Below are 50,466 nucleotides of genomic sequence, written 5' to 3' on the forward strand. Positions count from 1 at the left end.
CATTTATTACCTATTGACGAGCTTTAGTTTTATCAATAAAAATATGGAAATTAAAAATGTTTCGAAACATACATATAAAAAGTATATAGTTCCTTAAAATTTTCAATAATGTTCAAGGTTGAATTTTGACCACCAGTATATTAAAACATCTCTTACTAAGAGAAAACTATAATTATTAATTAACCAATACATATGTATTAAAATATAATTGTAATTAAGAATAAAATTATTCTATATCTTCTTTAAGGATTTTAAGAATACTTTTTGTAATTTACAAACTAAGTTTTACCAAGAATTTAGTTTTAAAATAAAAAGAATTTAAATGACAGGTCAAGATTATAATATTTAATGCTTTAAAATGAAACGTTTCTGATGCAAAAATAACGTAAACTATGACTTGATGCCGCCTGCCTAAAGATCTTCAGATCGTCAGAAAGTTTTCTCTCAACCTTAACTATAGTATTGTTTTATTCATAACGCCTTATATATTATATAGTATGTACAGCATCGAGGCAAATGCTACATATAAAAATAAGTGAAATCCATCTTCAAATTATGACAGACTCAAAGTTTTATTAAAGTAATTTAGATTCATATGTAGTTAGTTGGTTGAATTTTATAATTAAATGCGATATAACATTACATATGTATCGAGTACTAATTATCATAATTATAAAGAAGTATTTGACAACAGATAAAAGAAAGTGCAAAATTAAATGGCGTAGGCGTGTATTGCATACGAAAAAGTCCTGCCTACGCAATAAAAATTACTTGCAAGATTAATTAAATTGGTAATCTGTAATTAACAAAACTATTTAAAGTACCAGGGCGACAAAGACGTGAAGTGGTGTTTGTGCCGTTGCTACGTTCCGTAGCGTCGTAGCGTCGTAGCGGGCGTGGCGCCTCGAAAATGGCGGCCGACAGTGAGTAATGGCACGCTGGGACGGGTCCAGTGACGCGTGCCGCAGGGCTGCCGCTTGATTACTTTTTATTTCAATATTTAATGAGTAGAGGCGCTCATAATTGTGTAATATGTGATATCCTCTTGATTACTGTTTCAGGGGTATTAACCATAAAATATATGAAAATATAAAAATATATTCGAATGCATCAGCTATCATTTAACAAAAACTATTGAAAATATTTACTTTATATGACGCAAGTATTTTTAATATATTTTTATATAAGAGTATATTCGATATTAATGTATTTCCATCGTCTTAAAATATTATAGTATATAACTCAATAGTTACGGACTCAGCAAATCGTAGGATGTTTTTCATCTACCCTATACAAAGATAACTCAGATTTTTTTGTAAAGGTGTAAATATAGAGAAATATAATATCATTATAATCCATTTAGGATGTTAAAAGCGTCTGTAACCAGTGAAATATTTTTGTGTTTCATAACTATAAACACTAAAAACTACTCAACTAATTAACTTTTAATTACCAGAAGGTACAGCGCCTTTTAGAGAAGGTTTTAATTAATTTACACAAGGTCTAACAGGACTACAACTGCCGAAGATTTTGCTTGTAATAAATAAAGCGATTTTATTACCTAAAGAATTATATGATTAGAACAACTGGCAGCCCTAGTTTTTTCCTACAACGGAGCACTGTAAGCAACGCACCGATTGTATCGCTCGCGGATGCTCGGAGCGGCCCATTTGTCAACCTTAGCTCCCCACCCTCCCCCCACGCTCCCAGCGACAAAAGAAACGCGAGCCTCAGATGAAACTAAAGCTATGCCAATTTATGTCGTCCTGGTAGCGGCAGCTAGTAAGTATCCAGCTGATGCCTTTGTATCCCAAAAACAATATGATAGATAAAAAAGCAACAAAAAAAAATACGAAACTACCAAACAACTAATAAAAAAAATTATATCAACAATAAAACTATCTCTTTTAAAAAATAAAACAAGCAAACATTATTGTTTTTAAATTTTATAAAATTGAGATTTATTTATTCAATCAATAAAAAAAAAACAAAATAAGTTCATTACAGAAAAAAATAATATAATTAATAATATGGTATCCTCTCTATTACATACATTGTAGTATAAAAATACCAGGACTCCATGAGACGCTTCTTGACTTTCAAGTACCAGGGTTACAGAAGCTCAAGCAAGTAGCACGTCTTGTTTATGTTGAGATTTATATAAATTTATAGTTACATCATTATTATAATTATATTATTTTATTATATTTCCTACTACAATATAATGCATATTCAGAAAATAACATTTCTAGGTGTATAAAAATAAAGATTATACACAAAGAGAAAACGTTTATAAATGCAAAAATATATCTTATACATATATTGTTTATTTAACATCTAATTTTATAGACATAAAATATGTGGAAAAAATAAAATATTAGTATACTCAAATGAGGCCGGGGAGTTTAGTAATATGCATTTTTCTAATTTCAGATTAAATAATTTTAAATACTAGGTAGGGATATAATTGCACCGTAAATAACTAACTACAAGTTAGGAAGTTAATTTTCGGTTCACGATGATCCCTTTCGCAGCAGGTACCAGGGTGGCATGACTACGCTGGCGATTCGCAATTTTCGCGAGGGCTAATTTAAGATAGGCCGCGAGCGACATGTTTATTGGTTAATTAAAGTTTTACGCCGAAACAAACAAATGGTAAGGAATTGTATGGTAAGCAAAGACATACATTTTATTAATAAAAAAACAATTACCAATGTTGGTATTTTTAAATAAATAATTAATAGCCAGGCAAACGGGAAACCCTCAAAACGTCCGTATATGTACTATAATCATTATAATTTACGAAGGAAAGTGTTACTAAGCTCTGGTTAGCTCTCACTGAACTAGATTGCGATCGAAGTACCGTAATGTAACTACACATTAATCTATGTGAAAATATAAGGAAGCTATATCATATCAGAAAACTATTTAAAAACAGACATCAGATACTTTATATAAAACATTTGACATATATGTTATAATTACTTTATTAGGAGCTGTGTTTCGATATAAAAACTTTTTGGAAAGCTATTCAAACCTCATTATAAGAAAAATAGTATAAAATTTCTATTATATAAGACAAATTTGAAAAAGGAATAAAATTCTAAGGGTTTGTATATATATTAGGTTAGATGAATTTTTGGACGTATTTCACTAAGCTGCTCCATTAAGGTGAGGATGTGAATCTATCTTTGGTTAAGATTCACCATCACCGCCGAATACATGCCATCATTCATAGCTGAAGGAATAATCTAAAAAAAATTTTTTACTCGGTCCTATCAGTACCTGAGTCACTAAAGCCTGTTGGATAAGCGTCTAACTATAGCTGTGTTGAAACATTAGACCTTATGTAACAAGTCCGTTCAATGAGACAATTTTCAACTCAAGTAAGTACGTGTTATGCAAACAATTTAATATAAAGATTTATTGTAACATAAGGCTTTGATTTGACTTTATTTGTTAGACGACGAATGAAATGAACAAATCATCCATGAAACTCATTTTCGTATTTTAAATCACGATATACTTAAAATAATAACTTACGACAATTATAGCGCGATTTAAAGAACTATTAACGCCATCTATTAATAACAAAATGAACTAAAACATATATTAGCACATAGAATTTATGTTTTTCAGATAATTATTAGAACTCGTTAGTGGGGTTAAGAAGTTAAAAAGGTCGCGATGAATAGATTTGAGTATTTTTTCGGCTTTTTTTTTATTGAATTGGTAGGTAGACTGCCAATTTTTGTCAAAGAGACATGTCATTAGTTACTTCGCTGGTGCTCAACCAACCTTGGAAGCTAAGGTGTTATGTCCCTTGTGCCTGTAGTTCTTACACTGTCTCACCCTTCAAACCGAAACACAAAAATACTAAGTATTTTTGCTTAGAGTTGTAGATTAGTTGTTGAGTACGTTACTACCAAGAAAATTGTGAATTGCACGTGGAACCAGTTGATTTGAAGGTAAGAAAAATAAATTAATATAATACTGTTGAGTTAAGTTGATAGTTCGTATTGATGATACACAATGTTTTAATTTGTGTTGTAAAATAAATTGATTAATGTCAGAGTGTTTAATGTTTATAAATCATAGTAACGGCCATAATGTCATAAGATTAAGTTAGTTTTGAATTAGGAAAGTAATTGAAAAGTGTTACAGGTCGAATGTATTATGTTGATCAAGTTAAATATTGGTATGTAACTTTTTTTGTATTTCTATTGTAAGTGATTTGATATTCAAAAGACAAAGCGCTGATTAACGAATCACCCCCTAAATTTAATCTCGTACATTGTTAATTATTTGACTAGATCAACGGATCTGCTGGCTAGAATATTAGGCTGCAGAAACTAAGGTCTTGGGTCCGTGGCAGAACTGTGGTTCAGGAGAGGCTTGACCCCACTAATGGTAGATTTTAGCAAAGTAAATAAGCAAACAGTTTTTTAATTTGCTTAAGGCATAACAAGCCTACTTGGATTACTCTTCGGGCGTGGACCCATGTCTACGGTGCGGCGCCTTTTGCCGTGCAACGGTACGGCAACGCCGCCGGCAAATGGCGCGGCGCCGTGCCGCGCCACGGCGTCGTGTACCGGCACCCCACTCAACACGTATACCAAAATTTGGCTTGATATGGACCGCGAAAGACGTATCCTGCTCCTGTTGCTGTTAAGACGACGACAAATGAAGGAAAAACAAAAGCAAAGAAAATATTGGGTAAATCCATACCTTTATATAATGAACCATGATGGAGATAATTTTAAGAGGAAATATGAAGCGCTTAAATTATGTGCTGATGACAAATTTTACGAATATTTTAGAATGTCTTTATCAAGTTTTGAAGAACTACTAACCAAAATAGCGCCTCGTATACAGAAGAAATACGTGTTCAGGAAACCTGTTGAGCCTATGGAAATGCTAGGCTTAACCATAAGGTAAGAAAGAAAAGAAATTTATGTTAACTTATTTATTCTAATAATAGAAATATTTTTTTTTATTTATTCACACGTAAGTTGATGTATTAGTCAGGTGTATTTTGTGTCAATCCGTTAAGCCTTTGAAAATTGCTAACTCGTCAAGTGGTCCTTTTTGCAGAATTTATATAAAACAATTAAATTCACGCATTTAAACAAATCGCATATTTTTTACTTCTTTTCGCAAAAAAAATCAACAAAGAAGAAGATCATTAAAAAAAAACATTTTCTTACTAAATTATAATATAAATCAGTCATGTAATCTTTTTCGTATTTATTATCATTTAAGAAAAATCATATTCCGATTCCAGTGTATCTGTGGTATTAGACATGATTCTTCTAAAGGTGAGACTGGTGATGTTTGGCGACGGTTTATACTAATTGGGTTGGATGAATTACAAGCTGTTTGATAGTTAGTTTCATAAGACATAGTAACTTGTGGTTGTTGGGCAGTTTGGTGATAGTTAGCGTCGTAAGATGTTGCTGTCTGGTACCCGCTACATGACTGGAACGGTGATTGATGGAAATCTGTTAAAATCTTTAAAACTCTACTTCGAAATAGCAAGGTCTGATGGTCATTTAACTTGTTGAGAGACGGTAAAAAAGCTTTAAAAAATGACAGATGTCGGTTTTCAGAAGCAGCTAAAGTTTCGACAATTTGCTTCTCAAATTCATCGCAACTTGGTTTTCGTTTTAGCGTAGTTTTTCTGTAGGGTTGATATCTTGACCTCGTGTTCGGAGTTTGAGATTCTTCTTCTATACTATCTTCAGTTAAATCTGGTGCATTTTTTTTGCATAAACATAAGTTGTCTATGACGCCGAGATGGCCCAGTGGTTGAACGCGTGCATCTTAACCGATGATTTCGGGTTCAAACCCAGGCAGGCACCACTGAATTTTCATGTGCTTAATTTGTGTTTATAATTCATCTCGTGCTCGGCGGTGAAGGAAAACATCGTGAGGAAACCTGCATGTGTCTAATTTCAACGAAATTCTGCCACATGTGTATTCCACCAACCCGCATTGGAGCAGCGTGGTGGAATATGCTCCATACCTTCTCCTCAACGGGAGAGGAGGCCTTAGCCCAGCAGTGGGAAATTTACAGGCTGATTATGTTATGTTAAGTTGTCTATACAAATGATATTCTTTTATACGTTTAGCACCAGCTCCAGATTTCTTTGAAAGTTCTACCTTCTTTGTATATTTGAAAAAAATATCCTTAATGTTAGTCCATTTTTTAATGACGTCGCTTCCCGTACAATCGTTATAACCGATAAAAAAAATGTTTTTATAATGGTCCTGTAAAATTTTATGTTTTTTTGCAGAGTTCTGGCAACAGGGAATTCATTCGGAGATATGGAATTCAAAGATTATCGTGGAAAATCTACAATTGGAAAAATTGTAGGAGATGTTTGTCGTGCTATATGGGACATTCTTTTGAGTCAAAGTATACCGAAAATAACCGAAGAGCTAATTGAAAAAATAGCTAAGGATTTTGACGTAAAAACAAATTTCCTAAATTTCTTAGGTGCATTGGACGGGAAACACATCCGAATATGAAGTCCTGCCCACAGCGGCTCCCTTTTTTTTAACTATAAAAGTTTTAACTCTCTAGTCTTGCTGGCTCTGGTGGAGTCTAACTATAGATTTGTATATGTTGATATAGGATCGTATGGAAAGGAGTGTGATTCCACCATTTTCTACAATACAAAACTATATGAATTATTATTGCAAAATTTTGCGACCGACATTATCAAAGCATAAAATTTTAAATTAACATGGTTATTTTTATTACTAACAGTATTTAAAACGGGATATTTACCATGTTTTTATTTTTATTTGGTGGAGCTCGATATTTCGACATTATTAGATATCGATATCGAGATAATCGACAGTAGATGTTGATTCAAAATCTATCCGCAAACGTCAGTCTCGAGAACAAGACATTCGTAGATAATGTCGAAATATCGAGCTCCACCAAATAAAAATAAAAACATGGTAAATATCCCGTTTTAAATACTGATAGTATTATCAAAGCATGTTGTGTTTTACACAATTTTGTTGTAAGTCGAGATGGAGTTAGAAAATCAGAGGAGTTATATATTGACGACTGTCTTTTGAACCTTCCACAGACAGCAGATGATGTTTCTTTAACAAATCCTGTCACTATAAGAGACGAATTTTGTAAATACTTTAATGGTGATGTCGGTGCGCTTAGTTGGCAACTAAGTAAAATATAATTAAAGTTGGGGCACGGATAGAATCGACCGAATGTATTGAGTGTGTGTAAATGACAAGTTGATAATAATACTAAGCACTTTAACGTTTATTGTAGTCACTTTATTAAGTTAAAAAGATAAATAAATACGTATATACTCACCGAGTTTCGTTTTTTCTTTATTGTCCATGCTGTCGAATGATGGAAAAATATTTAGGCAAACATCTTTCCACCCTTCTGTTTTAAAATTTTTATTTTTATAATCTTCCTTTGACTTGTCCCAGAGAACGGGACGTGCTTCCACTAGTGAAATCAAAAAGTCTAGATCTAAATCGTCCGCCATTTTATGCTAAAAATTACAGCACTCTGCAACTGACAACACGATAATAGTGAGCGCGTGCCGGTACACGGCGCCGTGGCGCGGCACGCCCTAAGGGCGTGGACCCATGTCTACGGTGCGGCGCCGTTTGCCGTGCAACGGTACGGCACCGCCACAGGCACATGGCACGGCGTCGTGTACCGGCACGTGCTCACTATTATTGTGTTGTTAGTTGCATAGTGTGGTAATTTTTTGCATAAAATGACGGACGATTTAGATTTACACTTTTTGATTTCACTAGTGGAAGCACGTCCCGTTTGGTATACGTGTTGAGTGGGGTACCGGTACACGACGCCGTGTGGGTCAACATCCTTATGTCACATGGGTCCACGCCCTTAGTTGTCGACCCTACACCTGAACTCTTTCATGTTATGATTTCGAGAGTGTAGGTATAGAAACAGCACTTGTGTTATTGCACACACATGTAGTGTATAATATATCCTGATTATTTGGCTAGTGACCCTTAAAAATCTGTCAGGTGTACATCGCCATGACAGAAACAAAAGCTAAGACCAATATTTTTATATATTTTATTAATTAGCTTATACTAAGATATAATATTACAAGATTTATTGAAACGAAAGCTACCTTTGCTTCGAATGCATTATAATGGCGATTCTAATATTGTATGGTCACATATGCCCATGGCACTGGCGATATCAAGTTCCATTAAAGATAGAATATCTGGTAAGTTTGTGGTAGCCACCCAACCGGTTCTGAGTGTAGTGCTACCCCCCACCACTTAAATATTTCATAATACCAGTGTACAAGTTTAAGAAACAGTTACGTCAATTCTAACGCCCACGCGGTCTGTGAACAAACGTTATGTTTTAACTTTTAACAATTCAAACGGTAACCGTGTACTTATTAATTATTTCTATCTTTACATACAGGATGATGAGATAGAAATAGTTAAATATATTATTTTTAACAACATACTCAATTACATTAAAAGCCTGTAAATTTTCCACTGCTCGGCTAAGGCGTCCTCTCCTTTTTAAGAGAAATAGTTTAACTAAACATCCGCCAAATAACGTTTTTACGTAAGGTAAACAGCGCTGTAATCTGAGCTCGTTTGGAATGTTTTGAGATCTTCACCTTCAATTTCCTAGAAATTTAAACGATACAATAGCTTTTAATAGTAAATAACATGAGTATAAAAATGTTACATCTATTAGGTACAAACGGAAACAAATATGTCACGAGCCTATCCCAAGCCACGGCGCCATTCCTAATTACGTGCAGTTTTTTTTTTGTATGAGCATAATGTTTAATTTTTTTTTATTTTTGCTTATTATGAGGAAGAATCCTCTTTTTTTTCTTTGAAGAAAAGGTTTGGAGCATATTCCACCACGCTGCTCCAATGCGGGTTGGTGGATACACATGCGGCAGAATTTCGTTGAAATTAGACACATGCAGGTTTCCTCACTATGTTTTCCTTCACCGCCGAGCACGAGATGAATTATAAATACAAATGATGCACATGAAAATTCAATGGTGCTTGCCTGGGTTTGAACCCGCAATCATCGGTTAAGATACACGCGTTCTAACTACTGAGCCATCTCGGCTTAATAATATTTTATATTTGTATATGGGTGGAGAAGTTACTTACCAGTATCATAAATATCAAAAAACAGTATGTAAATTTTCCACTGCCGGGCTAAGGCCAACTCTCCCTTTTTAGGGGAAGGTATGGAGGCTACTCCACCACGCTACAGTGCGGGTTGGTGTATACACACATGACAGAATTTCATTGAAATCAGACACATGCACTTGGTAAATATCAAGCAATATCGATTGTTGGAACTACAAACGAAAAATGGCGGACCATGACCAAGACATTTAAATAACTCAAGAATTTTATAAGTCGTAGCTGAAATACATTTCCTGGCACAAACTTTGTGTATCATAGCTGATATTATAATTATGAAATAATGTTGTTAAGTGGTGAGATGCAAAAAAAATACACATAAGGTATAAAAAATAGGTTTATACTTAACATATATACATACGCACACGCACACACAAATCCTAACCACTCGCTCATTCGACAGTTATTATTTTACGCAAATAATAATTAGTAATATTCAATAATATTATTTCTTGTTTACCAAAGTAATGCATTGACATTAACAATTTATTAATTAATACAAATTTCTGCAAACTATTACGTAAGCTATACATACAATATAAACATGATATTATTGAGTACATTGTCAACTGAGGCGCGAACATAGTTCATATTAAACATATGTACATTTTACACGTTCAATTAAATAAGTATTTTCAATGCTGATGTCTTCCAACTACTTACAGGTATTCATATGAGCTGTATATTATGTTGGCAGCTAATTTAAGAAGACGGGAAGCGAGCTAATAGTCCAGCTTTATACTTGTCCAATTACGAAATAATATCTACAAAATTAATAAATATAAAATAACAACAGTTAATTTTCTATCAATAATAATTGATATATTAACACTCAACTTAAATCTCGCGAGTGAAACTTGCTTTGTACGTAAATCATAGTAATGTTTAAAATACACTCTGTATGTGGATGAATGTTGGTCGGGAATCGACGTCGGACCCGACGGTCAAAGGAGCCACCCCGCTGGGACTGAGCGCTCGCGACATGCGCCTACCAGGCGCGCAGCGCGTGAGCGGTCTTTTATATCGCTCACACTGTAATAAATCGTATTTTAAAACCTCCCCCCGCCTCTACGTTCCTAGTACATCCACAGCAAGTATTTCACGTTAAATGGACCAAATAACTGTTCTGATGGCGCACGCTGGACTCTGTCCGCCGTTTTAACGATTTTTCGCTAGGAAATTTCCGTTTTCGTTGGAATTATTGTTATTGTTTTGCGGCTGCCATGCGTTATGCTCTCGTGATATCAACTTCCGCTCACATGTTTCTTGCCGGCTTTACTTAATGTACCGACCAGTCTCGAAAATTTCCTAGCGATTTTTACTTGAATTTATTTTGCTTTCCTATTTCGGAACAGTGAAGAAATCATATTATACCAATACAAAGAAAAATATTTAAAAAAATCTCACTTTTATAGGCATTTACAAAAAACGACCTTCGGATACTTTGGTCAAACTTAACGACCATCTCTAAAATATTCGCAGAAGATATTACTTTACACTAAATGTGTATGCTATTATTCACTTTCTGGTCGGGATTTGTGCTAGCCCGTCTGGGTAGGTACCACCCACTCATCAGATATTCTACCGCTAAACAGCAGTACCTAGTATTTTTGTGTGCCGGTTTCAAGGATGAGTGAGTCAGTGTAACTACAGGTACAAGGGAAATAACATCTTAGTTCCCAAGATTGGTGGCGCATTGGCGGTGTGAGGAATGGATAATATTTCTTATGGCGCCATTGTCTGTGGGCGGTGGTAACCACTTAACATCAGGTGGCCTATATGCTCGTCCACCTCCCTATACCATAAAAAAAAAATGCAGACACTATTTCACCTCAGTATGTGATTTCTGAATCATAGTGTAAGCTCTTCCGACTTCCTAATCCTAGCTTCTGCCGGAATATGTTCCCAATGAATCCGAGAACTCACGATTTGACCAACACAAGTTCTACGTGTAAAAAATTGAAAATAAAATCAATCAGATTACCCAATTCCTCGAAAGCGTAATTAATAATTATTTAAAAACAAACTGACAGGGAAGTTCCATATAGATTATAAATATACTGAGTTAAACGTACTGTAGTTATACTATTGTTATATTCTGTTCTACAACAAAAAACATCAGCTTTCTTTGCTTGGAATCTATATCTCATAGTTAACAGACTAGAATAAAATACAGCTCAAAATTACAATTAATCTCTGACAATAGAACGCATAGACGATTAGAGGCGCGCGGCGCTACGTCACGCGGCCGCAGGTGTAAATCACGCGACTAGCGCGCCGCGTCGCGCCGCGTCTGATCCATCAAGCGACCGTGAAAAACGTCGCTCGAGCGGCGACTAACGGCCGTGTCGATTGTCGCGGGTTGAAGTACCGACGGCATAAAAGTGATGCAAGATTTTTAATTAACAAATTCATAATTATTCTCAACTCTTAAACATTTCCTTACTAGTAGTTTTGATTTAATAATAAACTTTAAAAAAGTTAATCAGTGCCAAGTAAATTATTCATGAGGGATATAAACAAGATATATCTATCAATAAATATGTTCAGTTATATTTTAGATTTATCTTCATTTACCAACGAATATTTTAACATAAATCTTATCAAAGCTACAATTATATTAATAGTCATGACTTAAATAATTATATTTGTATAAATTATTAATAAGTAAACAGTGGGAGACGGTAACTGTGAATTTTACCTGCTGACGTTACAACCTGCAACAAACGCGATCGTTTCCGCGCGGACGTCTGAAAAATTCGCTTCGCGACCGCAACGTCACTCACGCTGCGGGAACGCGGAACACTCTTGCGGAGTCATGATACTCTAGTACTCAATGTAACCATTTGCATATGTTTTAACATGTAATATTTTAACTAGATTTAAAATTGTATACAGGCTTTTCTTGATATTTAAACATACATACTTAGCATTATAAATAAGCATTGATCAAATACAGTATTGGAGATTAAATTACTGACTTTTTTGGTAACAATTAATTTTAAATTCAATTTAAATAATTCAAGAGATATTTGAACAAAGCGGGAAAGAGTAATGTACGACTGATATATTTTTGGTTGTTAAAATATCTAAACCTTTGCATGTTAAATATAATATATGAAAAATCTCACGAATGAAGTATATTATTATTAATAAGATAAAAATATTCTACAATAGTTATAAGGGCTATAGGCATTTAATACGCAACTTGATGGTTGTTGACTTTGTGCAAACCTATCTAAGAAAAAGAATATTCTATTGAAAACAGCAATAAATATTGTTAAGTTCTGGTTTGAGTGAGTGTGTCAGTAACAGGCACAAAGGACATTCATAGTTCCCAAGATTATTGACGCATTACCGAAGTAAGAAATGTTTACGGGCGCTAGTGACTTACCATCGGGTGACCCACCTGCCAGTCCGCCTACCTCTAACATATAAAAAAACCTATATCTAACATGAGAAACCCTGGATTATTATAATTGGCTATATTTATTTGGCTATTTGATGGAAGCTGGTCACCTCCGTCCATAATTGGTACTATAACAAATATAAACCATCACCATCCAAGACGTTTTGTCCCTTTTACCTATAATAACACTTCCTTAATCATCCTTAAAATCAGATCAAACAATATTAATATTTGTCCGTAGAATAGATGTCGTTAGGTGCATTTCGAATATCATGTCATAACGGTTGGGTTTCAAACGTTGAAACGGTGAAATAGAATGATTTTAAGTTAGCAGTGTTCTGTAGGGACATGTTTCGTGGTCAAAGATTTTCCAGAAGAAACTCGGTAATAATCACTCGGGTCTATTCGATCGAAATCAAATGCAATTGTTTGAGACTAACTGCAATAGATATGAATTGCTTTTTATCAGTACCCATAATACTAACAAGAACTAAGATACTATGTCCCTTGAGTCTGTTGTTACACTAGCTCACCCCTCAAACTGGAGTACATTTAACATTACCTCTTAGAGTATTATTTTTATCAGCGATAATATAATACGATACTTTTTTTTAACGTTTAGTTTGCATTAAAGTCGCCTTCGTGTCTTCTTTAAAAATTTCTCTTAATTTCTTGTAATTTTTCCAGCCATTCTATTTTTCGGTTCAGTCATCAAAGCTCCGTGAAATACATAAGTGTGATTTAAATCATTTAAATTCGTATGTGTATTATAATAATGACAGTAAGTCGACGAAGCAAGACGTAAGTTCAAAAACTGTTTTCAAGCGTTCCCACGCTCATTAAAAAGTTGTAATGCTATTTGGTATTAACGTAATCGCATCAATATTAGTTTTTAGAAAAAAAATGATTGAATAGAGTCGAAAATTCTTTGTCAGTAGCCTGTCAGTTACGGCCATCGGATGCCGGGACTTCGGGTTGTTTACATCGGTTTTTCTGTCCTTTTTTATCGTATGTTAATTGGGTATCGGCATCTCGTTTCATCGTACGTGACTGGACATTCAGATGCTCGCTTCGAGCCAGATAATGGCTGGTCGGTTTGACAATAACATTAGTTCGGATAGGGAGCCGCTTTGATTGGATTATTGAAAGATCGACGTCACTTGATTTATGATGGCCTGGCACTAGCCAACATAAATTCCTATTTGGTCCTGATAACATTTTCATAATTAATTAGATTGGAAAAGCTAATTTATATTTTTAATAATAATTTCTGTCGGACATTTTGAATTGGTGAACTTTTGCCGTAATTATAAACGATTGCTCATATAAGTTTTTATTTTCTATATTACGCTGAAATCATAATTAAAAATATACTTTTTTTCAAGAGGCAAAAATTCTACCGAGAACATTTCTCAGTCAAGAAACTCAGTGGTTACTCTTTTTCATCAAATATATACTTCTCATTATATAGAATACATATTTGCTACTGTTCTCCCAGTGGTTGATTTCCATCCGTCCATACGACTTCATACCAGTGAAATAAATACAAAGATATCCCTCCAATTTCCCTCTTAAATTTGAAATTTGCACTTTCTTAGTGAGTGTCAACGTCGCTAGTAGTTATTACAAGTCAATCGGACTTTTGGTTTTGTTATATACATATATGTATTTATAAAATAGAGCTAGAGAAAAACAGATATGAACTTGCATATTTCGAACTTTTTTGTATATTCATAACACTAAAGGTCATCAATAACTTCCACAAAAAAAAAAGACGGTTCACAGAGGAAAGCTACTGCTGAACTATTTTGTCTTTGAATATACATAAATAAAATCTGACAATTTATTCAATCTTTATTCATTATTGAAGCGTTACACTTGCTTGCTGATTGTCAAAAATCTACTACTGGTTCGGGAACAAACAGAAACCTGAGAAGAACTGGCGAAAGCAACTAAACGGGATATTGTTTTGTATGACATATTTTGCAATTATTTTCACATAATAACAAAAAATATATATTCGTCATTTGAAACAGCCTGGAGGCGATCTCATTCCCAAGGTGTGCAATCAACTAAGAAGTCATTAGTTTTGTAATGTCACACAAACGCCTAAATTTTACAATTGAATATTTTTGAACGTTTTCTGGGATCCTGTTGTATAAAATACATACACTGTCCCACAGAAGAGTTACCAGCCCTGTGAAATCGGGTAATTGAAGTAACAACTTTACGCCTGTTCCTAGTATTAATAGTATATACGTCACAATTTCTGGAAAAAAACGTTTGGTTTGCGTACATACATAACATTATCAAAAACAAATTGAGAAGCGACAGTCGATATTTAAATTTCTTTAAATTTACATCTTAACGAATCTTTTGGGCTCATGTTATAGATTGCACGAATAGCCTTCTTCTGCAATACAAAAATGGTTTTTATATCGGCTGCATTACCCCAGATTAGAATGCCATAAGATGTTATACTCAAAATCAAAATCAAAATATACTTTATTCGAGTAGGCTTTTACAAGCACTTTTGAATCGTCATTTAACAAACTATTTAAAGTAAAGCTACCACCGGTTTTGTAGATTCTACCGATAAAAACCGGCAAGAAACTCAGTAGTTACTCTTTTTCAATCTCTGTGGAAATAACTCAAATATATATGGCGAGCCGTGCTAACACCAGTTAATAGTCTAATTTTTTTTTTACCGCGAAGGCTGCAGAGCTGAATCTAGTCGCCAATCTATTTATATGTATGTAAATATTATTGTATATTGTAATCCTTGATGTAGTTTTATCTATGTTTTTTTTATTTCTGTGTAATTGAACAGCGAAGTGACGCATAAATAAAATTTATAATAATATTATATGTGAATATCTCGCGTCACAGCAAATCCAGTGAACCGAATTTGATAAAATCCAAATATACTTTATTCAAGTAGACTTTACGAAGCACATTTGAATCTTCTTTTTTACACAAATGTATTAAGCGTTAAGGTAACGGTTCGGAGAGCAGTTTCGACGGAGAAGAATCGGTAAGAAACTCAGTACTCTTACCCAACATTCGAAATACAAATTTGAATACAATTATAAATAAAACTTCTTTCAACGGCTATTTTTAACTTGACCTATTAAAACGTTGAATAAGGCGTATTACTCGATACAAGATTATATTAAAAATAAAAAAGCGTGGACTTAGTGATGGACTTATTGACTTCTAGGCAGGATATATAAAAATTTAATTATTTTTTACTGACGCTGTAATTAAAACGGTGGAAAAGAGTTGAAACTGCTGAGTTTCTTGCCGGTTCTTTTCGGTAGAATCTAATGTCCGAACCGGCGTAGTTTTACATTTAATTCAACACTAAATAATATAATAACAAAGAATATTTCGATTTTGATATAATAAATGGTAAAATGTCTTTGCTTGTTTGTTACGCTTTTACTTCTTAACTATTCAACTGATCATCGCGATATTTTGCGTATATGTTCGGAACAAAGAAAAGGACATCTGGTTTCTAAAACCTGACCCCCTCTTGAACGCAGGTAAACCCACATATGGAATTAAGTAAATAATAAAACATACTTCAATCATAAGTAGAGATTGAACATAGAACATATTAACATATACCATATTTTTTAGTTTTCTAAACAAACGGTTTAAAAAAGGAGTTACTGCTGAATTTCTCGACGGTTCCTCTCGGTAGAGTCTAAATTCTGAACCGATTTTCCGAACTTAAATTTATTTTCAATTTTTATCCTCTTCTTTAGATAAGTTACTTTTTATCGGACATCGGAATATGCGGTCTTATACTTAACAAGACTAGAACAACAAGGCAGTAATTATTTATGTTACTAATAACCTTTTACCGAATATATATAATATATAAAATTAGCTTACATTGGACAATCACACAATTATTAGGCAATGGTTGCTAACTCAGATTCAGACGCAAGGATTACAATTAGAAACGGCACAGATGTATATTTTAGATATATAAAATAAATTTATAAACAATAAAATAAATTTAAACTGTTTACCAAAATGTTGCCTTTTATTCTCAACACTGTTCTTAGAATCCCCTTTAATTTTTATATGTTTTCAATAGAACTTTAAAAACACCCTAAGAATCGGATGGTAGCGAATCCTTAATTCAATTTAATAATTTAAATTTTTGTACATAGCAAACGAATACATTCGTGATCAGGGACGCTGGAGCACGGGATAATGTACCTTATTCGAAAGCAATTATGATTATATCTAAGAAACAGGGCGTAAGTCAGAGTACTGTCAGACGAGCGGGCCGGCTTAAGTACATTTCCTTCATTTCGAAATTCCCGCTCACAATGATTGTAGCAATTTTCCGGAGCATCCGTCGTGAGAGGCCGCGGGGGCGATAGGCTAGGAGGTGGCGACGATTACAAGCTTGCAAAAAAATATATACAAAACACAAGTAAATGTCTGTCGATGTTTATTAAAATTTGAAACTTTCAAGGTTTAAAATTACTTAATTCGAATTACCTCGATTCCATTTTTCTCGATAGTCGTTACCGGAAATACTGAAATGAAAATATATATTGTTAGTTTTAGGTAGGTACCACCCACTTATTATATACTCTACAATCAAGCAGCAATACTTTGTATTGTTGTGTTCCGGTTTGAAGGGTGAGGTTGTTTACCGATTTTTTTAATAAAATACGTAAGAAATCAGTGCAGGACGGGACGTTTCACGAATAGACCCATGACACTATAATTAAACTTTATATTAAAATTAAAAAAAAGCTAACCATTAGGTTCGAACACATGAAACTTAAGGAAGCCTTGTCAAATTTAAAATTCGGTCACAACCAAGTCGCATTGGAGCAGCGTGGTAGAATAAGCTCCAAACCTCCTCCTCCTCCTCAAAAGGGAACGGAGACCCAGTAGTAATTGATTTACAGAACGTTACGATTAAAAAATCAAATCAAATTCCTTTATTCAATACAGAAGCATTACACTTACTTATTGATTGTCAAATTAAATACTAGCACCGGTTCCGGAAAATAAACTACCCTGAACTGACAAGAACCGACGAAAGAAACACAGCAAATCTTTTTGTGACAATTTCATTATTTACAAATATCCAATATTAAAGAATTAGCCAGGGAAAAGAATTAAACACATATTTTTTCATCATTATTAAATTTATAATTTTTTCTTAGATCTGAGTGAAACAATAACGATTAATATGTTATGAGTATATTGCAAGACATATATCACTATGACTTCATTATATATTTACAAAGAAATCACACAATTGCTTCACCTGTAACGAATAAGATATTCAATATTTTGTCATCATAAACTGTCATGATCAGAATTAACAACCTTTGTTAACATCAAAGCATTTAATGTCTTCATAATTCAAGATAATTTATAGAACCAACCGATTACTGTTTAATCACTTTTCTAGGAAAACTAAAATAGAAATTATGATTGTTAAATTAGACACCTCTAAATAATATAAAACAAAGTCGCTTCCCGCCGTCTGTGCGTTATGAATCTTTTAGACTACACAACGGATTTTAATACGGTTTTCATCAATAAACAAAGTGATTCAAGAGAAAGGTTTATATGTATAATACATGCATATTATAATAGTAGCCAAAAATTTCAACTTTCCTAACCGGAATAAAAAAAAAACACAAAAATTTTCGTAAAATATTTTTTCTTCAAAAAAAAATATATATATTATTTTCTTTTTTTTAATTAAATTATCTTAATAGACTGGCAAGAGGTCCATCTGATGGAAACTGGTCACCACCGCCTATAGACTTTGGCACTGTAAACGCCACGAAAAGATATTGTCTCCTGTGCATGAAGTTACACTATCTCATAGATTTATCAATTCCGACAAAAAGTATAACTAATTTCTGTTTGGTCGTAGGATATACGAGGTGGCACTATAATATTTATGATTGTTCAAAAGTTAATAAAATAAAAAATAATTGTAAACCACATGTCAGCTAGCTGTTCCAGTAAAGCAGTTAGCTCCTGAACTATATCGGGGTGGGTCGGGGGCGACGTGGGGGCGCGGGGGCGCAGTGACGTCGCTCAGCGTGTGAAAATTACATTCCAGAAGCGCCTCGCATATCTATCACTTGCAAATTTAACTTTAGTTTCTGAACGGTATTTGTGTGCGTTGTCTATTATACACAATGTTATGTGTGTGTTATACGTATCACTATTATAAATCTTTATTTATTTGGCTTATGTTAATTACATATACGAGTATATAACGAATTGAATACGACGAATCTCCTCCAAATATCATCGCGGAGTGTTCTTAGAATTTCTTCAGAAATATATATAATGTTTGTACATAACATAATATGGACACAATACGTATGACATTTAATAACGTTTGATTTCCCTTATTTAATGTACTTATTTTTCTTGATTTTTTTTTTTATTTTCTGAGTATAAATGAATACTTTTTGAGGTATAAAAGTGTTCTTAGGCTTTTGTGTTTCTGCGAAGATTTTAAAAATAATGTAATTTTTTTTTTTATTTACATGATTATGGGATGGGCTAATGTACCAATAATGGCTAATGGCTAATGGCTACCTGATCGTGAGTCACCATCGTCCATGACGTTAAACATTCCCAAATATGTATTAACTATTTCCTAACCCTTGAAAACTAAAATGTTATGTCCGTTCTGCCTGTAATCACACTAACTTACTCATCTTTCAAAACGGAACACAACAATACCAACTACCTTTATCTGATGAGTAACTACCCAGAGGACTTCCCTAAAGCTATACTACCGAATTGGTCGTAATACATTTAAAATAACAGCTTGTGAAACTCCCACCACTGGGCTTAGATATCTTTTTGACTACCACCAGACTGTTCCAATACGGGTTGGTGAATATATATGGCAGACCAACATCCGACTTTTTGTTTCGATATGATGAAAATTCCCGTGCAGATTGAAGGTTTTGAATGAAAAGTAACACAGTGAATAGACCTCTGGAATAAAATCCGAAGTCACTTCAAAAGCGGAGCATTTGCCCAACATTCGTTTTTTAAATTTTTATTTACATACAAAACTATCTTTGTTTAAACGTTTTTTTTACAAAATCATTAGTATCGAGTAGTTATCTAAATGTTGAAGCAACTTCTTAAAAGTACCAATATCAGCGGAACTAGTTGCATGTCAACGAAATTGGTCACAGTAAACACAAATGTTGCAATATCAAATAAAAACCTGTTACAACTGCATTAATTGTCAAAAAACTCGAACAAAAACGGTTTTTTTCTTTGTTGAATTGCAGTTTATAAGATGTGTTAGCCGATTTTTGTTATGATGATTATGAGCCGATAAATAAATAAAATAAAAAAACGGTCATCGTCTAATTTTGAAGAGCTCCAGCGGTAGACGTGCACAAAATAAAATAGGATTCTTGATTATAATTTACTATATTGTTACAACTTAACAAAGATTTAATTTTACAGAGCGGATATAAGTTCCTGTTAGTGCTACGGCTGTATAACGGATGTATCTACAAAATTAAAGTAAATGACGAGTGACGGCCTCCGTGGTCGAGTAGTGTGTATACCGGTTTTCATGGGTATGCCACAGGTCCCGGTTTCGATTCCCGGCCGAGTCGATGTAGAATAACTTCATTAGTTTTCTATGTTGTCTTGGGTCTGGGTGTTTGTGCTATCGTCGTACTTCTGATTTTACATAACACAAGTGCTTTAGCTACTTACTTTGGGATCAGAGTAATGTATGTGATGTTGTCCAATATTTAAAATATTTAATGTATTTGTTATAGACCAACTCCAATTCTAACTGAACTAATATCACTATAATAAGGTTTCATCATTTAGGCCCCAAATATAGACAAATGACTTGCAGTTTACAATGAAATGAAATCAAAACAAAACCTGTCATAAAATTCGAAATACCTAAATAATCTTTTGATTAATCGCGAAATGTCCTTTAACGACCAGATGTTCCTTAACATTTTATTTTTAATTTGTATTTTCTTTGACATAAGTCCTTATTGGGTCACGTGATTGAACAATGTTGTAAAATGACAATTTGATGCGTGGATCCTTTAGATGTGTCAATGTCACTTTCTGACATTTCGCGATCGTGTGCTGTATTGAGTTTTGAGTTTATTCACACAGAATAACTCAACCAACAGTTTTACATGAGTATATTAAAATAGGTTCAGTTCGATTGACATTTATCTAAATCAAAATTATAAAGTATTTATCCGAATAGGCTTTAACAAACACTTTGAATTGTCATTTCATTGGATTATAATAAACGTAAAGCTACCACCGATTCCTTATTCGGATTCTTCTAAATAAAACAGTCCGTTCAATTCATTTCAAATACAAAGTTGGCAATCAAATACTTAAAATCGTAAATTAATTGTGCATTTTTTTTTTTAATGACATTGGTTGGCGGACGAGCATATAGGCCACCTGATGGTAAGTGGTCACCACCGCCCATAGACAAAGGCGCTGCAAGAAATATTAACCATTCCTTACATCACCTATGCGCCACCAACCTTGGGAACTAAGATGTTATGTCCCTTGTGCCTGTGATTACACTGGCTCACTCACCCTTCTAACCGGAACACAACAATACAGTGTACTGTTATTTGGCGGTAGAATATCTGATGAGTGGGTGGTACCTACCCAGACGGGCTTGCACAAAGCCCTACCACCAAGTAAAAGTCGAAGTCATCGAAGTCATGTCGAAGTGACGAAGAAAAAGGTGCTAAAATATATCAGTGATCGAGTAAATTAAATTGAATTTCTTTTTGAGTACTATCTAGTAATATAAATACATATAAATGTATATGTTACTGTAAAAGTTCGAACTACGGTAAATCTTATGATTTTCCAGTAAAACCTAAGATTTACCGATTGTGAATGGTTAATGTCCATAAAACTTTGGGATTCAAACTTTTACCATCATTCACTTGGTAAATCTTAGGATTTACATGTTAGGTTAGTTTAGGTTTGAATGGTAAAAGTCCAAAAAATTCGTCCCTTTATAATAAATACCAACTCATGTCGGTAAATCTTAGGTTTTACTGGAAAATCTTAAGATTTACCTTAGTTCGAGCGTTTTACAGTAACATATACATAAATTCTGCTTAAAAGACAATCTGATGTTTGGACTATTATACAGCAGCTTGCGTTCTTACAGCTCGTATATTCATTACCAATATTCATTGAGCTAGAGCGTTACTTTGAAGATAAAAAGATAAACGCGTCAAACATATAAAGTCAAACACAAAACGTGCTTTATTATATTAGAACGTAAAAACTATACTTGACAGTCGCAAATTGCTTCTATGAAATCTGAATCCATACGGCTAACTTTTACACAAGAATGTGAAATTCGCATTTGACTTGTTAATAGTCTAAATTTAAAGCGGATGAAACTACGATGCGCAGCTGTTTATATATTATACATTATACACTAAAACCTTCTCCGAAACGTACTACGTCTTCTGGTACAAGTTTTATGTATATTGGTTTAGTATTTCCTCGGTTAAGTTACAATAAAAACGTATCCTCATTTATTAGATAAGGTAAACCAATTAAATGGAGTATCAATCGAATTATTCGTTCGAAGTAAATTCATAAAAGCATTTGAATCGTCATGTTACACTGATGTAAAGTAAAACTACCATCGGTTCGAAAAGTACCGAGAGGAACCGGCAAGTAACTCAGTAGTTAGTAGTTTTCACCAGTAGTTATTGAAATTATATTTAGGTGCTTGCTTGAAACTCGTTGTCAACTTTTCAAAATGTGTTAAACTCCTTAAAGACAACAGCGACAATTTGTTTATATTGGTCACGTTGAATGCAAAATATGTCCGTAAATATATTGCCATCCTTCCGGTTTGTTTTAGTAAAGCAAACTCCCTGCGGTACACGATCGCCTTCGCTCAGAAATACTACTTTAGGAAATTTAAACCGCTTGTTGTAAACATAATATAATGGATAATTAATTAATTCGTTTAATTTACTTTAATAATACATATTAAAATACATTTTAATTTATGAATTTCAATAGATTTCAAATAAGTAAAATGAAATACTACAATATGCCCAAATTATTTTGATATTTTTTTTTCATTGTTTCATCGCCATTGGGCCCAAGATCTTATGACCGTCGTGCTTGTAGTTACACTGGCTCACCCTTCAAACCGAAGCACAACAATACTAAGTATTTCTGCTTGGCGGTCGTCAATATGTGATGAGTGGGTGGGAAAACATTTTATCTTATTCTCTCCAGGATTTAAAAAACTAAGACTCCCCACAAAGTCTATATATACAAGAAACTTGTTAACTAATATATTTATTGATGTGCATATTTTTTTAGCTAAAGTAGAGAGGACTCAGCTATAAGCCTTCTTTAACCAGACATTATAATACGTGAAATTTAAATAGTCGTTATTTGAACAGTGTATGTTTATAATAGAGTTGTTTCTTCCTTTCATTCTATTACAAAGTCAAAGATCTTTCGTGCCTGGATTACACTGGGTCACTTGATTTTGAAACCTCATTGGTGTTCGGAATTAATATATGGTCACAGCGAGTATAACTGGCGAGTGCGTATCTAATCCGGTCTGCACAGAATCCTACTCAAAGATGAAAGATAAAGATGAACGTGTGACCTATATATAGTACTTGATTTAAGGTAGGAATTAACAGTCGGAATCTTTGAAAAATTCCATAGTAATTGAAGGTGGATTTGAAGAGAGTTGTCGCTTACTTAAAGTTGAAACAAATATAATAACAATAAATAAACAAATATAATAAATATAAAACAAATGTAATGTAACAAAATAACTTCTTATTCTTCAGGGATCACAGCCTAAATGATATCTAAACCTATACATTTAAAAAAAATGGACTGTCTGTTTGTAAAATGGAGTGTCTGTTTGTAATATTAAAATAACCGCTTTTTACTGAATACATATATGTGTGTATACACGATATATATACCAAAAAAAATTTTTTTTTAATTTTTGATTATCTGTCTGTCTGTTTGTTCTGGCTAATCTCTGGAACAACTGAACCCTTTTTGACGGGACTTTCATTGGCAGAAAGCTGGTGTAATAAGAAGTAATTTGGGCTACAACAATAACTTTTTTGTCAAATTCAAACGCGCATGAAGTCGGGCACAGCTAGTAAGTGAATAAAAACCTATATTTCGGTTATGATATAAGATTAATTTTACGTCTAATGACCGTTTCCGCGGCGGCCATTTTCGACTTATTTCACTGCCTTAGGCACTGTGTCCGTAAACACAAGTGCAGTTTCTATTCCCTCGCTTTCAAAATACGATGGATTGACAATTTGACTGGCAACTGGAAAGAGTCCAGGCTTGACCAATGAATGCAAGGCACGCGTGAGCAATACCATCTCCCAATCTCCGGACCGATACTGAGAATTAATTGACAGCAAAAAAAATATTCAAGCAGTCAGATTTCGCAACTAGTCACAAATGCGGAACTAAGTTTATTTGTAACGCTTTTCGATCACCATCAAATAATGCAACCGCATTGTGACCACCACTCATCCAAGTGACACCGTGGGCGCGAACTAGTTATATAAACACCAGCCTGAATAATTTAATCGATATATTTACTTAATATACATTTTAAATTGAATCATAACATTTTAATGAAACTTGAATCGTCGCTTTTAAACTATCATTTACAACATACAATGTTATCCTGTTCGGAATGCAGATCCTACCGAGATGAACCGCAAAACATAGTAAATAATTATTGTTTTTACTAATCAAATTACACATATTAATTATATACAATTAAATTGATTTACCTTGTACAGAAATCAACAATTACTAGCTTACTTGAACGGGTTGAATCTTTATTACCCTTATTAGTATAAAATAATGAGCCTTATTTAGTAATTCCCTTTTTAAATGAGAAATAAATTATTTACGAATAAAAGAGATATTTTACTATAGGAACGAATATGACATAAAAATATATACAATAGCTAAATAATAACCATGCCTAATAAGGGCTTCGTGAGTTTGCCGTGTTAGAAACTTTTTAATTCATACTTATACATACTTGATAAGGTAAATAGTCCACCTCGTAAGGGTTCGCCTTCACATTGGTCCACTTCATGGTAAGGGATCCCCTTCACCAATAGACATTGGCGCTATAAAAAATATTAATCAATGTACCACCAACCTGGAACTGAGATGTTATGACTTTGTGCCTATAGCTACACTGGCTCACCCTTGAAACTGGAACAGCACAATATTGAGTACCTAATGCTGTTTGGCGGAATATAGATCTTTTAGAAAAGACGTTTCGGGATATTAATACACTACGACTACGAAATTTATTAAGTAAATAAATAATAATATCACTAATTAAGAATAATTAATGACATTTTCTCGTTTATTGTACTTTGCCCGGTCAGCTTTCCATTGGAATATTTAGCTCAAAGGTATTATAAAAAGCGATAGATACGTGCAGAGTCCTCTCCTTGCCGCTGATCTTCTTAGGCGGAACAGGTCAGCGGTGGCATCAAAGTAGGTACATTAAGCTTAACTTAAGTTCTTTATGAAGGTTAATTTGGAAGCTATTTGATTTGGAATAATTTTTGTATATTTTCATTGATTTTAATCGTAATCCATGTATTAATTTTTGAATAAATATTTTTTTTCACTATCTATTATTTATAATATTTATTTTTTATTGTGTTCATGATATATCTGCATAATTTTATAAAACTTTTACGATATATGTGACGAACGGGTCATAAAAATACTTCACAAAATGTAACATGTAGCGACATCTATCGTCTAATAGCTGAACTGTGTGCGTAGAAACGGTGTATTACAATCCAGAAAAGTGGTCTAATTATTCTAAACTTAAATATTATTTTATACGATATTAATTATTTATTTTAATGATTTGCATAAAGTAAATAAAATAAAATCTGATATTATTTTAATTTTACCCAGATGGGTAATTTATTAACTTGTCAATAAACTTGAATTATATACCGCCATTCTGCATGATTTTTATTGCCTGAAATGGACCTCCTTGCTGGAAGACAAAATTTCGAAACAAACTGCATCGCTTATAACTTTTAGGTTAATTATGAATGTAGCAAAATGACACACAACTCTGAATGATTTTCTTTTGGGCATATTAACTTAAGACCGTTGCCCAGTTAAATTCATTTTATTTTTAATCTCCAAATTTTGCTATGGAACCAGCGAATTTCTATTGCAAATATTTTATTCAAATAGCATTTATTTATTACTTCTTTAAACGATTTAGTTATTGTACACATTTTTTGTCGTAAATTACAATTATGACATGTTAATAAAATGATACTTCTCTTTTGAGACGATTGCAATTATTTTAATACTTAAACACGAAATACTCGTGAATATTTGTAAATTTTAGTGATATTTACTGCATTATTTTTGGGAATTATTGACATTACATAATAATATGAATACTTAACTTAATTAAATTAATATATTTCACTTGTCTTGTCTTGTCATAAAGTTTTTTTTTGTATATTCAATGAGCGTGCGTTCGATATTCGTAAAATTTTGGACAACGTTTACTCAATTTAATTTATTATATACATCTATGTTACAGTATTTTCTTTTCACTAAAAGTAATATTATCCAATCCTTATAACGCCAATACCTGTAGTTACACTGGCTCACTCAGGCCCTTCAAACCAGAAAACAGCAGTTTAGCGGTAATTCTTTTCCTTTTTATAAAAAAATATTAAATAAAAAAAAATTACAATTTTATAACTGCAATTGCAATTAAATTATTTCTAACTTTGAATGATTTTGTACGTACGTACGTCTAAATTATAATGTCTGAATGTTTTTGTAAACAAAAGTAAAGTACGTTGATGGTATTATACCAGAAACGTTCGAATGAAAGATATATAGTTAATATATCATTCATTCAAAGGTATTTACGGTACAAACAAAAATACATTAATTCTACATTCATAGTTCTTTAGAAATATATACATAGAAGGAAAATAATTTAACAAGAAAATCATAAGTATTATCAAATATAACAATGTTAACTTATTCAACTTTACAAAATAATTATAGTAGAAATTAGGAATTACAAATATTCCCATTTATCCCTCGGATTAAGCTTAAAGCCTATGCTAGGAGTGTTCAGGCAAATCCGCAGGGTTCAGGCGCAGAACCAACGGCTTTACGTGTTTTCCGAGGCGTAGAAGTGTACAGCCTTCCAACTTCCAGTCTCCGAAGTGTTACTTAGAAATTATCGTCAGAGAGCCCCCAATAACTTTTTATCGGCTTGCTAAACTCACGACCACTGGATCTTTGGTCTTATACCTAGCCACTGCCCTAACGAGGCCAGGACCTTTTAATTATGGACATGGAGGACAAATTTTTCCTTATTCTCTTAATAATGTAATCATAATTGCTAAAATTTCTTTCTTGGTGTTTATTGCGAATCGCTTTTCGCATGAAAATCGTTCATATACCGTAGAATAAGTAAATTGTTAATTATAAATCAAAAAAAGAAACAAAAATTTCATTAACACCGAGCGTGAGTTGACGGAGTAAAACTAAAAACATATTTTAATGTTTCGATGTAAGCTATTCTTACTCCATAAAATAAGTTCAAAACAAGTTCATAATAATATAGAGAAGCCATGAGCATCACTAGCTATACAATAATTGATGGAGCAAAGTACACAGAACTTAAAAAAGCACATCGGAACAGGCGAGCAGCAAGCCCGTACTAAATACCAAGATAGCGGCGGATCAAACGCAAACGCCTCATTGTACATTGTACGCTAATGCGCCATTCAGACGGATGGACGGACATTGTCGCTATACGCAACATATAGCTTTTATAATATATATCTCATGACTTACAATAAAACCGACTAACCAAGGTTTCACCATATACGTAAAATATATAAGGCTATTGTGATAAGGCTGGGTCACTTTGCCATCATACCGACTATTTATAGTAAGATATATTTGGCTTGCGATTGCAAGTTTCAATTACTTTATATGAACAAAATTTATGTGTATCAAAAAATGGTGGAACAACTTTTTACAGACCCATCTGGGTAGATACCACCTACGCATCACATCCTACCGCCTAGCAGCAATATTTTGCACTGACACATTCCGGGGAACGAGCCAGGGTTATTATAAACTTACACTGGCCCACCACCCTCACCGTTCAAACCGGAACATAACAAGCGAAAAAACGTCTTAGTTCGTAGTTTATAGTAGGTAATAACATCATCTTAAATGTAAAGAGCGGTCACGACTTTTTAAATTTTAAAACATAAACATCTTATTTAAACACAACCCTATCATTGCGTTGTGTTAGTAAATATATTTACGAAAGTAGAAAGGGTTAACCCCCAAACACGGGTAGTCCGACCCTAATTAAATCGATATAATCGTTCAAGAAATACGCAAACTGTTGAATATCATAAAACATTTATTCCTACAACCATCTCCATGCCTTGAACTAATCGTGTACCCTTCACGACCAGCTGAGGCGATGAGTGAGTGAACACATGTCAAAGAAAACCTACAAGTTTAAAATTTTATAACACAAGAAGGTTAAACTACACACATGGAAAAACCTTTGCCCTTTGAGGTCAAAGACATAACATTTGATTACAATCTGTATCTATTATTAAATACACATGTATAAAAGATTATACTAATTTTCCGTATGATTAATATTAAATTTTCACTTATAGTATATTCTTTTTTTGTGGCTTTTATTTCGTATTAATTCAGTTACTTCAATTTAAAATGACCGAATGTTATCGCTTGTAACTTTTTTTTATGAAATACGAGTTAAAGTACAAACATATTCAGTCTATGTAACTTATTAAATAGTTTTTAGGACTTGAATAAAATCAAGATAGAACTACAATTACTTTCAATTAATTCAAAAGCCTTAACTGAAAAATGATAAACGCAGCTCTATTAGTTTTTTTTTTTATATTATTTATAAACAATACATACAGTATACAGTATTGGTGTTATTAAAATTGACATTTGATAAATAGTAGCAACAAATGAACTTTAAAATATAACGTTGATGAAAATATAAATTGCATATTTTAGACAAAAAGTAATTTAAAATACTAATAAGTTATGAATGTAAAACGATTATTATCGCCTTTGGCTAAATTTAAAAACTAAATGCCTTATTATGAACCGCCCGCGGTGATCATATGGTTAATTATAGCCGCCATTTTGGACTCAAAAACATGGCGATGAAATTTACGTTTACTAATATTTTTTCTTAAATCGAATAAAATATTTATTCGATATATTTTTAAATAATAAATTTATATATGAGTGTGTAAATATTGTAATTAAAAACATTGTGAGCTTAAAAAATACATCTTCAATTTACACGTTTTTAATTGTTAAGGCAACACCCATTTGAACTTAAATCAGATGATACCACATAGAATGACTGATTACTTTTATTAAGAAATAACTTAACTTCTGACAGTTCGCATTAATGTTCCATTAGGCTATACTTTTAAAAAAAAATCAAGAACGAAAGTTCATTTTAATTACTAAAACGATGTAAGTTCATCGACCTCAAGAACAAAAGCCTTCCGCGACCCGTCGAACCCTTGCGCGATCGTGATAGCCTATGTAACTCATTATATCCGATTTAATTTTATATTTCCAAGCGTCCATTAGGCCTCCATTCACAATCAGGCATCAAGACAGCTCGCCCGTGCCCACGAAAAAAAAAAAGAAATGCGCGCCCGCTTACGTTACACATAGACTTAGCGTGGTCTAAGACATCTGTCAATAAATTAAAAAAAATAAATATACAATTGATCATCTAAGATAAGATTACGTATGTGTTTTCTATAAATAAACATACAACCTTCTTTTGTTTTTTTACAAATCGAACTCGCTCAAAATCGTCTTTTTAATTCATATTGTATATTCATGTATATCTTTCCACCTGTCATATATCTTAACTTTACATACTTCGAAGTCGATACACGTCTATGTGATAACTTGTCTATGGTCAAGGTCATTCTGTCCTTTTCTAACCTACTGTCAGTCATGCGTTGTCTCTCTCGAGAGGCTATAATAAAACATAATTGCTTTTAAATGGATAGGATTGGCGATTGAGAATAATAACCAAGAAACAATTTGCCGTCGAAGGAGCGTAGCTCATTTATTAAGGGTGGTTCTCAAAAATAACTCTATGAATATTTAATACCGAGTACCATAGATAATATATGACTTTATTTTTTTATGAAAACACAAAACAAGCTATTTCTGGACTAGTAATAATCACTACGCATAATACACATTAAATTAGATTGAAAAGTATTCATCAAAAGCACAGCATTTTTTAGCATTAGCATTAGCACCCTGTAAATTTCCCACTGCTGGGCTAAAGGCCTCCTCTCCCTTTGAGGAGAAAGTTGAGTCGAGATGGCCCAGTGGTTAGAACGCGTGCATCTTAACCGATGATTTCGGGTTCAAACCCAGGCAGGCACCACTGAATTTTCATATGCTTAATTTGTGTTTATAATTCATCTCGTGCTCGGTGAAGGAAAACATCGTGAGGAAACCTGCATGTGTCTAATTTCAACGAAATTCTGCCACATGTGTATTCCGCCAACTCGCATTGGAGCAGCGTGGTGGAATAAGCTCCAAACCTTCTCCTCAAAAGCACAGACATAACAATTACTAACAGTATTTAAAACGGGATATTTACCATGTTCAATGTCTTGTTCACGAGAACAAGACATTCGTAGATAATGTCGAAATATCGAGCTCCACCAAATAAAAATAAAAAACATGGTTAATATCCCGTTTTAAATACTGTTAGTAATAAAAATAACCATGTTCATTTAAAATCAGACATAACAATATTTTTTTAAAACATGTGAGGCATGAAGGATTGTCACTTTTTAACGAATGTGACATGCTGACATCCAATTAATTTGTAAACTTATAAATTATTTAAAAAAAAAAAACAGAACCTTGACAAAGTATTCGTAAAAAAAATATCTCAGTTAATTTTGAAACGAATGTTCAATTTTTTCGTATATTTTATGTTTGCTTACGTCTTTAATTTTCGACATCTCGACTCGATATAACATAATATATTACCAAATAATTTCCACAATTATTTATTTACTGGTACCTCATTATATAAATCCTTTGTCGCGCCGATTTTTGAGGAGAATATTTAGAGTTTAATCCATCAAGCTACTCCAATGCGGGTTGGTGTATATACATGTAACAGAATTACATACAATGCCTACAAGACACCGACGACCACGTGATTAATTAAAAACTCATATTAAGGATATGAACTTTCAGTGGTGCTAGACCGGGTATGAACCCGCAATATCCAGTTAAGTCTCTCTTGTTCTAGCTACTAGTCCACCGTGGCAATCGTATACTGTAATTATAATCATTTTAAATACATAACAAATGTGAAACTGAGTGTTTCTATTTACTCAGATGTCAATTGCTATTAACATTGCACAAATCAAATAGATATTGTCTTCCCGGAAGCAACTGTTGTATTGAATATTATTACACAACAATTGGAGTCGCTGGCGTGAGGTCAAGTTGAAGTAAATATTAATTATCATTGAAAATTACAAAGCTGTTTGTTGCTTGCAGCGACATAGCCTGGACAATATTTTATTCAATTGTCATTTTTAATACCCAATAAGAAATTGGAGGTTAGGCTGTGCAAACCCATCTGAGTAGGTACCACGACTTCACATATTCCACTGCTAAACAGCAATTAGTAATGTTGTGATCCAATTTGAATACACAAGGCACAGGGAACATAACATCGTTGTCCAAGATTGGCAGCGCTTTGGCTCTTGGCGGTTTCTGAATGTAGATTCGACTGAGAATACCTGGCAAGTAACCCAAATAATTAACCCAGCAGTGGGCTATAAGATTTGAAGCTTATTGCTCCACGTGACTCCAAAACGGGTCTGTGGTTGCATATATTATCATGCATTAACCACGTGATAATGCTTGCCCGGGTTTGAACTCTCAAACATCGGTTCGGATCAACACTAGGTCATCGTGACTCATTTCGGTCTGGAGTCGCGAATGTCGTCATTAGTAAATAAAATATTGACATTTAATAATATTATATATTTATATAAAACCGAGTTGTTGCGCACCCGCTGCGTTCGATGTAAATTAATATAATATTAATGACTAGCTAATTCAATATGCAATGCTTCTTAACTTTTTCTGAAAACTCTTTATCTAATTCAATTTGCGGCTCACCCATTGTAAGCTTAATTTAATTAGAAACATTTATATAAGCACCAGAAGGAAGAACAATTTCATATAAAATTTAAGAACTACATTTTTTTATCAGTATTCGTTAAGTCGTTCGTAGATAGTTGACAAACATACGCTTTAGCGTTTACAATATGAGTAAGAGAAGTATTTAAAAATAATACAATGTTAGCGGTATAATATTTCATCCAATGAAAAATGAACATAAAATAAATTGTTATTCATTAAATAATAAAATGCTCCACTTTTGGTAATCAATTAATAGCTAAGCCTTGTATTACCATAACACAAAAAAAAAAGATTTAAAAATTAATCCCTCGAACAACGCACAGGCCTCACTCAATCAGAAAAGCGCCGATCAAAATGCAAAGTTACTTTTTATCCGTTTTGCGGACGAGCCACCATAACCCGCTACAAATTGCACATCGGTTTTATTTTTAATTGCTATGGACGAGCCACCGTCTTCGCCAGGGGCCTCTTGACCCTTCTATTTTTGAATTATTGCGCGCAGACACGTGATTGGCCGGTGTGGAAGCGTTAACGTTCAGTACCCGGTATTTTATTAGCATACGTTTAAGCGGGGTGGAGATAAGATCTGTTATAAAATACCTAATTGCAGCAAAGCTGTCTCGCTAAATACCTTCGCCTGTCTTTCTTATTCAAAACGGGTAACAAAACATTCGCCTCAATAGATACTATCTACACACTTTACGATAAAAAAAACAAAAGGTCACGCGTGTTTGTGGATCTTTAAATAAATAAAGATACTTTGTATTTACAAACTCAGTGATCTTTTATTTTCAATTAAAGAGACATAACCTGTTGTAGAGTAATATAAACATAATAATAGAGGTAATATTCTGACAGTAGTTACCGGATTAACGGATGGGCCGATAATCGTTAATATTTTCTGTTAAAATGTTCTCTTTGCCTTATTCTGCCTTTCTATAAAAAAAAAATGCCTTCTTCTTTGTCTGACGTATTACAATTATCTAAATATATCAAATTTCGATGCAAAAATATTTCGGTAATTATATTATAATTGATGTCATGTGCCTGATTCCCTAAAATTTCTTTTATAATATATTGGCTGACGAGCAAATACTCCTCCTGGTAAGTGGTCACAAACACCTGGTGTTAAGGCGTTGCGCAAGCCCTTTAAGGTAGGTATCACCCACTCGTCAGATATTCTACTGCCAAACAACAATAGTATTATTGTGTTCCGGTTGAAATGTGAGTGTGCCAGCCTGTGGCATAAGGGACATAACACCTTAGTTCTCAAGATAAGTGGCACAATGTAGGGAATGATTATTATTTATTACTGCGCCAATGTCTATAAAGCGGTGGTCACCACTTGATAATAGATTTAACCTACGTCCACATAGATTAAAAACATAATAAAAAAAAACACTTGCAAATTGAGATGTATAATTATAATATACATAATTCATTTACATAATTTTATATTAATAAACCTCTTTAATTTATATGTTATTAAATAGTATTGGAAAGCGTTTTAAAGTATTGATGCAATTTCATAACGCAATAACAAGATAAAAAAGTTAAATATCAAGAAAACTGCTTCATATAAATGGTAAAAAAAATTGTAATTTTATCGATAGGTAAGTTTTAGAAAGGCGAACAAACACATCCATGCAAACATAAGCCACTTCTAATAGCTACCGTCAACTCGGCGTCAACCACGAAATCAACGATATAACCTTGTACCTGTAATTACACTGAGTCCCTTGCCAATCAAACCGCAATACAATAATTCAATGCTTCTAAACCTTCTGTTTGCCTGCACACTTATCAACATATAAGATTTCAATATAATATCCCTCTGGCCGATTTTCGCCTCAAGTGGTTAAAACGCTAAGCATTTATCCAGTCGCTATTATAGTACTCAAAAATTTGGATACTGATTGGAAGATCATAGAGACATCAAATATATTTTGAAATGAAATAAATTTATCAACTATACTCTGTTACCAAGACACGGCAGCACACTCGTAACACTACCAATTTTCTAACTACAAGTTACTGATCTTATATATAATATAAAAATAGTAAATTCCTGGCTCAAAACTAAAAATAAAAAAGGAGGCAATGCGGCTCGAACCCGGGACCTCAGGGTCAACAGGCGTATAGGCTAGCCACTTTACCTAAAAGATACTACACAGTACCCTTATTGTTACACTGTACACCTAATGTTTATGAATTATTAGAGAGAAAGTAAAAAAAATACATATCTTTATCTTGTTAAATCGTGATTTAGCTATAATAATAGAAAAGTTCTTTTATTTTATAAAACTAATACAGTTTATGAAGTCTAATAAAACGAAGCGGATATTATGTTATTAAAATCATCAAGTATCAATTTCCTAACGATTGTAAATTAACGAAGTAGCGTTTCGGAACGTAACAAGGAAATGTCAAAATAAAGAATGACATAATCACGAGAACGTAAGGCGCGCAGACTGTTTTTTTAATCATTTAACGTGAAAACGTAACATAAACTAGCCGTGAACTGTGTTTAAAATAACCTTTTAATACAAAACATAAACATGTCGTACGCTATGATTCGACATTTACGGCGAACCGCTATATTATCACAACAAATAAGGGTTGAGAGCACCATGACCAACCTAACCCAAGAGGATTTTGTATTTCGACCTCCAATGGCCCAGTGGAGTAAAATTATCAGAGAAGCTGAGAAAATAGTTGGATATCCGACATCCTTTATGAACTTGAGATGGCTATTGAGTGATGAATTCGCTAATTTAGCCATGCACTTACGTAAAATAGTAAGTAATTTATTATCATGATATATCTTATTATTATCTAATTGGACTACTATACTGCAAGTATAACACGAGAAATAGTACACACACGTGTTAAAATATTATTGCACGTATTTTGATTATATATTTCGAATGAATTTTTAATGTCGAAATTAGTGTTAATAATGAAAAATGACTTTTTTATCTACAAAAGTATTTAAATAATATTTATAGAATATTATAAATAATAAAGCCTTATAAAAATATTATATGTAATATTATGGAAACTTTTATCAAGGTTATTTCCTCTTACAAATCAAGGTTTTTTTTACTAAAAAAGTAAATGTTATGAACAAGGTTATGTCTGCTTGTTTTCAAGGTGTTTGAATATGTTTATATATATTTTTGTATAATCTTAACTAATTATGTATAATATCTTTAGGTAGGCAGCAATCATCCAATCATGAAAACAGCTAAAACTGTACTATACAATGAGCAGAATAACTTACAACCATGGGGCCTCATCATACTACTACTCTCTAAAGCCATCAGCCCCTCCACACACTCAATACAAACCACCACACTTATAGAACACCAACGAATGTTAGCTGAGTTAACAGAGATGATTCGCACCGGCCACTACATACACAGGGGCTTATTAAACATATCTGTTGAAGAGCAAGACCAAAAGAGAGATACATCAATGTTTGCTAATAAAATTGCCATACTGATTGGTGATTACTTGCTTGTTACTGCTAATGGTATGCTAGCGCGCTTGAGAAACCAAGACTTGTCTTATTTAATATCAACAGCATTACGAGACATCAGTGAGGGAGAGTTCTTTGGGCCGAGAGATAGTCAGAATATGCCACTACCTGGAGAGCCAGTGAATAAAAATGTAGATAACTTTAAAATTAATTGTGACACAATTCCTTTGAGTGTAACAGACATACTTGGCTCACCAATATCTGAATGGACTCTACGGAATATGTACAATGGAGGATCGTTATTTGGTCGAGGCTGTGAAGGTGCTGTGTTGTTAGCGGGGAAAAATGTTGCAGAGCAGAAAAAAGCTTATTTATTCGGCTGCCATTTATGTCTAGCATGGCAAGCTGCTAGTGAAATTTCAAAATTTTCCACTGAAAACCAAGAACCATTTTCCTTAGTTAGTGCTCCTGTTTTATTTGCATTAAACGAAACCCCAGAACTATATGAGAATTTAAAAAATGTTAAAACCGTAACAAGTATAGACTTGAATGATTTAAAAGCAAAAATATCAAAAACTAATGCAATTGAAAAAACTAAACGTCTTTACACTGAAAATGCCGATAAAGCAAAAAGCTATATTGAAATGTTTGGTGATAACGAGTCTGTCAACACTATCAAGAGATTAATAAATACAATATAATAAATATTTTTTGTAGAAATTACATTAATTGTGTTAACATAGAAGTTTCTTTATGCAGAAATTTAGATAAATACAGTAGAAAAATTTATATCAAATAGATGTTTTGAAGGTCCAATTTATTCTTTTTTTAAATAAAAGAGGCTAGAAATAAATACAAAGAAAAAAATGTCTAAAGGTTTTTAACATACTACATATATATATTTAAAAATAAATGTTACATAATTTTTTTATCTGTGACACCACAATGTGAACATTTTTTATAAACAATTCTATGTAATAATGGTAAATGTGACTTGTTATGTTCTGATCTGTTAACATGATAATCAAATATTATATCACAGTGATAATATGGCTGAAAACTGTAATTTTTGCACAATTTTTTTGTATAATCTGTATAAATTATTTTACTAAGTATCTTGGGAAATATTTTATTATTTTTTATTATAGTGTATGATGTTTTAAGTAGCAGTTTGGGGATAAACAATTAATTGTGCTAATTTTCTACATTTTTGTAATAGATTTAGATGTGATAGTTATTGTGCATTTCTTGTAATTTACCCAAAGGTTTTATATTTCTATATGTTTTTTTTTACATAGAACATGTGTCCGTGATCAAGTTAAGATATTACAATATGGAGCCATTGACATTGCTCAGTCGTTTTCACAAAATGCAATTACTTTACAGATTACATATATATTTTATCATATATACAGGTGCACGTCAATGCAAAATAAGAACAAAATAGTCACTTCGAAGCTAAGACCTAAGCTCAACCATAGTTTCCCAAGTTAGGCCACAGTTAACATTATAAATGCTTGCATGTCGGTCGCTTCCGTTGAATTTGATCGCGCAGGTCTTTAAATTTTTTATCTACATCACAGTTTAAGCGTTCAATTCCTTTTTTTAACTTATTGTTAGTACCTTTTTTTTTGGTAGGTAAGTATATTATTGTGATATATATATTTAAGCAAATGTTGTGTTGAATAAATAGTATGAAACGTTAAATCTTGTTTTATTTGACATCAAAACTTTAAAATTAATGTACCACGCAAAACGTAGTTGACATCGCGCCTACTTTAATTTCCCGCGCATTTCCGTTGCGTCATTATAGAGTCAGAAATGAAATTTTAATTTATTACCTCATCATTTCATCGTAACTGACACCGCAGTGATTATTTTCATCAATTAATATTTTACTCATCGAATTAATTATCACGAAATAAATTCGCTTTATTTATTTTTTTTCAAAATGTAAAAATATCAAACAGTATATTAGTAAAATATATATTATGTTATAAGAATTATAATTCATGACAATGAATAAATGCACTATTCTATGTACTGAAGTGTTTCATCATGGATTGTCAACGCCATCTTTTGTATCGCATTTCGTGCATCATCGACTGGAAACCTATCACTTATCTTCAAGATGGCCGCCATTTCATCTTCTAATAATAACGTCAAATATTCCAAAGATCTCGTTGCTCTTACCGCGTAATACAATTGTTTATATTCGATGGGTCTTTTTTCTAACTTTGCCTCCAAAATGTAGCTATACACAGTGGGATATTCCCAAATCGCTAAAATTACAGGAGCCCCGACTAAGGAATACGAATACGGATGTGTGAAGAAATCTCGTACGTCAAGATAAAGTTGCCAAATTATCGCCAAGTGACCGCCAAGAATATAACCGTCCCGTTCCATTTGCTCTCCTCGACGAGCCAGTTTCATAGCACCTTGGCAACCTTTGCCAAGAAGACTGCCCGATGTAAGCATTGTGCGTAAGAGCCATTCATCTTTCCCCCGTCCAAGATAATCATTCGAACCAAGTTTGCCAAGATTGTCTTCACTTTCCCATTGATAACGAACATTTAAATCGTTGCTCGCTGTCAAAGATAAAGTATTTACATAAGAAACGCATCACAAAAGAGTGACGTTCGCCATACATATTTAAAAATAAAAATATGTAGCACGATCAAGTTAAAAATACATGTAAATATTAAATGCTTTTTAATAACAGTACTACCTAATAATTTTGTAGTGTTTTAATTATAACGTTGTGCAATAAATGTAATACGCATAATATAAGGAAGCTGGTGTGATCAACGTAACTATTTAATTAGTTTTGGTTATACGATACAATTTTACGTCACACCTTGCAATCGGTATGCCCCATCGAAAGATAAAGAACTATGAAGTTCAATAGTCATGTTTATATTATGTAAGCTCTTCCGTATACTACGTGATAGGTGATTGTGATGACGTAATAGAAACCATCACAAATTGACACTCTAATGTAACCTAGATTCTTAATAGAAACAGATTATAGTAAAACAAGAAGTACATCATATCCAAATTTAGACAGGATTTTAATAATAATACTTATTAAAAACATATTATTAATATAAACATTCAATATATTTTTTTAATATGTATTAGCTACCTACCCAAATGTTTACCCGAAAATTGCGATTAAAAAATCGGGCAAGTATCGTTTAGTTTTTATTCGCTATATTATATAATTTAGGCTTACAATAAAATGTATGTCATGCTCGATGTTAAAGGAAAACATCTTTAGAAAACATGATGGATAGAGCTGAACAACACGTTTACCCATAAAACAGCGTGGTGCAGTATGTACCTAGCCTACTCTTCTACATGAAAAGGGGCCTTTTCCCAAAAATATGATATGTTTAAATATTGGTTTATGAGTTTATTTACAGATATTTGATACTAAATTTGTAAGTTATATTGAATATGTTGCAACATATATCAATCAATAACATACTGGTCACCTTTAGGTTTACTCGGCAAGGGATTATTTTCATCATCGCGCTCTCCCAAGAAGTCGCCTTCAACAAGGTCCCGAAGACCAGTCGATATCAACTCCGTTACCTCTGCATTACGTAGTCCACCCAAACCCTTTAGACACATCGCTAGAAGGTAATCCCCTAAAAATATATTGAACGCTTGCTTTGTAAATTATTAAAAACTTTTATACTACGATTTTATTTGTTTGAAAAAACGAATCTACATTTATTTTACTACTTTTAACAGCAGCGCCGGCAAAATTCTAGTATGAGAAAATAAGATTTCATGCCATTATCGAAAATTATTTTCTTATTGTGTATTTAATGCGTTATGCAATATTTCGATAATACGGTGGAGTTGTTACAGTTCCAAGGGGCGGCGTTATTATCAAATCAGGCACTGAATAAAGACCACTTTCTATTCAGGGTATGCATTGGACTGCCGTGGTGGATCCAATAGCAGAGGAGGCACAATAGCAATATTTAGCCCCTGCAATAATGAATTAAAATCTACGTATAGCCTTTTCCAAACGAACAAGGAATAAAGATAAACAAACCTTTGATTTACGTAGGTAGGTGTGCCACGCGATTTGCTAATAGCTTAGCTATATTGGGCACTACTAAAAATACTTGACAAATACATCTTTTTTTATCACACAACACGATGTATACATATAAGTAGGTAAAGGAATACCTTTAGGTAAAGGTATTCCCTTACCAACTTATGTGCACTTTAATTTTACTTCCAAAGTTTCGATATCCATATCAACTGGGCCATTTTACATATAGTTTCAAAAACACTAACCCGTCAAAAGAACAATTTTATTTCCATACAAGAGATCCTTGTATTTATCACCATGTTTCTCTTTCTCTTTCAAATTAGCCATCGTCTTGTGAATCATGTGACCCGTTCTTTTCATCTCTACGATCTCCGCTAATGCCCTCTGTGTGTGGAGAACTCCTGAAGTATGCTGATCCATCATATTGTGTGGTAAGTCGGCCGCTTTTGATACCAGAAGAATAATCAATCCGACGGATTGGAGATTGCTTTTGGAACCAATTAAAAGATTTTTTGCAGATTTCAGAAGTGGATGATTTGTTCCGACCTGTGGAAATGAAACTCGTACTAATAGCACCGTGTACCAAGGACTATTCTTTACTACTATAGATTTTCGATTTAATTCATACAAAGATGGATTTTAAACTAACTCCAATTTATCAAATTAATTAATTATCTTCGATATTTCCACTAACGATACATAGAAAGGGAAAAAATAGGCGAAAAAGCATAAAGTACACGAACAATTTAAATATGTGAATTAAAAATTAATGTCAACTTCAAAATACGTTTTACAAAAATAGTGATCACGTCGGTCACCTTTGTATTAACAGAACTTACTAATTTCCTGAGATGTATCGCTGTATTAGCAATCTCATCATTTAATAACCATCTCAAATTGAGGAATGACGTAGGATACCCCACAATCTGTTCCGCCTCTGTGACAACATTCCGCCAGTCCAGCTCTTCTCGTTGACCGGCGCTGACATCACTCCAACTTGAGAACACCCTTAATGAAACATTACTGAACGATTTTTAATGTATGAAATATAATATTGGAAAACATCACATACATTACTCTGTTCCCAATGTAAGTAGCTAAAGCACTTGTGTTTTAATAAATCCGAAGTAACGACGGTACCACAAAACCCCAGACCCAAGACAACATGGAAAACTAATGAACTTTTTCTACATCGACTCGGCCGAGAATCGAAGCCGGGACCTCAGAGTGGCGTACCCATGAAAACCGGTGAACACAATACTCGACCCCGTGGTCGAGGTCGTCATATAATATAATCTATATACAATCCAATGGAAACCTGAAAATATGTGGTCGTGGACAATATTGGTAGAACATACAATATTGGTAGGTGGACGGGGAAATAGGCCACCTAATGGCAAGTGGTCATCAATGCCGGCGCAATTAGAAATATAAATCATTCCAAAATTAAAAAAATTAAAAAAAACTTGGCACCCCAACCAAACCGGAACACAACAATAAGTATTACTGTTTAGCGGAAGAATATCTGGTACCTATCCACTGGCAACTGTCATACTTCTAATATTATTTGACGGTTAAACTAAATGACGTTTCGATTAAACACAATCAAAAATATATTAGAATTATTAATATATATAAACTCTTAAACACGCTTTTGAATATTATTTACAATATAAATTAAACTAAAAATTACCGGTAATAAAATCGGTAACAAATTCAGTAATTGCTTTTTTCCATCAATTACATATAGATATGTTATATATCATAATGAGATATGTTATAAGGATAATAATTGTTTTCTTTTGGATTTGTTACGTGTACGACATATTAAAAAAATGCTAAATATAAACAGTTAATAATGGTGTACATAATTTACCTTTTAAATGTGTTTCTTAATGAGATTTTATCGTTAAAAAAGGACGAAAGTTTATTCGACAGCATTGATACAGTTTTATTCCCAAAACTCCAAATAAGATCAGGTATTCTTTTTTTTAATGTCAAATATTATTTTGTACATAAATATATTTAAAAGTGTCAAAGAAAATACAGAACAATAATATTATGACAGAAGAATGAAATGTACATATATGCACTTAAAACCTCCTTTCTAAAAACAAATACTTAATTCTCACAGAATATTACTTGTGCCTCAAAATGTAAAAAGAAAAATGTATAGTGAATTTTTGTTTTCTGAATTTATGATTTATATAGGTCGGGGGTGACATTTTACAAATTTAATTCCTAAAAGGAAAAAAATCACAATAGGTAATACTGTGGTTTCGCTTACGCACCAGCGATTATCAGACGTATTTAAGTGACTTCCGCTGACATTTGAATATTTAAATAATTATACTCGTAATATGTTTGTCTCATCATTAAAATTGTTTTACGGTCAACGATTTGTGTTCGGGCGTTCATAAAACGTAAAGGTCAACGTTGTTAGAAAATAAATTTCTTATAACGACCTTTATTATTTGTTTGGTACAGCGAACTTTGTGAGCTTTATCTTTGTATGCGATCGCAATATTTTTACAGCTTGGCAGACTGTTAAGTGGTCCGCCTGGTGATAAGTGGTCACCACTGCCCGTAGACTATGACATTGTAAGAAATATTAACCACCGGTTACATCGACAATCCGCCACTAAGATGTTACGTCCGTTGTGCCTTTGTTTCACTGGCTCACTCCCCCTACAAACCGAAACCTCACCAAAAGTCCAAGACTTAACCCGGCCTTTTTGCACCCCCTGCACTCTTGATTAAGACTGGCATTGCAGACGGATAGACATACATAATTAGTCATATTTCAATATTATTGTAAAAGTAAAATATCAAATTACGGGCTTATAGTAACAGCTATTAATAACAGCAGTTAAAAATACATCCATAGTTTATACATTTTGATTTCATAATCATCTTCGCTTAAACCATAGATTGTAACAAAATAAGGCGCGTATCTTTTTTTTTCATTCGAGTCGGCGGGGTTGCTGCAATTAAAAACGCACATGCTATCATTAGCCGAGCGGTTAAACGCTGGCGTTTATAATTATAACGAAATAACACGTGTAGCAAAGAAAATGGAGATAGTGGGGTTGATTCGAAAATTTAATTTTATAATTATGGACAGGATTCAATGGATGGAATTGGATTTAATCTTCGTTCTGATCTTTGAGATGGATTTGTTTTTTGTAACCCAACTTGTAATGTTTTGTTTTTAGAGCTCGTAACTTTATATTAGATAATTTAAAGCACTGGATTATAGTTTTTAGCACTCTTTTTAAATTTTTCATTTAACTCCGTATACAATATTTGAATTCGCAAAAAAATATTAAAAAAAAAAACTTTTATATTCACTAAATTGATTGTTTCAATCAATAACTTTCAACAGGGAAGTCATGTTTTATAACAAAAAAAATAGACAACATTGTACTCTAACTAGCTCTGCGTATGTTTCGAATCAATCTTCGTAAAATAGAAAATGTTTAATGGTAAAACATTTTTTTTGGCAAAAGTACTTAACTACTAACATTTTTGCTGGTTCTTACCTGTGGAAGAACCGGCAGTAACTTTATATTAGTCCTCACGATACTATACTTACCTACCTACTATATTTTTATTTTAGATTTTTCATGGTAATTTAAATCTAATATAGGTATTTTTAATCTAATATAGAAACTATTAGACAATTATAAATTATTCATGCGTGTAAATAATTGATACTTCTAAAAAAAAAACTCAATGCTTGTACGTAAGCGATTATACCTAGTCACAATAATGTTAAAATAAAGTTTACGATGATATTAAAATAACAACTACTGGACTTTTATACAAGACCAATCGATAATGCGATATTAATTTATATCAATTCCGCAACAGTAGCACCCATGTTTCAATAAAACACATTATTTATTAAGGAAATAAAATATCGATCGATCGAGAAATATTGTTTATCTGTGCTCGTATAACATGGCGTCCGTGGTGGTCAGCTGATGGCACCATGTGGAGCTCTCAGGCATGTTGCGTTGTAACTTTTAACTTTACGACTCATAAGTTTTAACCATATGTTTTGTATTTTCCATTATCTAGTACTTATAATAGTAATTCTCTTATCTTTTCTATCAGATACATACCAGATAGTTTCAAATATATTATAGATATAAACTGCAAAGGCCCAGTGGTTAAAATAAAACATTTGAGAACGAAACTCTTAACCTATGATTGCGAGTTTAGATCCAGGCAAGCACCACTGAATTTTCATGCTTAATTTGTGTTTAAAATTCATCTCGTGCATAATGATGAAGGAAACTATTGCGTGCGGAATGAAAATCTGCCATGCCATGCCATCAAATACACGCGATCATAGGTACTGCTACTGCAGCGTCATGAAATAAGCTCCAAACCTTCTCCTTAAAAGGAGAAGTCGGCCTAGTCTGTGAGACATTAAATTACTTTTTTATATTATAGATTATAGCTCAACAAATTGAATCCACTACATAAAATTATAAGCATTTTATCGCTAAAAAGTAAAACTTCTTATTTATTTCCTTTCCAATTTGAGTGAGCATAGAGCCAGTATAATAAAATAACACAAAACATCTGTAAAAAGTTTTTGCATAAATTAATACAATACATTAGTACGAGATTTCAGTAAGGGTCACACTGAATATTCATATTAATAAAAAAATCTGCGAAGAAAAAAATAATAACGTATCCTTTGTTTAAGATTCGGTAGTGCAGAACAAGTGATATATTAATTTATTTGAAATATTAGGTAGTTATTTAAAACAGCAAACTAATATTAGTTAATTTTGTACATAATGCGTCAGCCATCACTCACACGTCGTACGCGGCACATAATTTAAAAACCAAAATGAGATAGTAGATTTACGACACCGGTAGGCGCTCCGCCCCGCCCTCAAATTATATTGGCATTTTTACCAAACACGTAATCGCTGGTTTCGCACTGGACGAAAGGACATTAAGTCTTTACATAGCCAGGGGGTTAGTGTTACGAGAGTAAAAAATATATTTACAAATTATCGTAGCTTATTGACCGCCATGTTTATGGAGGATGTGGAATTTCAGGGTGGGCTGGTTTTTTCGTAGATATGTGGCATATTTATGTATGTATTCGTTTTGTTAGTTATTTACTGACAATGATTCGAAGAAGTTTCTTTTATTGTACACGGAAAAAGCTTAAATTAATTACGTATAAAATAAATAGCACAAATCCTTAAATGTCTGAATGACGTTGAAACACACAGTACAGCTCAAAAACTGCAACAACTGTCCTTTATAAATCGTTTTTTTTTTTTTTCGTTTTGACAGAAGAGTTCACTACCTTGTTGTACTGTGATCACTTTGAGTTATTGTCTTATTAAATTACTAATTACACTATATACCTACCTACTCATTATTATCAGACTGAATCCTCTGGCGTAGACCTTGCTGTAACTAATCAAATATAATGCGATTCCGACGTACATAATTTTACTATTTTACTAATTGTTATATTCCTAAAACTTGTCTGCCTCTGTTTACCAATACCTTGGTAGCAAAAAAACAGTCTTAAAAAAATGTTCTTTGGAAATCTTCATGGAAATTGATATATGTTTACCTAAAATTATCAGTAATGATTATGGAACACCAGTACTAACAATTAGTTGTATAACGAATGTATTTTAGTGAACAGAATTCGCAGCTCTTAACTGAACATCATGGCTCAAAATCTGGACACGCACATTTCACTGTGTTTAACATGCACCTCGTGTTCGACGGTGAGCAAAACGTGAAGAGGAGGACGAAGGATATATATTTTGCCCACCAGTCAGATATTTACATTGTTATTTTAATAGTATCTGATTAATCAACATCTAATTAGTTATTTACATAAGAATTATCAACATTAACAGTCCTTAAATATATACAAATATGAATTAAAAATAGTTACTGTAGGTATAAATCATGACCGCGTTGAACGGTGGCAAGAATGTTAGCAACATTTGAGTATTATTTTTGAATATTTGTATTTTGTGTGATTTGTAATACTTTAAAGTTACACTTTAAATAAAAGTCTATGCTTTACTATAAAGTATGCTACAATCCAATCTATCGTACGCACATTTCACCGCAGTTAGCCAATACACGATGTCAAGTCCTAAAAGGCTGATCGGACGTTCATCGCTTCGACGCAATCCGCATAGTTCAGTATTTTAGCATTCTATTCCGAACGTTCCCACGCTAGAGATCACTTGAATCTTTATTAGACGCTCAGGTGACTGGCTCTGGCCTAGAAAGATAAGTCTTGTTTCTAGTGATGTTTGCATTTATTACCACAATAGCAATCTCACACGACTTCGCTTACATAATGGATAAGTTTTTTTAATTTATATAGAGGTAATTGATTACAAATATAAATATATGAACTAGGTTAATATCTTACGTTACCAATACGCTGATAGCTTACACAGACACCACACATACTTTGCCGGCGAAAATTCGGTCACCAGCATGCGAAATTTTTTCGATGATAGTCATGACATTCAACAAGCCTCCTAAGCCAGTGTGTTTTAGCAGGAGACACTGTTAAGATGTTCTGTTGCTTCTGTACCCTGTCCCGTAGCATTGTCAAGGCTAGTAGACCCTGCTATATAAGCAATTCAGAAAAGGTGAGCGTTAGGTAGGTTAGGTAGGTTAGGTAGGTTAAGCGATTTTTGTTACTTTTATCCTAAGTATATGCGAGTGCTGTGTAAACACATAACTGGCACGCGCTTTAGATATATTAACATTATGAGTTAATTTTTAGATGATTTCTATAAACATATATTTGTGTGTTTTGTTTATAAACAAATAAATAAATAACTGTTCTACATCAAAAATAGCTGAAAACGCTTGGAAATTGCTCTTTAAATAAACCGTTTTTCAGGCTTCTTCCTACCATAAAACTTCTGATACTGAACCTTGCATAGTTTTTTGCAATTTATCTCCAACTCACACGTCTCAGGAATACAATAAGGATCTACATATACCTATACAACAATCAGATTGAAAGACAAATATAAAAATAAAAATTGTTAATTTTTAGGCAAGGTAGTTGAAATTCTTGGCTCTACTATAATATGTATGTATTATAAATATAAACCTTTCTCTTAAATCTCTATGTTTATTGATGAAAACAGCATTAAAATCCGTTGCGTAGTGTAAAATATTTACTTGGTGGTAGGGCTTTGTGCAAGCCCGTCTGGGTAGGTACCACCCACTCATCAGATATTCTACCGCCAAATAACTCTACTCTGTATTGTTATGTTCCGGTTAGAAGGTTGAGTGAGCCAGTGTAATCACAGGCACAAGGGACATAACATCTTAGTTCCCAATGTTGGTGGCGCATAGGTGATATAAGGAACGGTTAATATTTCTTACAGCGCCTTTGTCTATGGGCGCTGGTGACCACTTACCATAAGGTGGCCCATATACTCGTCAAAAAAAAAAACTAAGCGTACAGACGGCGGGAAGCGACATTGTTTCATACAATATAGATAATTATAGAATAAACTATTACAATCCAAATAATTTTAATCATATCTTCAATATACACAAACATATTGATCGTTACAGTTTTATTATATACAAATAACATTTACAAATCTGCGGTTCCAGCGTAATATCGTTAGAATGTCGTAATTGTGAAGATTATTAAGATAAAGGTTGTAAAGATTTGTGATTTCTATGTTGTTACGACGGACTAGCACTTATTTTATTAGTATTACTTAGGTATATAGCGAGACTAATTGAATACATTTTAGTATGTATGTTATACTGCTGTTTTAACGGCCCCGTTGGTCTAGTGATTAGCTTATAAGGCTGCTGATCTCTTGAACCCGGTTTCGAATTATTATTTTATTTTTATATTATTTCGAAAGTTATTTTTGTAGCTGTCTGAAGTTAGGAAGTTAGTCAGACAAATTAATTCTAAGCCTCCTAGATCTATATTGATCACGTTGGATTGCTATCTCATTGTACTTGGAGCTGTTAAACCAGCTCGGTAATCATTTCGTTCAAAAAGTAAAGTAATTCATATGACAAAATTATGTTTTTCGTATAAAAAAAGTTTGTCTAGCAAACCTGACCACCTCATGATAAGTGGTGACCAGCGCCCATTATATTGGCACTGTAAAAAATATTAACCTTGGGAACTATGATGTTTCGCACCTCTAGTTACACTGGCTACACAACAGCACTAAATATTGGCTGCTTGGTGTTGGTTTGATGAGCGGGTGGTACCTATTAGGCTTTCCCAAAGCACTACCACGAAGTTAATCTTGGTTACTTTATGTCTTACGGTATTTAGCTTTCGGGTAACGCTGCAGATATTGAAAATGTTTTCAATCTGCATAAAAGAGTTGTGCAGTTATAAACTTGGAGCTTGAAACTCGCTTCGGGATATTTTAATAAGGTGAATATATTTAAATTTGATTCACAGTATATTTACAACAATATTATGTATATTTACAATAACATATTTAGATCTTTTTGAAAGAAACGGTGACAATCATCGTATAGACACGACGAGGAAAGGTAAACTAATAACACCTAGTTTCCGACTTCGCAAAGTTAATACATGATGGATGTTATGTAATATGGATAAGATGTAATCCTGGAGCACGATATTCGTTTCTATTATAAGATTCCACAGTTATTTTTAACTTGGCCTATTAAAAAAATTAAAGCGTATGTCAAAAAACAGTTATTATTAAATTGTCTTGTTAAAAAATTTAAAGTTTATGTCAAAAAAACATTGATAAATAAGGCATATTACATATTACCTACAAGAATTTATGAAAGATAAAAAAGCGCGGACTTAGCATCTGTTGATAAATTTAAATGTACTTTACTGACATGCTCTGTAATTCAATTGGTGGAGAAGAGTAACTATTGTGTTTCTAGCCGGTTCTTCTCGGTAGAATCTACTTTCCGACCCGGTGGTAGCTTTACATTAAATTCTACACTGTAACATGACGATTCAAACGAGCATCCTTGAATAAAGAATATTTAGATTTTGGATCATGTGAAGTACGTCAGGATAAACATGCAAACGTACAGACGACGTCTCTTCAAATTTCATATATCAAATCGATACATTGACATTTCATCATCAAACAGTTACAAATAATTATACAGACGTACAAAACAGTACACAATAGATATTTTTTAATTGAAAATATTCTAAAAGGTCGCATTTTAAACTACGCTCACCGTACATCGGCTCATTTATTAATGAAGTAAATAAGTTATCACGCCATCAAAGGTTGTTGCTCACAAGGTGAGCGTATTTGAAAGGCGCAAATAGTTCCCGGCGACGTTTTAATTGGCGGTAAAATGGTCGCCTAAGTCTTGTTCAATTATTTCGTATCAGTAACAGATCTCGCTTGGATTTAGCCGAAATATTTAAATTGAACGTTTTAGTATTTCGAAAAATTATATGGACAGTTTTTATTTTATTTTATGCAGATTCAAATTTCATTGGTAGCTACTGTCGCGTCCAAAAATAATGTGATTAAAAAAGTTATTGACCTATATATATATTTTTTAAAGTTAATATTTTATCTATATATTCTTATAATCTGTATGTTCTATATTTAAAGATTAAGAGTTTGTATAGACGAATGCGATTATCTCAGGAACTACTAGTCCGAATTGAGTAAGGGCTTTTGCCGTAGATAGTCCGTTTATTGAAGAAGTTTAATACGCTATAAAATTCCACTCTACGACGGTAAGGAGGAAAGTAGTAAACATAAACTATTACCAATATATAATAGGTACCTACTTTACGAAACAGGCAGTATAATCCAAATTTAACGCGAGTGAAATCACGAAGCCTGTCGGTAATAATATAAAAAAATATATAAGAAAATATACCTATATATATATATTTTTATATATTTTTATTATTTTATTTTTTATATATTTTTATTATTTTATTTTTTATATTTTTATATATTTTTAATATATATTTTTTTAATTAAATTAACAGAGATTATTGCTGATTGTGTTTAAAGTAGCTTTCTCCTTTTAATTACTAGCGAGGTGGAATATATTAAATGCAGACGAAGCCACTATATATAGCAAGTATAAACCTAGGCACCACATTACCTTAATGTAATTCATTAAACAAAAACTTTCACGGAATACTGTGAAACATTCATTTAAATATCGCATGCCCTAACCATTTGAATCAAAGCGGTTGATTCTTACAGACAATACAGAAAACCGGTAAATAGAGCAAAAATGACGCTCGTCGTGGAATCGCCATCAGCGGCGACATTTAAATGTGCGGCGGCGCTTTTACGTCCGCCATTTGCATCCGAGATCGCGTCGATCGGCCATCTTGTTCTTTTTTTTTCCGCCAATGCGTTGCTACTTAAAGTACTGAGTACACTTGGTGATAACTCTAATACTACTTCAAACATTTTTTTTATACAAACAAAGATGTATTGAACATTACATAAAATACTTGTCAAAGGAATCGGTGTAGTCAATAATAATTCATGACTCCAATAATATAAAACTTTTTTAGAAAAGCAAAAGAAAACATTTACACGTTAAAACTCAAATTATATAAAAAAAAATCGATGCAAAGAAGAATCACTAAAATGGTACTTTTAGTTAATGAGGTTTACTAACGTAACTTCAAACGTAATTTTCAAAAACAATCTTTTTAGCGTGTCTTGCTTTCTAACGAAGATAGTGTGATTATAATTCATCTCGTGTTCGGCGGCGTAGGTATATATTATATATCCGCACGTACTGATTCTGCGTTTTGGTATAAGTTCCGTACATGCTCTCAGCGGCGAACTATGGAACATAAACATATCGTTACATACTTTATTGAAA

General features: G+C 33.0%; 2 protein-coding genes across 2 annotated transcripts; one reads left to right on the forward strand and one right to left on the reverse strand.

The window, feature by feature from the left end:
- Window positions 1-34,475: 34,475 nt before the first annotated feature.
- Window positions 34,476-37,138, forward strand: LOC113402817 (all trans-polyprenyl-diphosphate synthase PDSS2-like). The gene is made up of 2 exons (XM_026643145.2): window positions 34,476-34,824; window positions 35,243-37,138. The coding sequence occupies exons 1-2, from the start codon at window positions 34,585-34,587 to the stop codon at window positions 36,206-36,208; spliced, it is 1,206 nt and encodes a 401-aa protein (XP_026498930.1). The 5' UTR covers window positions 34,476-34,584; the 3' UTR covers window positions 36,209-37,138.
- Window positions 37,139-37,529: 391 nt separating this feature from the next.
- LOC113402819 (all trans-polyprenyl-diphosphate synthase PDSS2-like) lies at window positions 37,530-43,592 on the reverse strand. The gene is made up of 5 exons (XM_064217929.1): window positions 43,573-43,592; window positions 40,419-40,602; window positions 39,825-40,125; window positions 39,005-39,160; window positions 37,530-38,095 (listed from the first exon to the last, which is right to left on the reverse strand). Exons 1-5 carry the CDS (start codon window positions 43,590-43,592, stop codon window positions 37,539-37,541), a joined length of 1,218 nt encoding a protein of 405 aa, XP_064073999.1. The 3' UTR covers window positions 37,530-37,538.
- Between the last annotated feature and the right edge of the window lie 6,874 nt (window positions 43,593-50,466).

Source organism: Vanessa tameamea, chromosome 19 (assembly GCF_037043105.1).
Source record: "Vanessa tameamea isolate UH-Manoa-2023 chromosome 19, ilVanTame1 primary haplotype, whole genome shotgun sequence".
Lineage (NCBI taxonomy): Eukaryota > Metazoa > Arthropoda > Insecta > Lepidoptera > Nymphalidae > Vanessa > Vanessa tameamea.

What these genes read in the sequence shown, in the direction of transcription:
- LOC113402817 (XM_026643145.2), top strand. Translation starts at nt 34,585, where the DNA reads ATGTCGTACGCTATGATTCGACATTTACGGCGAACCGCTATATTATCA. An exon ending in CCATGCACTTACGTAAAATA is followed by an intron (nt 34,825 to 35,242) that starts GTAAGTAATTTA and finishes TAATATCTTTAG; the next exon opens with GTAGGCAGCAATCATCCAAT.
- LOC113402819 (XM_064217929.1), bottom strand. Translation starts at nt 43,592, where the DNA reads ATGCCTGAGAGCTCCACATG. An exon ending in ATGCCTGAGAGCTCCACATG is followed by an intron (nt 40,603 to 43,572) that starts GTGCCATCAGCT and finishes AAAATCGTTCAG; the next exon opens with TAATGTTTCATTAAGGGTGT. An exon ending in TAAAATTGTTCTTTTGACGG is followed by an intron (nt 39,161 to 39,824) that starts GTTAGTGTTTTT and finishes ATATATTTTTAG; the next exon opens with GGGATTACCTTCTAGCGATG.